At 48.3% G+C, this 70,269-nt stretch overlaps 1 protein-coding gene and 3 long non-coding RNA genes across 5 annotated transcripts; 2 read left to right on the top strand and 2 right to left on the bottom strand.

The window, feature by feature from the left end:
• Positions 1–23,288: 23,288 nt before the first annotated feature.
• LOC138844749 (uncharacterized) lies at positions 23,289–30,146 on the bottom strand. Its single transcript, XR_011381064.1, has 3 exons — positions 29,984–30,146; positions 29,709–29,818; positions 23,289–24,243 (listed from the first exon to the last, which is right to left on the bottom strand). It is a non-coding gene; the product is annotated as an uncharacterized lncRNA (long non-coding RNA).
• A 1,205-nt stretch (positions 30,147–31,351) lies between these two features.
• Positions 31,352–69,922, top strand: BTBD1 (BTB domain containing 1). 2 transcript variants are annotated; one of them, XM_051834251.2, is made up of 9 exons: positions 31,352–31,860; positions 42,555–42,711; positions 47,081–47,227; positions 48,925–49,030; positions 50,264–50,461; positions 56,098–56,290; positions 64,014–64,101; positions 67,763–67,909; positions 68,411–69,922. In XM_051834251.2, exons 1-9 carry the CDS (start codon positions 31,466–31,468, stop codon positions 68,567–68,569), a joined length of 1,590 nt encoding a protein of 529 aa, XP_051690211.1. In that variant the 5' UTR covers positions 31,352–31,465; the 3' UTR covers positions 68,570–69,922. The 2 variants fall into 2 exon arrangements, with proteins under 2 accessions (XP_051690211.1, XP_008249264.2); XM_008251042.4 differs by lacking the exon at positions 47,081–47,227 and having other exon boundaries at positions 31,353–31,860.
• On the top strand, positions 39,596–42,523 carry LOC138844748 (uncharacterized). The gene is made up of 2 exons (XR_011381063.1): positions 39,596–40,016; positions 40,373–42,523. It is a non-coding gene; the product is annotated as an uncharacterized lncRNA (long non-coding RNA).
• Positions 57,229–57,978, bottom strand: LOC127487730 (uncharacterized). Its single transcript, XR_011381065.1, has 2 exons — positions 57,755–57,978; positions 57,229–57,628 (listed from the first exon to the last, which is right to left on the bottom strand). It is a non-coding gene; the product is annotated as an uncharacterized lncRNA (long non-coding RNA).
• Positions 69,923–70,269: the final 347 nt, after the last annotated feature.

Here is a 70,269-nt window from a genome sequence, read left to right as displayed (position 1 = left end):
CGTCCACATAACCAGCCTGGTCTATATTTACTCCCCTGTAACCAGAGAGGCAGCAGGCCGTAGTGATGGGGACTCTGAAACCCAACCTGCCGCTCTGAACTGCATTTCTGGCCGGGACGTGCATTTTCGTGGAAGGTCATATTTATATCGCGGGAGCAAAATCGCAGCAGCTGTGTCTGCGTGGCTTAGTTAGAAGATCCCGAACAGGGAGCACAGATGGTTCCAGTGTCCTTGGAGCCCGGCAGTGTTGTTTTCCACACAACAGAGCCTGACGATATGCTGTAAACTGAACTAATTTTAGTTACCTATTTTACGTTTGATTGTACCAAAACGGTATGTGACACAGCTAATAATAAATACACAACTGGATGATTTTAAAAAGGATTTAAAAAAACATTATAGCCAACCAAAATGAGAATAGCAGCTACAGAGATGCAAATTTGAAAAATGAGATACTATATATTAAATAATCAAAACGAAGTGAAATTAGCAAATCCTTATAGGGTAGGCTTCAGGAAAATGATAATGCAAAAATGACCAGGATTTACTTGGGTTCGATTTTTCAAGCAGTCGCTAACATTTATGGAGCGTTTAGTCTAGGGCAGGCGGTGTTGTGATGTGCGTCCATCTAATTATTATCCCCATCCTCCAATGAGGAAACGGGGACATAAAGATTAAGGGAATCGCTCAAGGTCATGTAGCAAATAAGTAGCCCAGCCAGAGCCGACAGACTTCACAGCCCTTGCCCTTAACTTAATACCGTGTGCCAGCAACTCTCCAACTGGTCATTCTTAAAAGCAAGCACTTTGTCAAACTCGAGGGAAACTGATCTCAATGTGGTAAAAAGCACTTATGAAAAATCCACAGCTAACATCACACTCAAAGGAGAAAGACTAAAAACGTGTCCTCATAGATCAGGAACAAGACAAAAAAAACTAGTAAAACTAATCAATGAATTCAGCAAAGTTGGAGGATGCGAAATCAACACTCAGAAATCTGTGGTAATTCTACATACTAGCGATGAAACGCCTAGAAGTAATTTTTTTTAATTCCACTGATAATAATATCCAAAAGAATAAGATACTTGGAAACGCATTTAGCTAAGAAGGTAAGATATAAGCACTGAAGACTATAAAACATTGCTAAGGCTGCAGAAAGGGGAGCTGGTGTTGTGGCACAGTGGGGTAAGCCACCACTTAGGACACCCGCATCCCATACTGGAATGTGGGTTTGAAGTCTGGCTGCTCAACTTCCGATCCAGCTTCATGCTGTATGCCTGGGAAGGCAGAGGAAAATGGCCCAAGTTCCTGGGCCCTTGCCATGCCTGTGGGAGACCCAGATGGCTCCTGGCTTCAGCCTGGTCCAGCCCTGGCTGTGGGCGTCATTTGAAGAGTGAACCAGTGAGCAGAAGATCTCTCTCGCCTGTGCACACACGCTCTTTCTGGCTCTCCCACTCTCTGTGTCACTCTGCTTTCCAAATACATAAATCTTTTTAAAAGAGAAAAGAAAGATCTAAATAAATGGGAACAGCATCTTGGGTCTATTGACTAGAAGGCTGAATATTTTTTAAAAAAGGATTTATTTAGTTATCTGAAAGTCAGAGTTACATAGAGAGAAGGAGAGGCAGAGAGAGAGAGAGAGAGAGAGAGAGAGAGAAAAGAAAGGTCTTGGCCGGCGCCGCGGCTCACTAGGCTAATCCTCCACCTTGTGGCGCCAGCACACCGGGTTCTAGTCCCGGTCGGGGCGCTGGATTCTGTCCCGGTTGCGCCTCTTCCAGCCCAGCTCTCTGCTGTGCCCGGGAGTGCAGTGGAGGATGGCCCAGGTGCTTGGGCCCTGCACCCCATGGGAGACAAGAAGAAGCACCTGGCTCCTGCCTTCGGATCAGCACAGTGCATCGGCCGCAGCGCGCCACTGCAGCGGCCATTGGAGGGTGAACCAACGGCAAAAGGAAGACCTTTCTCTCTCTCTCTCACTGTCCACTCTGCCTGTCAAAAAAAATTAAAAAAAAAAGAAAGAAAGAAAAGAAAGGTCTTCCATCCAATGGCTCACTCCCCAGATGGCCACAATGGTTGGAGCTGTGCCTATCGGAAGCCAGAAGCCAGGAGCTTCTTCCAGGTCTCCCATGTGGGTGCAGGGTCCCAAGGACTTGGGCCATCTTGTACTGCTTTCCCAGGCCATAGCAGAGAGCTGGATTGGAAGTGGAGCAGCCAGGACTTGAACCGGCACCCATATGGATGTTGGCACTGCAGGCGGCAGCTTTATGCGTTACGCCACAGAGCCAGCCCCAAGGCTGAATGTGTTTAAGAAGGTAATACTACCCAATGTGATCTACAAATTCAATGAAATTCCTATGTAAACCCCAAAGGCCTCTTTTGCCAAAATTTAAATGTTGATCCTAAAATTGATACAGAATTGCAAAAGATCCTGTGTAGCCAAACAATCTTAAAAAACAAAAATGAAGTTGGAGGACTCACACATCAGTCTCACAACTACACAAGTATTGGAATCAAGCCAGCGGCCGGCGGTGCAGTGCACCTGCTAAAGCTGTCACGTGAGACACGCAACCCACATGAGTACCGGCTCCAGTCCCGGCTGCTCCGTTCTGGTCCAGCTCCCCACTAATGCACCTGGGAAAGAAACGGACCATAAACAAAGGACTTGGGGACTTGGGGACTTGCCACCCCTGTGGGAGATGCGGAAGAAGCCCATGGCTTCTGGCTTTGGCATTAACCAGCCCCCAGCCATTATGGCCATTTAGGCAGTGAACCAGAGTTTGGAAGATTCTCTCTCTCCCTCTCCCTCTCCCTCCCCCTCTCTCTCCCTCTCCCTCTCCCTCTCCCTCTCCCTCTCCCTCTCCCTCCCTCCCTCCCTCCCTCCCTCTCTTCCTCCCTCCTCTATCTTCTGGCTCTCCCTCTGTAATTCTGCCTTTCAAATAAACAAACAAGGGCTGGTGCTGTGGCATAGCAGGCTAAGCCTCCACCTGGGGCACCAGCATCCCATTTGGGCACCAGTTTATCTCCCAGCTGCTCCTCTTCCAGTGCAGCTCCCTGCTAATGGCCTGGGAAAGCAGTAGAAGATGGCCCAAGTGCTTGGGCCCCTGTACCCATGTGGGAGACCAAGAAGAAACTTCTGGCTCCTGGCTTCAGATCGGCCCAGCTCCAGCCATTGCAGCCACTGGGGAATGAACCAGTAGAAGGAAGACCCCTCTCTCTGTCTCTCCCTCTCTCTGTGTCTGTCTCTCTGCCTCTCAAATAAATAAATAAACCTTTTTAAAAAAAAAAACTTAAAAATAAAATAAAATCAAGCTAATGTTGTAGTTGCATAAGGGTGGACATATAGATCAACGGAATAGAATTGTGACCCTAGGAATAAACCCAAATACCTATGGTCAGTGAGTTTTCAACAAGGGTTCCAAGACCATTCAATGGATAAACAGTGGTTTTTTCCAACAAATGGTACTGGGGCAACTGGATAGCCACACGCCAGAGAAAGAAGATGATCCCCTACCCTGCACCATATACAAAAATGACCTCTGAATGGAGCGCAGACCCAAAGGCAGGCGCTAAAACCATCGAACTCTTAGAAGGAAGTCGGGGTAAATCTTCCTGACTTTGGATTTGGGAAGATATTCTTAGAAAGGATGCTCAGGGGCTGGCGCTGTGGTGCAGTGGATTAACGCCCTGGCCTGCAAGGCCAGCATCCCATGTGGGTGCTAGTTCAAGCCCTGGCTACTCCTCCTCCAATCCAGCTCTCTGCTATGACCTGGGAAAGCAGTGGAAGATGGCCCAAGTCCTTGGGCCCCTGCACCCATGTAGGAGATCCGGAAGAAGCTCCTGGCTCCTGGCTTCAGATCAGCTCAGCTCCGGCCGTTGCAGCCAATTGGGGAGTGAACCAGTGGATGGAAGACACCTCTCTCTCTCTGCCTTGTCTTCTCTCTGTGCATAACTCTCACTTTCAAATAAATAAATCTTAAAAAAAAAAAAAAGACAATCTATGAGATGGGAGAAAATATGTGTAAATCTTATATCTGAGGGGCCAGTGTTGTGGCGTAGTGGGTAAAGTCGCCTCCTGCAATGCCAGCATCCATACTGGGGCTGGTTCTTATCCCAGTTGCACCACTTCTGATCCAGCTTCCTGCGAATGGTCTGGGGAAAGCAGCAGAGATGGCCCAAATGTTGGGCCCCTGATACCCACATGGGAGACCTATATTGAATTCCTTCTTCCTGGGTTTGGCCCCAGTAAGGGGTCCTTGCTGGCACTTTGGGGATAAATTAGTGAATGTAGGGCCGGCGCCGCAGCTCAATAGGCTAATCCTCCACCTAGCGGCGCCGGCACACTGGGTTCTAGTCCTGGACGGGGCGCCGGATTCTGTCCCGGTTGCCCCTCTTCCAGGCCAGCTCTCTGCTGTGGCCCGGGAGTGCAGTGGAGGATGGCCCAAGTGCTTGGGCCCTGCACCCCATGGGAGACCAGGAGAAGCACCTGGCTCCTGCCATCAGATCAGCGCGGTGTGCCGGCAGCAGCGGCCATTGGATGGCGAACCAACGGCAAAGGAAGACCTTTCTCTCTGTCTCTCTTTCACTGTCCACTCTGCCTGTCAAAAAAAAAAAATTAGTGAATGTAAGCTCTTTCTCTCTCTCTCTCGCTTTTGCTCTTGCTCTCACTCTCTCTCTCTCTCTCTCAAATAAAGATTTGTAAAAACATGCTAGTGAAAGAAGCCAGAGATAAAACATCACTTATGGTATAATTCAATTTGTAGGTCACATCCAAAGTGGATAAACCTATTGAAACAGCAAACCAACTAGTGGTGCTCAGAGGCTGAGAGAGGGAGGAGTGGGGAGTGGCTGCATGATAGGTACGAGGTTTGGGACTGATGAAAATGTACTGGAACCAGATAAAAGGGCTGGTTCATGATATTGTGAATGTATGTGCCATTGAACTGTATACGAAAATCGTCAATTTTGTGTAATTTGAATCTCACCTAGATTTTCAAACTGTATTCATTAACAAAAGTATTAAGGACTCCAAAAAGCCTTAGTTGGCATGTACTGCATCTATCAGCATGTGTTGTATTAGAAAGTAAAGCTGGGCGCTGGGTTTGTGGCATGGCGGGTAGAGCCTCCGCCTGTGATGCTGGCATCCCATATGGGAGCTGGTTCATGGCCAGGCAGCTCTCCTGCAGATCCAGCTCTCTGCTGTGGCCTGGGAAAGCAGTAGAGGATGGCCCAGGTGCTTGGGCTCCTGCACCCATGTGGGAGACCTGGAAGAAGCTCCAGGCTCTTGGATTCTACCTGGCCCACCTTGGCTGTTGCAGCCATCCAGGAAGTGATCCAGTGGGTGGAAGATCTCCCTCTGTACCTCTGACTTTTAAATAAAATAAATATATATATTTTTTAAAAAAGCCTAGAAAATTTAAAAAATATTTATATTTATGAATTCATTCGAAATTAACAAAAATGCGTAGAAATAGATGCAATAACAAAAAAGAACATTTGATTTAAAAAATAACTATATTCTGCACCACAGCAGTGAGAAGGATGTTGTTGTTGGTTTTTTTTTAATGCTTCTAAAAACTCCGTGATCGACGGCCTCATGGAGGACAGCTGGATCCTCTGCTTCTGCACTCAGTCTGTGGCACGATCATGGTCAAGCAGTCTCGGCAAGGCCCCTGTGCACTGCCGAGGGGCAGCAGTGGAAATGGCAGGAAATGCCTAGTGCTACAGTCAAACTAGTTTTGACCTGAAGAATCTCCAGAAACCCCTGGGCTCCCACATCTATTTTATTTATTTAAAAAATTTTTTTAAATTCACTTATTTGAGAGAGAGAGGGAGGAGAGCGTGTGCACTTGTATCCACTGGTTCACTTTCCAAATACCAACAACAGCCAGAGCTGGCGCCTGGATTAGAGAACTCAACCCAGTCCCCCAAGAAGGTGGCAGGAAACCAATTACTGGAGCCATTAACTACTGCTTCCCCGAGTCTGCATTAGCAGCAAGTTGAATTCAGGAGCCGGAACCGAGAATCGAACCCAGGTACTCCCACTGTGATATGGGTTTTTCAACTCTCGTCTCAACTGCCAGGCTAAATACCCATCTCCCAATCATATTTTCTTTTTTGAGATTTATTTTATTTAATTGAAGGGAGGAGAGAGAGAGAAAGAGAGAGAGAGAGAGGTCTTCCATCCACTGGTTCACTCCCCAAATGGCCGCAACAGCCAGTGTTGTGCCAGGTCAAGGCCAGGCGCCTGGAGCTCCATCTGGGTCTCCCACGTGGGTGGCAGGGGCACAGGTACTTGGGGCATCTGCTGCTGCTTTTCCTAGTGCATTAGCAAGGATCTGGATCAGCAGTAAAGCAAATGGGATTCAAACTGGCACTCGGATACGTGATGCTGGCATTGCAAGGGGCAGCTAAACTGTTGTGCCACAACACCCCGCCCCCTGACTCCAACCATTTTTTAAAAGCTGCCACTCTACACTGTATAGCCAGGGACAGCTGTGTGGACATGTGACACCAGCCCTATCTATGCTCCATCTGGAAATTCTTGCTGGTTTTAGCTTTGAATGTGTGTTTTGTAAATGAAGTTCAATGGGACTGTGCATGAGCCAAGGCTCCAGGCCTCGGGCAAGCGCCCCACTCTGCTGCCTCCTAGAGATCAACTCAAGCCCTGTCCCCTACGTCCTTGTGCCTTAGCTCTCCCTGGCTCCTGCCTGGCAACCACGGTCACCCCCGTCCTTGCAGGGCCTTGGCATAGTCTTGCAAAGGATGGGAGTTAAGTGTGTGCTCCCCATGGCAACTCAGGGTAGGCATGGCAGCAACTGGCCTCACCCCAGATTGGCAACACCATAGCACATTCAGGACACAGTTCTTGGGGCGGTCTGGGTTCCTGGCACAAAGGTTGCAGTACCTTTGTTCACCTATTCCAGGTGGCATTGACCGCCATGCCATGGCCAAGAAGAGACCTCTGGCTAAACTTCCTTACCCCACCAGGGGGCGCTGGTCAGAGGACTGGCAGGAGAAGGGACCTGCAGGTGGTGAGCCCCTGGGGGCCTGTGAAGCCTGCACTTATCCTGTCAGTGTCCCTGTGCCCAAGGGAACACCAGGTTAACCAGCAAATAGCACAGCTATTGAGACCCCATCAAGATGTCTGTCCCACAGCAGAGCACCAAGTTTCAACTCCCGGCTCCTGGCTCCTGGCTCCTGGCCCCTGACTCCAGCATTCTGCCTGGGAGGCAGCAGCAGTGGCTCAAGTAGTTGAGTCCCTGCCACCGGCTTGGGAGACCTGGATGGAGTTCCCAGCTTCCAGTCCTTGTAGGCACTGGAGGATGAATCCGTTGGTGGGAGCTCACTTCTCCCTTTCTGGCTCTGCCTGCAGGGGAGGGAGTACTTGGATGGGACTTAGTCGCTGCTTATGAAGCAGGGCCCTGGGCCGGCGTTTTCAGTTTACACTGAGCCCTGCAAGTTATGGGGCTGGCCCTGTGCATAGCCTCTGAGGAGACAGAGCGCAAGACACCTCAGTGTCACGCCCTTTGCCTGGCAAATCTACACGAGTAAATTATCCAGGCCGGTGCTGTGGCGCAGTGGGCTAAGCCTGCACCACTGGCATCCCATATAGTTGCCGGTTAGAATCCTGGCTGCTCCACTTCTGACCCAGCTCTCTGCTGGTGGTCTGGGAGAGCAGTGGGGGATGGCCCAAGTCCTTGGGGCCCTGCACCCACGTGGGAGACCCAGAAGAAGCTCCTGGATCCTGGCTTTGGATTGATCCAGCTCCAGCCGTTGCAGCCATTTGGGGAGTGAACCAGTGGATGGAAGACCTCTCTCTCTGTCTCTCCCTTCCCCTGTCTGTAACTCTGCCTCTCAAATAAATAAATAAAAATCTTAAAAAAAAAGAGTAAATTATCCCAAGCAAACGAATTCAAAAGAAAAAAAACCACAAAGGTATTTATAACAGATTGACTTATTATTAAAATTTTAAAAATGCAACTTCAGGGGTGGGTGTTGTAGCATAGCAGATTAAGCTAGCACTTGGGGGCCTGGTGCTGTGGCATAGCACGTAAAACTACTGCCTGCAGTGCCAGCATCCCATGTGGCTGGTGGTTCGAGTCTTGGCTGCTCCACTTCCGATCCAGCTCTCTGCTATGGCCTGGGAAGGCAATAGAAGATGGCCTAAGTCCTTGGGCCCCTGCACCCGTGTGGGAGACCTGGAAGAAGCTCCTGTCTCCTGGCTTCAGATCGGCACAGCTCCGGCTGTTGCGGCCATCTGGGGAGTGAACCATCGGATGGAAGACCTCTCTCTCTCTCTCTCTCTCTCTGCCTCTCCTCTATCTGTGTAACTCTGACTCTCAAATAAATAAACAAATCTTAAAAAAAAAATCCAGCATTTCGGACACACACATCCCATATCAGAACACCTGGTCCGAGTCCCTGTTACTCTGGGCTTCAATCCAGCTTCCTGCAAAGGTACGTGGGAGGCAGCGGATGATGACCCAAGAAGCTGGGTTCCTGCCACCCTCATGGGAGACTCTGATAGAGTTCCTGGCTCCTGGCTTCACCTGGGCCAGTCATGGCTGTTGCAGGCATTCAGAGAGTGAACCCATGGGTGGAAGAGTTCTCTCTCTTCTCTCTCTCCCTCATCCTCACCCTCTGTCACTCTGTCTTTCAAGTAGATAAATATTTTTTAACAAAAATAACCTAAATCATTGTACTAGAAAAATGACTGTGAAAAATTAGTTTTTCCTTCACTCCCTCCCTTGCCGCCACCTGCCCCTTCCCTAATATCCTTCATTTCTGCTCTCTCCATAGGAAAGTCCTAGAAACAATAAGGAACAGAGCAGAAATGAGCTTCCCAGAGGCCAGACTGGTTTCCCCACTAACGGAAACTAAGGACCCTTCCTTAGAGAATTGGCTGATTCCAGGGCCAGGAAAGACAACCATCCAGGCAGGAGTGTGCGAAAGACTGCTGCCATTGTGTCCCCAGCCTCAGAAACCCAGTGCCTGCAGCAGTGCCTGGAAATTAAAGTTCTAGACCCGGAGAGAGGGAGCAGGACCACGGGAGTGTGCAGAGCCGTGGACCGGCTCAGTGTCCGTGACCCTGTCCTCCTCTGTCAGACTTGAAGACTGGGACGGACTGACCTGCTGTCTCGGTACCTGGCATACGGCTCCAGCAAAATGCCCATGGTTTGGGCAGGAGGGAGATAACTGGATGATAAACAGAGTGGAAAATCAGAAAAAGTATAACACTGCTTGACTAATAAGAAATAGGGGTGGCCTGGAGGGTGAGGCACTGGCAGCTCGTACTGAGTGTCTGGGGTTGATTCCTGGCTCCGGCTCCGGACTCCAGCTTCCTGCCAGCGCACACCCTGGGAAGCAGCGGTGACGGCTAAGTAGGTCCCTGCCACCCATGTATGACACCTGGATGGACTTCCTGGCTCCCAGTTTTGGCCTGGTCCAATCTCAGCCATTGCACGCATCTGAGGAGTGAACCAGCATATGGGAGCACTCTCGCTCTCTCTTTCTCTCTGTCTCTTAAGTTAAACATTAAAACTAATAAGAATAATGAATAATAAATAAACGATGGTTTTGGAGAGTAGCCATGCCAGGAGTTTTCCTCTCACTTTCTATTCACATTTCTAGAAAAATTCCCTTAAAAAATGACTTTTAGCAGCAACAGAAGTCTAGCCATTGGAAAAATCAAGGGAACATAAACAAGGGGGAAAGAGAGCTGCACATTTATCCACCATAAACCCAGAAGAGCCACAGGAGTGTGCGGCTCCTGTATGCAGCTCAGATCTCCTCTTCCCAGCACCCACCTGCTAGATGACCTGGAGAAGCAATGCACTTGGGTCTGCTCCAGTATGGTTAGTGCAAGACAGGACGTAACCAGCCCCTCAAGGGAGGCCATCTCGCGGGCAAAAGGCCTCCGTCTCTCAGGTTGCATGCTCTTCTTCCAGCTTATCTCTGGATCAGCACCTGGGTGTGCAGGGGCCTGGGTGGACCAAGCTCCCTCGGCCCCACGCTGGCCCTGGGGGTGTGTGCATTGGTGGTGGTTGGGGGGCCTCCGGCCCTGGCCCCGGTGTTCTGGTGTCCACAGCTAACTCCTGCAGCTGTCTCACCTGCAGCCCAGGTTTGTTTCTCTTGGTCAGAGCCCAGGGGTGCGCTCCAGCTGGCTGAACCTCACCTTGGATTTCGGGGATGTGTGAGCTCCAACCGAATCACGGCCATATTGTCCATCTGGCTTCTGCCCAGGAGGTCCACGCACGGGAACCCCTCTCCCTCCTGGCAGGTCTGGGGCAGGGCTGCTGGATCCTGAGTCTGGAAGAGGTTTGTCAGGAAGCACCAAGCCTTGCCCTGGCCAGCCTTGTTTAAAACGATCACCTGCCAAGGAGGCCGACTGTCACTCCTTCCTGCTCCGGGAATAAAGCCTTCCTATCTTTGAGAAGGAAGGCCACAAAGGAGCATCAGGAGGTAAATAAAACACAGTGGTTTCTTACGTGCAAAAATCTCACTACTACTGCTCAAATAGGCAAACAGTATCTAAGGACAGTGACCGCAAAGGCAGAAAGAGCTCAAGAAAAACCTACGAACTAAATCCTTCTGAAGAATTGCAAGAGGGGCCGGCATCTGGCACAGTGGTGAAGACCCCGCCTGGGCCCCCACAGGGTGCTTGGGTTCAAGTCCAAGTTCCACTTCTGAGCCCAGCTTTTGGCTGATGCGCACCCTGGGAGACAGCAGGTGATGGCCCTGCCACTCCCTCCGGGGGGAGACCTGGATGGAGTTCCTGGATTCTGGCTTCAGCCTGGCTCAGCCACAGCTTTTGCAAACATCGGGGTAGTGAAATAATAGATTAGATCACTCTGTCTTTGCTCTCTCCTCTCTTCTCTCTTTCTCTCTGCCTTTAAAATAAATTTTTAAAAGATTGTAATAGGGGCCAGTGCTATGGCTCCACAGGTTAAGCTGTCATCTCCAATGCCGGCATCACACATGGGCATTGGTTCAAGTACTGGCTGCTCCGTGTCTTACCCAGCTCTCTGCTAATGCACCTGGGAAAGCAGTGGAAGATGGCCCAAGTGTTTGGGCCCCTCACCCACGTAGGAGACCTGGAATAAACTCCTGGCTCTTGGCTTTGATCTGGGCCAGCCCCGGCCCGTGCAACCATTTGGGGAGTGAACCAACGGATGAAAGATCTCTCTCTCTCTCTCTCTCTCTCTCTCTCTCTCTCTCCTTTCTCTCTCTATGACTCTTTCAAATAAAAATAATCCTTTTAAAATAATTTGATAGAAGGCCGGTGCCACGGCTCATTAGGCTAATCCTCCGCCTTGCGGCAACGGCATACCGGGTTCTAGTCCCGGTCGGGGTGCTGGATTCTGTCCCGGTTGCCCCTCTTCCAGGCCAGCTCTCTGCTGTGGCCCGGGAGTGCAGTGGAGGATGGCCCAAGTGCTTGGGCCCTGCACCCCATGGGAGACCAGGAGAAGCACCTGGCTCCTGCCTTCGGATCAGCGCAGTGCGCTGGCCACGGTGGCCATTGGAGGGTGAACCAACGGCAAAGGAAGACCTTTCTTTCTGTCTCTCTCTCTCACTGTCCACTCTGCCTGTCAAAAAAAATAATAATAATTTGATAGAAAAAGAAATGCAGAAACTGGAGAACAAATTTTCAATTTTTTGGGAAACTGTTGAAGTCTAATATGCAGAGAAAGAGGCACTAATCCTAAATTCAGTGAATTTCCAGCATCGTGTGGCCTTTGAAAGCAAAGGGGTGTTCCACACCAGGAGTCACCTGTGCAGCAGTACCTAGACCCAGAAGCAGAACATTCATAGTGCCCAGAAGCCCGCCCCTTGTCATCTCCACACCCGGACTTCCAGCAGCACAGATCCACTCCTCTATGCGGGACTTTACGTGTATGCAATGACACAGCACATATCCTTTTGGGTCTGGCTCCGTTTTCTCAATATCATGTTTGTAAGATCCGTCTATGCTGCTGTAGGTATCAGTTCATTTTCCTTTCTGTCGCTCCCCCTCTTCGTGGAGGAACGACACTAAACCCTGCCTAGGCTTCATATCCGAGTCACGGCACCATTATGTCGCTCCCCGTCTTCGTGGAGGAATGACACAGGACCCTGCGCTGTTCTTTTGTCTGCTCGGCCCTCCCCAGGTTTGCTGCTGGTTCTTCCCGGGTTGGCTACCGACCCTTCCACATTCCCCACTTCCGCGGGGGAGCGGCACACCGCCGGCCAGCTCTCTCGGGGGCTGCACAGGTGTTCCCCTTAGATGTTCCTCTTAGATGTTCCTGGTGCATGCCGTCTCTCTCCTCTTTTATAGTCCTCCTCCGCCAATCCCAACTCGGCTGCCCACACGCCGAGTACGCTGCTCTCCTCCAATCAGGAGCAGGATCAGCTCCTGGAGGTCATCACTCAAGTTGGCAAGAGGCAGCTGCGTAGAAGCTGTTTTCTCCTCTCCCAGCGCCATATTGTGGGAGAGCAGATGCATAGAATAAGTCTTAATTCCAGTAACTTAGTCCAGTCCGGGTTGCTCCCCACAGATCCCCCTTTCTTTTTATTTTTTGGCGTTGATACGCACCTGTCTTCGGTGTCCCACGGCACACACTCTGCTCTGCTTGCTAGAGTTGCCCACAGGTGCTTACAAGTCCTATCAATCAGGCAAACCGAATCCGGGTCCTCTCTTCGCCATGTTGTGAGGAGGTTTTTAGGCGCTGATGCATGCCTGTGTTCGGTGCCCTGCAGCGCATGCTCTGCTCTGCTAGAACTGCATGCAGTTGCTTACAAGCCCTATTAGGCAAACCGAATCCAAGCCTTCTCATTGCCGTATTGTGGGGAGACTTATTGGTGTTGATTCGTGCCTATCTTCGGTGACCTGCAGCTCATACTCTGGTCGAGCTGCCTGCTGGTGCTTACCGCCTTACTAATCAGGCAGACCGAATCCAAGCCTTCTCATTGCGGTATTGTGGGGAGACTTATTGATGTTAATTCGTGCCTGTCTTCGGTGACCTGCAGTGCATAAACTGCTAGCCGCCCGCAGGTGCTCACCACCTCCCTAATCAGGCAGACCGAATCCAAGCTCTCTCATTGCCATGTTGAGGGGAGGCCTTATTTTTCTCTATATCTCCGGGCATTCCTATCTCTCCCATTTTACTTCTATCTGCCAGCAATCCTATTTCTCTCATTTTACTTCTAAATTTCTGTTTCTCTTATCCCTGCGGCTTCCCGGCGCCCGCCGCGAGGCTGCTTCTCGGCGGCTTCCCGGCTCTGAGCCGCTTCAACCCGCGCTTCTCCCATCTGCGCAGCTTCCCAGCTTTGCGCGGCTTGGCTTCGCGCGCTCCGCAGTCTCCACGCCCTTCGCGTCTGCACCACGGCCTCGCACCAGCCCCGCGTTCCCTATCTATTCACGCCCCGTGCTCTCTCTGCACACGGCGGCTTCCGCGAGTCACACAGCCCCAGCTCACGTTTCCGCCACTAGTATTCAATCTAAGTTCCCCGGGCTAACCTGGCGAATTCAACCTAGCTCACGCGTCTGCGCCTTTCGGTCTGGCTTCCCGTCCTTTGCTCCCCGGGCTAATCTGACGGATTCCAACCTGGCGGCCCACGTCTCTGCCTCTGGTTCCAGATTTTCGCCTTTTGCCCCCCGGGCTGACTTAAAGAATTCCAAGCTGGCTTTCGTCTCCGCCTTGGCCTGCCCCCTGCGGCTTCAATTTCCCTAACATTTTTCTCTACCTGGTATGTTTCCCTAAGTTTTCTTCCAACAATATTCCTCCCTCATTTCTCCTGGCTTCTCCCCACAGTCCGTATCCGAGTCTGTTTGTTCTAGCTTTCACTTTCGCTTTCGACCTTAGAGATTTCTCCCAGCTTCCCCCCGTAGTCCGTATCTGAGTCTATGCCTAGGCTTTCAATAGCTTCTTCCAGCACCTTTTTCGTCCGGCTTTTCCCTAGGCTGTTTGCTAGTCTCTCTCTCCGATATTTTCCCACTTCTTCCCGTTTCTTCCCTCCTAGGTTTCCTATCCAAGTCACGGCACCATTTGCTGCTCCTCCACACGCGGAGGAGCCGCACCGGACCAGACGCTTGTTGTTCCCTTTTTTTACAAGTCCTTTCTATAGTAAAGTAAGAATAAGTAAACAGCAAACTCCCAAAGCAAGAATGAGTAGAGAGAAGTGAGAAAGAACGAAGTAACGAACTTCCCCGCGAACTCTCCAACGCACTCTCCAACCAACCCACACCACCATGCCGTCTCTCTCCTCCTATATAGTCCTCTCCACCAATCCGTGCTCAGCTGCCCACACGCCGAGTATGCTGCTCTCCTCCAATCAGGAGCAGGATCAGCTCCTGGAGGTCATCACTCAAGTTGGCAAGAGGCAGCTGTGTAGAAGCTGTTTCCTCCTCTCCCAGCGCCATATTGTGGGAGAGCAGATGCATAGAATAAGTCTTAATTCCAGTAACAGTCTAGTCCGAGTTGCTCCCCACACCTTTCCGTTGTGCAACTATGCCACGATTTCTATTCCTAGTCTACTGGAGATGAACACCTCAGTAGTTTCTAATTTTTGGTTATTACCAACAGTGCTCCTATGAACCTACTTGGTCATGATTTTGGTGAACATTTCTCTGTTACTGGAATGACTGGGTCACAGATTATGTGTGTGTTCATTTTTTCCGTGAGAATGACAATTGTCTGAGATGGTTGCAGTAATTCACCCCACAGGGAGTGTGTGAGGTTCTGACTGCCTTACAGCTTTGTCCGCACTTCAGTTTTTAGCCATTGTGGTTCCAGCATCATGATCTCGCTGTGGTCCAGGTTTGCATTTCTTTCACCACTCATTGTGTTGAACATCTTTCCGTGTGCTTTTTGGCCACTTTTATAGCTTCTTTCATGAAGTGAAAGTCTCTTGTTCAGATTCCATTTGCTTGGCTTCCTTTCTTCGATGAGTTTTACCAAAAGTTCATGACAAAAAAAAATTTAAAAATAATTTTCCTTGGTGAAAAAGAATTTTAAAATTCATGTGTTTTGTCAGAATATGCATTTATTTTTATTTTATTTTTATTTAAATTTAGTTGATTTATTTGAAAGTCAGAGTTACAGAGAGAGAGAGAGATCTTCCATCTGCTGGTTTACTCCCCCAGATGGCCACAACAGCCAGTGGTGGGCTGGAGCTTCATCTGGGTCTCCCACGTGGGTACCAGGGGCCCAAACACTTGGTCATCTGCTGCTGCTTTTCCAAGGCCATTATCAGGGAGCTGGATCGGAAGTGGAGCAGCCAGGACACGAACCGGTGACCATAAGGGATTCTGATGTTGTAGGTGGCGGCTTTATACACTAGGCCACAACACTGGCCCCTATCTTATTTTCTTTAAGATTTCTTTTATTGATTTTAGAGGCAGAGTGACAGAAAGAGAAGGAGAGATTCAGATAGAAAGAGATTTTGCATCTACTGATTCACTTCCCAAATGGCTGCAATGGCCAGGGCTAATCCAGACTGATGAAGCCAGAAGCCCAGAACTCCACCTGGGCCTCCCACATGGGTGACAGGGACCCTGACACTTGGGCCATCTTCTGCCACTTTCCCAGACGCATTAGCAGGGAGCTGGATCGGAAGCCAGGACTAGCTGGTGCTCTGATATGGGAGGCCAGTGTTTCAGTGGCAGCTTAACCTGCTGTGCCACAATGCAGGCCCCCAAATACGCATGTTCCACGAACCTTGTATACATAGCAACTGTTTTTTCCTAATCTATGATTTGCCTTTTTCTCCTCTTAATTGGTGTCTTGATAAACAGAGGTACTTTGTTTTGATACAATCCAGTGTATTAATTTTTCTTTTATGGCTAAAGCTTTTTATTTCCTTTAATAGAAAATGTTTGCCTACTCCAGTGTGTTTTCCTACAAGATTCTTTTAAAGTCCTTCACATTTTGGGGGGAAGGAAGCATCTGGTGTAGCAGTGACATCACTACGTGAGACACCAGCACCTGGTGTGGGAGTGCTGGACTCGCGTCCCACCTCTGCTGATCCAGCTTCCCACCAGGGCACACCCTGGGAGGTGGCAGAGGGTGGCTCAAGTGCTTGGGTGCCTGCCACCCGCTTGGGAGACCCAGACGGAGTCCCGGGCTCCTGGCTCGGCCCTGGCTCAGCCACGGATGTTGCAGGCAGTTAGGGAGCATCACGGTAGATGGAAGATCTCTCTTTATCTGTTTCTCTTTCTTTCTCTCTCTGCTTTTCAAATAAAATGAACATAGACCCATTTTTAAAAAGCCTTTCCCATTTAGAATAGGAATGAAATTCCTGTGTCATCCAAGGTCTAGCATTCATAAAATAGATAAGATTTATACCAAAGAATAACAGGCCAAGATTTTAAAATTTTTATTATAAGTAACATATTAAAGTCATCATTGGAACAAATAAAGACCAGGGGGTGGGCGTTTAGCCTCTGTTGAAGGTGCCAGTGAGGACGCCCATGCTCCCCATCAGAGTACCTGAGTCTGATACTGGTTCTGGTTCCCGCTTATCTAAACCTTTCTGCTGATGCAGACCCTGGGAGGCAGCGCTGGTGGCTCAAGTGGTTCGGTTCCTGAAACCCACACGGGAGACCTGGATTGCATTCTTGGCTCCTGGCTCCAGCCCTGGTCCAGCCCTGGCCATTAAAGGCATTTGGGGAGTAAATCAAAGGAAATCTCTCTCTCTCTCCTACTCTCTCTCCCTCCCCGCTTCATCCCTCCCTCTCAAATTAAAAAGAAAAGAAAAGAAGTAGAAATCAAAACCGGCATGGTAGAAAATCAATCAAGAAAACGAATTTGACTAAGGAAACATTCACAATATGAATCTGTGTCTTTCTATCTCTCCATCTGTCTCTGCCTCTTTGCCTCTCAAACTAAATCAAGAACAAGAAAACACATGAATAAGAGAATCCAGACCAGGCTGCCTGGACATCCCCTGGGGACCAAGCCCAGCCCAGATGCAGCAGGGTGACCTCTACAGGCTTGAGGGTAAAGGAGGGGCGAGGTGAGGTTCATGGTCAAAGGCTGCCTTCTCAGCAGTGCCGCCATCTGCAGAACGCGGTCACACAAAGACACACCCAGGTCTGCAAAGTCCTTGGAAGTCAATGTGTTGGCTTCCTAATTTGCTTAGAGTCATATACACCTATTACTTGTTTTAAAATGCTTAGATAATAGCTCATCCTTTATTGCCGGGGTTTCGTAATGCTGTCTTATTTCACCTTCACAACTCTGTAACGTGGATGTCATAATCTCCATGTTACAGGTAAGGAAACTGAGGCAGAGAGAGGTTCCCCAAGCACATACCTCTCACGAGGGGTGACACTGCAATTTAAACCCAGCAGGGGCTGGAGCTGTGGCGCAGCAGGTTAACGCCCTGGCCTGAAGCGCCGGCATCCTATATGGGCACTGGTTCAAGACCTGGCTGCTCTGTTTCCAGTCCAGCTCTCTGCTATGGCCTGAGAAAGCAGTGGAAGATGGCCCAAGTCCTTGGGCCCCTGCACCCGCGTGGGAGACCCAGAAGAAACTCCTGGCTCCTGGCTTCGGATCGGCGCAGCTCCGGCTGTGTGTTTCACAGAGACAGAGACAGGAAACCAAGGACTTGAGCCGTCACTGCCGCCTTGCAGGAAGGTGGGTCAGAAGCTGAGTATGGGATATGGGACGCAGGAGCCCCAAAGCAGAAACCACTGGGCCACAACACCTGCCCACGCAGGTCTGCTTTTTAACTCCTTCCCCCACCCCGCCGAGAAAGGGCAGGAGTATTGGTTTTCAGGCCTTAGGTGAACCCCATCTTTCTGGTAGCTGGGAAAAGATCAGGTGTGGGGAGAAAATGACCCGCGTGGGCTCAGAGCTCTTACAGTGGGGCTACCATGCATTAGTGGTGTCACGCTGAAGTTGGAATGGTTGCAGCTGCTTTGAGACATATGAAGGGGCTGGCGCCGTGGCTCACTAGGCTAATCCTCCGCCTGCTGCGCCGGCACACCGGGTTCTAGTCCCGGTCGGGGCGCCGGATTCTGTCCCGGTTGCCCCTCTCCCAGGCCAGCTCTCTGCTGTGGCCAGGGAATGCAGTGGAGGATGGCCCAAGTGCTTGGGCCCTGCACCCCATGGGAGACCAGGAGAAGCACCTGGCTCCTGCCATCGGATCAGCACGGTGCACCGGTTGCAGAGTGCCGGCCGCGGCAGCCATTGGAGGGTGAACCAATGGCAAAGGAAGACCTTTCTCTCTGTCTCTCTCTCTCACTGTCCACTCTGCCTGTCAAAAAAAAAAAAAAAAAAAAAAAAAAAAAGACATATGAAGGGAGCCAGTGCTGTGGCATAGTAGGTTGGGCCTCCACCTGTGGAGCCAGCATCCCATATGGGTGCTGGTTGCTCCACTTCCCATCCAGGTTCCTTGCCGATGGCCTGGGAAGGCAGTGTAGGATGGGCCAAGTTATTGGGCCCCTGTACCCACGTCGGGGACCTGGAAGAAGCTCCAGGCTCCTGGCTTTGGATTGGCCCAGCTCTGGCTGTTGCGGCCATTTGGGGAATGAACCAGCAGATGGAAGACATCCCTCTCTGTCTCTCTTTCTCTGTCTATAACTCTACCTCTCAAATAAATAAATAAAATCTTTTAAAAATTATTTATTTGAGAGACAGAGGGAGATAAACAGAGAGAACTCCCACCTGTTGGTTCACTCTTCAAATGGCAGCAACAGCAGGGGCTTGGCTGGAGCCAGGACCTGAGACATTCAGTCTGGGTCTCCTGGGTGGGTGGCAGGGACCCCACTACTTGACATCACCTGCTACTTCCCAAGGTACAGACTAGCGGGAAGCTGGAGTCAGGATGGGAGGCAGGCATCAAATCCAGGTCCTGAGGTCTGGAATGCGGGTGTCTTAACTGGTGTTTTAACCATGAGAGTAAACACTTACCCAGTGCATTTGTTAATTCCTTTTTCCTACAAACTTCGTTTTTAAAGATTTATTTCAGGCCGTCGCCGCGGCTCACTAGGCTAATCCTCCGCCTTGCGGCGCCGGCACACCGGGTTCTAGTCCTGGTCGGGGTGCCGGATTCTGTCCCGGTTGCCCCTCTTCCAGGCCAGCTCTCTGCTGTGGCCCGGGAGTGCAGTGGAGGATGGCCCAAGTGCTTGGGCCCTGCACCCCATGGGAAACCAGGAGAAGCACCTGGCTCCTGGCTTCGGATCAGCGCGGTGCGCTGGCCGCAGCGCGCCGGCTAAGCCAGCCATTGGAGGGTGAACCAACGGCAAAGGAAGACCTTTCTCTCTGTCTCTCTCTCTCACTGTCCACTCTACCTGTCAAAAAATAAATAAAAAAATAAAAAGATTTATTTCAAAGGCAGAGTAGCACACACACACACACGGTGGGGGCGAGGGGTCCTCCATCTACTGAATCATTCCCCAAATGCCTGCAACAGACAAGCCTGGACCCAGCCACAGAGCCAGGAGCCAGGAACTCCATCCAGGTCTCCCTCATGGGTGGCAGGGGACCAAGTATTTAGGCCACCTTCTGCTGCCTTCCCAGGCATATTAATAGGGAGCTGAATTGGAAGTGGGGCAGCCAGGACAAGAACCAGTGCTCCAATGCTGGATGTCCAGGTCACTGGCCCGGTTCCGTGATCTTTTTGACGTGCTCTCATGTAGGAAGGACAATCTTGGGCCCTTCTCACTTTACCGCTGCCTTCCCTGGGGTTCAAACTGGGTGGCAGGTGTCCTTGAGGTCTGCCCAAGGTTAGGAGTCTCTGTCGGATCTGGGAGCCGTTTTCTGCGTTGGGCTCCTTGACCATGGCTTCTATTTATACTTACAATACTCATCCTTTCAAAGAGAGAGTAACCCAATAGGGCTGTATTTTTACACACTCCCTGAAATATCAAAATCCTAAGGGCATCGTAATAGCCTCTGACGCTTTTTACATGTCTTCTCTCTCTTGCTTATTGCATTATTTTCCCAACTGGAGCTCTTCCTCCTCCCCTCTTCTGGATTGCCTTTTCTGGGGTTTCACGAAACATCTTTCTTGCCGATGGGTCTTTCTCTGCGAAGTGCTCCCATTTGTTCTAATTATAAACCAGCGCACATGGTGACATATATTACTTTCCTGGGCTGTGTTCCAGAAAGCAGTGACGAGCGCAGAGAGGAGAGCTCCACGAGCAAGCTGGATGTAGGCGAGCGCATGGCACCTTGCCTGTGCTGCTGCTCCGGGAAGAAATCCAGTATCGGTACGGATAAGAGAGCGAACGGCGTTTTATTTCCAGCTGCACAAGGCTTCCTCCTCCTACTAAATCAGAAGCTTCCTCGGGCAATGCTGTGTCCTGCTCATCTTTGCGATCGCACTGCCGGTGCCCTGCAGAGTTAAGCTGAATTCCATTGCATGGAGTCAAATGGAACTTGTCTGGGAGCATTCCAGAGGCAGTCAGGGAGATCCGTTGAACTTATGGCATAGACACGCCTAGTGTCCTGGCCAATGCTCAGCAGGAAGTTAGTGCAAAATTCTTACCATCTTGCGGTACAGGGGGTTAAGCTGCGCTTGAGATGCCCACATTCTGTACCTGAGGGCAGATTCTCCACTTCTGATCCAGCTTCCCGCTGATGAACGCCCTGGGAGGCGGCAGATGACAGCCCAAGTTCTTGGGCCCTTGCCATCCACTTGGGAGACCTGCATGGAGTTCTAGACTCCTGGCTTTGGCTTGACCCAGCCCTGGCTGTTGTGGGCATTTAGGGAGTGAACCAGCAGACGGAAGATCGTTCTCTGTCTCTGTCTCTGCCACTCTGGCTTTCAAGTGGATAAAATATATTTTTAATGTACTCAGATTTCACAATATTTTTACTTTAAAAAAAAAAAAAGAACAACCTCTTTCTCGGGGCCAGCATCATGGCATGGTGGGAAAAGCCACTGCCCGCGACACCGGCATCCCATATGGGCTCCTGTTTGTGTCCCGGCTGCTCCATTTCCTATCCAGCTCCCTGCTAATGGCCTTGGAAAGGCATCACAAGATGGCCCAAATACATGGGCCCCTGCTTCACACGTGGGAGACTCGGATGAAGCTCCTGGCCCCTGGCTTCGGCCTGGCCTAGCCAAAACCATTGCAGCCATCTAGGGGGAGTAAACCAGCAGATGAAATATCACTCTCTGTTTTTTCTCTCTCTGTAACTCTGACTTTCAAACAAACAAATAAATCTTTATATATATATATATATATATATATATATATATATTAGTAACCTGCTCTTTTCACAAGTTGGTACAAGGGGAGAGAGGATTTCAAGTTACAATATGGAAGAACATACAAAAATTCCTATTTTGGAACTTCAGCACAAAATGACACTGGCGATGGATCGTTTCACTGTCTAAGCCCGAGGCACTCTCAGAAGATGGGGAGAGATGCCAGAGAGAAGAAAAAAAAGGAACTGCAGCTCCTAAGTCTCGAGTTTATCAGCCCATTCGTGTTTTTAGCTGGAACATCTCACTCCCTCTGTAACCCCCATTCCTCAGCCAGAGTTTATCTGGGTCTCAAAACAGGAAGTCCAGAACCTCCACACATGGATCTTTGCATGCTGGAATTTGGAAAATGGAGATAAAGCTACAGGCTAAATGGTGAACACATGCAGCCGTTTTTGTTTTTTTTTAAATAAAAGCATACCCCTGTAAAATATATGTAGTTCTCCGCGGTAGGAAACATATTTCAAGTAGCTAGTCACAGACCAACTACACCTCATTATGTAACAATGGAATTTTACCAAAAGACTGAGGCCTTTCTCTTTGGCCGGCAGCAGGCAACAGTAAAAGTGATTGCACCACTTTGTTGATCTGCTGAACTGCTCCCTGGGACATCTTCCCATGTCACGTGTTGTTGGCACGTGAAGATTCCTGCTTTTAAAGCAAGAACTGTGGACATGCCTTTCTGAATCACTCTTCAGATCGGTTATACTTCAATGCATTCTGCTTGTGTCCTTCATCCATCGGGGGGGGACATGGAGAGGGGAGAGGTCGGATGGTTCTGTCTTGTTGATTTGTAAAAGCTCTTTATCTAGCAAGGATATCACTTGTTATAAATCATGCAAACATTCTTCTCAGTCTGCTTATTTTGAATTTTACTATGCTTTATTTTTAGATGGACAGAACTTTAACCATTGTTTTTATTTTATGGATTTAGTTTGGTGTTGTGTTTAGAAAATTTTCCACTTCAAAACCAGGTGCTTTTCACTCATGTTTTATTCTGGTTCTATTCTAGTTTCTTGTTTTTGTTTTTGTTTTTTTTTTTTTCACCATCTTCTTCAATAGATAGCTTTATTCTTTCAGGCTTATATTTCGGTGTAAGGAATGAAATATAATCTACCTCCAATAAATTGAGATAACGTTACACCAGTGCCTCTGCTGAAGAACTCCATATCTTACTGATGAGTATGAGACATTGTCTTCACGACCTGTCTGTCTGTCTGTCATGGGATGTGTTCCCAGACTTCCTGGTCTTCTGTGGATACCGTCTGTCTGTCCCCATATCAGTGGTACGTGATAGGTAACATCTGTGAAGCACTTCCTGGTCCAAATGCTTTCTGCAAGCTACGCCAGTCAGTCCTCACTTCAGCAGACTGACCTGCTCTGGCCTCTCCTACGACCCTGGGAGGTCGCCAGCACTCTATGCACACCACTGTCACACCTTTCTGAGGTTCACAAAATAAGGTGTTTTTAACAGTCGTCGGTTAAGGTGGCTGCTTCTGGCAAATCACCCGTCCCAATTCCCTCGTGTCATCGGTGTGAGTTCTCTGGCAACAGGGAAGAGCTGAGTCAGGGACAGAGTGAGTGAGGTTTACAGGATATCACTATGTGGTTAGCAGGCACGTGTGCTGGATGACACTGTTGGAGGCGCTTCCAGAATATTCCTATCTCTTACTGTGCCGACAGCAGGCATCGAGACACAAAGGTTCGGGGCCAGAACTCTTACAACAGAACTGACAGATTCAGGGAACCAGCTCCAGACGTGCGTCAGCAGTGGGGAAAAACAAGGGTAAAAAGGGATATAGCACCGGAAGCTAGTCTGCGGAACATTCTTCCAGTCCATCAGGATTTAAATTTATAAATAGATGATCTGGTTCTTATTAACAGTCAGAAAAAGATGGCTTCTCTCCATTAGGAATATTCTTTTCTCAAAATCTGTTTTTAACTTGAGAGACAGGGAGAGCTCCCATTCGCTGGTTCATGTCCCAAAAGCCCAGGAGCCAGGTACTCCATCCAGGTCTCCCCAGTGGGGGCCAAGGACTCAGTTACTCCATTGGCAGGAAGCTGGAGCTAGTTACTCCAATATGGGATGTGGACATCTTTTTTTTTAAAGATTTATTTTATTTATTTGAAAGACAGAGTTACAGAGAGAGGTAGAGACAGAGAGAGAGGTCTTCCATCTGCTGGTTCACTCCCGAAATGGCCACAACAGCTGGAGATGGACCAAACCAAAGCCAGGAGCCAGGAGCTTCCTCTGGGTCTCTCACACAGGTGCAGGGGCCCAAGGACTTGGGCCATCTTTTACTGCTTTCCCAGGCCATAGCAGAGAGCTGGATTGGAAGAGGAGCAGCCAGGACTAGAACCAGCGCCTATATGGGATGCTAGCACTTCAGGCCAGGGTTTTAACCTGCTGCACCACAGTGCCAGCCCATGAAACATAAGCATTTTTTTTTTTTTGACAGGTTGAGTTAGACAGTAAGAGAGAGAGACAGAGAGAAAGGTCTCCCTTTGCCGTTGGTTTACACCCAAAATGGCCACTATGGCCGGCGCTGCACTGATCTGAAGCCAGGAGCCAGGTGCTTCTTCCTGGTCTCTCACGCGGGCACAGGGGCCCAAGCATTGGGCCATCCTCCACTGCCCTCCCGGGCCACAGCAGAGAGCTGGACTGGAAGAGCAGCAACCGGGACTAGAACCTGACACCTATGGAATGCCGGCACCACAGGCAGAGGATTAGCCAAGTGAGCCACGGTGCGGGCCCCGAGACATGGGCATCTTAACCGCTATGTCAAATGTCCACCCCAGGAATAGTCTCAATAATTCATTGATTACAATGCCAGATAATCATACCCTTTTGTGATACACAAAACTGAATTGTTCAAAATGCCTGCATTCACAGGGCACAAACTCTAGCAGGACTGTAAATGTTTGTTACAGCTCACACACAGAAGAAACATCAGGAGGGCTTCCCAGACTTCTGAGCAATTCTGAAAATGTGCAACAATGCTGAAGCTGAAGAAACTTCTATAAACAACCGACGACAAACTTTTTGGCTGTGCTGAAAGAAAAACATGAAATACTTTTCTGTTTTCTCTCTAGAAAACAATATTGCAAAATCATTTTCATATAAAAAAAAAAACAGGAAAGAATATGAAGCCAGGGGCCAACACTGTGGCACAGAGGGGGAAGTTTCTGTTTATGACGCTGGCATCCTATAGCAAGGCAGTAGTTCAAGTCTCAGCTACTCTGCTTTCAATCCAGCTCCAGGCTAACGCGCCTGGGAAGGCAGCAGAACGCCCAAGTGCTTTGTCTCCTGCCATCTATGCAGAATCCTGAGCTCCTGGTTTCAGCCTGGCCCAGCCCTGGCTTTTGCAAGCATTTGGGGAGTGAACCAGCAGATGGAAGATTCTCTCTGTCTCTCCCTGTCTCTCTCCATCTCTCTCTGTTACTCTGTCTTTCAAATCAATCAATCTTAGGAAGGAAGAGAAGGAAGGAGGGAAGGTGGGAGGGAGGGAGAAAAAAGTACGAAGCCCAAACTGCACAGGAAAAAGTATTAGAGGGGCCGGCATTGTGGCACAGTGGGTTAAGCTGCCACTTGCAACATCGGCATCCCATAGGGGACCAGTTCATGTCCCAGCTGCTCCACTTCTGAGCCAGCTCCCTGCTAATGGTCTGATGAAGCAGTGAAAGATGGCACAAGAGTTTGGGCCCCTGCCCCACCCCCCAGGAGACCCAGATGAAGCTCCTGGCTCCTGGCTTCCGCCTGGCACAGCATTAACTGTTTTTGGCCATCCAAGAAGTGAACCAGCAGATGGAAGCTCTCTCCGTCTCTTCCTCTCTCTCTGTAACTCCTACTTTCAAAATAAGTAAATAAATCTCTTTAAAAAAAAGAAGTGTTATACAAATGTTTGAGGCAGTTCCTTAATAAGAAAAGAAGTTTGTTTTCCTTTGAATTTAGGCTGTTTATGGTATTTGTCAGCTTTTAAGAATGTGCCATTTGTTATGTTTATTTTTTCTACCTTATAAGCACTCTTCTATTTTTTTCTAATCACTTCAAACATGCACAAAACTTGGAAAGACAAGTGCGATGAAGACCATATAACCAGGGTGGGCGTTTGGTGCAGGGGTTGAGACACCATTTGGGACAACTGCATCCCAATATCAGAGGACCTGGTTTGAGTCCTGGCTCCTCGGCTCCCAGTCCAGCAGAGACAGCTCGAGTACTTGGATCCCTCGCACTTGCAGGAGAGATCTAGACTGAGTTCCGGCTCCTGGCTTAGGCGTGGCCCAGTCCTAGATGTTGTAGGCATTTGGGGAGTGAACCAGTGGAGGAAGGATCTCTTTCCCTGGCTGTCTCTCTCTGCATTTCAAATAAAAGGAAATAAATAAATAATTTTTAAAAGATTTTATTTATTTATTTGAGAGGTAGAGTTACAGACAGTGAGAGGGAGAGACAGAGAGAAAGGTCTTCCCTCCGTTGGTTCACTCCCCAAATGGCCGCAATGGCCAAAGCCAGGAGCTTTTTCCTAGCCTCTCATGCGGGCGCAGGGGCCCAAGCACTTGGGCCATCCTCCACTACTTTCCCAGGCCACAGAGCAGAGAGCTGGATTGGAAGAGGAGCTGCCGGGACTAGAACTGGCGCCCATATGGGATGCCAGCACTCTAGGCGGAGGATCAACCCACTGCGCCACGGTGAAAGCCAAAATAAATAAATTTTTAAAAGGAGCATATACCCTAGTTTTCAAGAAACCTAGACTCACTTTTCACTCTATGATATTGCTCTTATTATTATTATTATTAAAAAACAATACATTTACAGACAAGAAAATTGAAATAAAGAGAAGTGGAGGCCAACAGTTGGTTAATACATTGTCACACAGTTACCAAGTGCTGACACAGATACTCTATAAATATAATGCTCAGTTGAGTTCTGTATTATCTCGGCTTTTTAAAAATCTTCCTTTTTCACTGGGCAATATACACAGAAGACCTTCCCATATCAATACATATAGTATGCCTTCATTCTTGTCATGCTGTATAATGCTCCATTATACGAATAGACCATACTTTAACCATTCCAGTATTTTATTATCACAAGTCAAGCTGCAACGATACCCATGTAGTCATTTCACAAATACGTGAATACAGTGTTTGAGACTAGATTCCCAAGTGATGAACTATTAGGACTTCATAATGAAAATCTTTCTGATAGCTGAATCAAGTTGCCTATATTTGAAGTGACAGTCGATAATACCATTCTTTATACTGAGGTACAATTAAGTTAATCAATTAAACTGATTTAATTATTTAAATAGATTTTTATAAAGAATTATTTATTTGAAAGGCAGAGTGATAGAGGGAGATGGGAAGAGAAAGACAGAGACAGAGAGATCTTCCATCTGCTGGTTCACTCCCCAAATGGCTGCAGCAGCTAACTTAGGCCAAGTCCAAACCACAAGCCTGAACCTCCATCCAGGTCTCCCATGTGGATGGTAGAGGCCCAAGTACTTGGTCACCCTCTGCTGCCTTCCCAGGCAGTCAGCAGGAAGCTCAGTTGGAAGCAGAGCAGCTGAGACTCCAACCCACACCCTGATGTCGATGTTGGCACCACCAGTGGCAGCTTAGCCCACTGTGACACAATGCTGATCCCTTAAATATATTTTACTTAGCTGTGGTTAACTATGCTTTTAGTTAGTGCTGAATTCAACTTGCTGTTACTTTGAGTTTTTCATATTACATTCATATACGAGATTAGCTGGTAGTTCGCTTTCTGTGAGCTATTTTTTTTAAATTACTGAGTTTTTTTTGTAAGATTTATTTATTTGAAAGTCAGAGTTACAACAAGAGAGAGACAGAGAGATCTTCCATCTGCTAGTTCATTCCCCAGATGGTTGCAACAGCTGGGGATGAGCCAGGCCAAAGCCAAGAGCCAGGAGCTTCTTCTGGGTCTCCCACAGGGGCAGCAGGGGCCCAAGTACTTGGGCCATCTTCTGCTGCTTTCCCAGGCCATAAACAGGGAACTGGATCAGAAGTGGAGCAGCCGGGACACAAACTGAAGCCCATATTGGAAATGCTGGGATTGTAGGTAGTGGCTTTACCCATTATGCCACAGTGGCAGCCCTTCTGGGAACAATTTTTTTTTAATTTATTTATTTTTTTGACAGGCAGAGTGGACAGGGAGAGAGAGAGACAGAGAGAAAGGTCTTCCTTTTGCCGTTGGTTCACCCTCCAATGGCCGCCCTGGCCGGCACACCACGTTGATCCGAAGGCAGGAGCCAGGTGCTTCTCCTGGTCTCCCATGGGGTGCAGGGCCCAAGCACTTGGGCCATCCTCCACTGCACTCCCGGGCCACAGCAGAGAGCTGGCCTGGAAGAGGGGCAACCGGGACAGAATCCGGTGCCCTGACCAGGACTAGAACCCGGTGTGCCAGCGCCCCAGGCGGAGGATTAGCCTATTGAGCCCCGGCTCCAGCCCTGTGAACAATTTTTAAAAATTTATTTATTTATATTTCTGAGAGGCAACAAGATAGAGACAGATAGATGAACAGAGATGTCCCATTTGCTGGTTCACTCTCTCTATGTCCACAATAGCTGGGGTTGGCCAGGAGCCTGAAATGCAATCTAGGTCTCCCACGTGGGTGGCAGGCACCCGGCTACTTGAGCCTGCTGCCTCCCAGGGTGCACATTAGCAGGAAGCTGGAACTGGAATAGCAGGTGGCATTCGATCACAGGCACTCCCGTAAGGGATGTGGGCATCCCAGCTATCACTTTAACTACAATGCCAAACACCCAGCCCTTTCTGTGCTGTCTTGGGAGTTGTATTATCAGAGTTAAGCTAATTTTAAAATATGAATTTGGAAGTTTACCATCTAAGCTCTGAACAGTTTATTTAGTATCCTTCTACTCCAAAATTGCTTCACAGGGAAGGATTTTCACAATGTATTAAGTGGAAAAAAGCATGTTGGGGGACAGTATATGACACCATTTCTATTAAAATTATATTTAGATGTGTATGTATCTATATATGCCTCATGAGTGTGTTTCAGACTTTCAGCTCTTACACTTAGGTTTATGGTCCATTTGGAGTTAACTTCCACGTGTGGGGAGGTAGGAGGCCACTTACACACTTTAGCGTGCAGCCACCCAGTTGTTCCAGTACCATCATGACCCTTCCCTCACTGGATGGTCTTGGCAATCTTGCACAAATTCAGTTGACCAGAGATGTTTGGGTTTATTTCAGGGCCCTCAGTTCTCTCCCATTGATCTATGTCTATCCTTACAGCCATAAATACTGTCTTGATTATTGTATTGTTGTAGCATACTTTGAAATCAGAAACTATAAGCTCTCCAACTTTGTTCTTCTTTCTAAGGACTGTTTTATCTACTTGAGGCCCTTTGTACGTCCGTATTAATTTTAGGATCATCTTTTTAATTTCTGCAAAAGGCCAGCTGGGATTCTGATGCTTGTGCTGAACCTGTAGATTAATTTGGAGGACACTTCCGTGTCAAGATATAAACTCTTCTGACCAATGAATGTGGCCTTCTCCTTTATTTACATTTTCTTTAATGTCTTTCAACAACATTTTTTGGGGGTGAGAGTTTGGTGCAACAGTTAAAGACATTATTTGGGATCCCCTCATTCCATATCAGAGTACCCGAGTTCGAGTCTCCACTCTGCTTCCTATCCATCTTCCTGCTAATTCGCACTCTGGGTGGTGATGCCTTACGTACTTGGGTCCTTGCCCACCCATGCAGGAGACTTGGGTTGTGTCCTGGCTCCAGGCTTCAGGCTGGCTCAGCCTCAGTAGTTGCAGGCATCTGGGGTGTGAACCAGCAAATACGAGATCTCTATCTATCTCTGTCTCTGTGCCTTTTAAATAAAATGAATATAAGCAGGCACCACGGCTCACTAGGCTAATCCTCCGCCTTGTGGCACCAGCACACCAGGTTCTAGTCCTGGTCGGGGTGCCGGATTCTGTCCCGGTTGCCCCTCTTCCAGGCCAGCTCTCTGCTGTGGCCCGGGAGGGCAGTGGAGGATGGCCCAAGTACTTGGGCCCTGCACCCCATGGGAGACCAGGAGAAGCACCTGGCTCCTGCCTTCGGATCAGCGCGGTGTGCCGGCTGCAGCGCACTGGCTGCGGCGGCCATTGGAGGGTGAACCAATGGCAAAGGAAGACCTTTCTCTCTCTCTCTCTCTCTGTCTCTCACTGTCCACTCGGCCTATCAAAAATAAAATAAAATAAAATAAAATAAATATAAGTATAAATAATAAAGCTCTGTCATTTTTAGTGTATAAGTCATATACTCGGTTAAATTTATTCCCTGAGAATTTACTTTTTGATGCTATTATATTGTACATAAAATCACTTTCTGAATTTCAGTTGGGATGGTTCATTGCTAGCATGTAGAAATACAATTGATTTTTGTATATTGATCCTGCATCTTGCAATCTTGCTGAACTCATTATAGCTCCAGACTTTACGTGCAGTACACAGAGCCTCTCTCTGCTGGTATTTCTACTTACCCGTATACATGTACCTTAGAAGTTATCCAATGGCATAAAGTGGATTTGTGTGCGGATTTTCGGATTCCGTTCTCTGCCTCTTTGGCAGCCTCGTGCTCTGTTTTCCTTAGCTGCTTGGGAAATAAGCAACAAGTCAGATAATACCCTCAAGGAAAAAGGTAGCGTGAACCTTGCATGTTTCGTTCAAAATGAAATTAAGAAAACAATTTTATTTACAATACAATAGCATGAAAAATTCAATACTTAGGAATGACTTTAATGAGCACAAGACTTACATACTGAAAATGACAAAACATGTATCTCAGAGCTGATTTTTTCCATTCTAGGCTCCAAGCGAGGTTCTCATATCGTTACTAGTTGTGTTCAGCTTGAGGAACGCAAGGTTAGGGGAAGAGAGAGCTCGCGGCACAATCTGGGTTTGCCTAATCGTTTCTGTGTGACTTGCGGTTAGATTCTAGGCTGCACATTTGTTGCGAGAAGACTATGCGGTGATGTATGAACTTGGCTTCACTTCGGAAGGCACATGATGTCCCAGGGTTGCTATGCTGAGCTCGGAAACTTGGTTAAGGCCGAGACTACCAATTCTCTCCACTGTAAAGGTGTTATGACTCCTGAGACTGACCAATCCTCTGAGATTGACCAATCTGTTCCCCTAGAAACCTTTCTGTGGTTTTATTATCCATTGATTGAAAAACCCAAACAAACCATTCTATCGAGGATAACAGAATGGAGGATTTTCTATCAGTCTTCCTCCTTCCTCTCTTCCTGTTCTGGGGGTCACTGTGGATGCACGGATTTCTTTCTAGGGGTACTTGACCTTTCAAAGGATTTCCCTACAACGAATAGATGTTCCCACCTGCATCTGCCGGGTCAAGAACCATGTCCGGGGTTTCCTACTTTCTGCCTTTAACAGCGGATTTGACTCAGGGCCTGCCTGACCGCATGGGGGCAGGAAAGGCCTCTGGCCCCAAAGCTGACCCTCTAAGACTTAAACACTGCCTGGGAGGGGCTGACACGGCGGCCCTGCCTCGCCCAGCCATTCTCTTCTTCAGGCTCAGAGCCCAAAGCAGGGGCTTCTTCAACTACAGAGACGAGGGGTCAGGCCCTCAGGCCAGACGCACAGGACCTGGGGGGCAGTGAGAAGTGGGAGGGACCAGCAGGCCTGGGGAGAGGACCCCCGGGGCTCCAGCCTCCCAGGATTTCCGCAGGAAGCGGGGGCCATCTGCAGCGCTGTCCCGGAGGCCACCGCTAGGGACGCGGCTGTGGGCAGTCAGGGCGCCCACTCCCCACCATGCTCCCGTCGCCATGCCTGCCAGCTGCCCCCACCCGCAGGCCAGAAACCCTCGAGGGAGAGGCCCGGAGGTCTGTCCCGGGTACCCGAGGCGGGGGAGACGGAGCCGGGAACACGGCGGCTCCTGGGGTCTCGGTGCCCGTGACCTTGGGCCTGGCCGTCTGCAGCCTGCGGAAGCCCCACACCCCCGGAGCGCGGGGGCTCGCCTAGACCCTCCCCGTAGGCCGGCAGCCGCGCCGAGTCCGCTCCGCAGCCGAGTCCGCTCGGGAGCTCCGCGGGGCGGGGCGGGGCCGGCGGCGGCGCGCGGGGCGGGGCGGGGCGGGGCGGGGCCGGCGGCGGCGCGCGGCCTCCGGAAGCGCCTTTCCCGGAAGGCAGGGAGGCGGCGCCGGCCTCGGGGGCGGCCTAGGCGATGGCGGCGGGACGGCCGCGGGTCTCGGCGTAGCCCGGGGAGACGCGCGCCTGGAGGATGGCCTCGCTCGGGCAGGCTGGCGCGGGGGATCAGGCCCCGGAGTCTGAGGCGGAGCCGGGGGCCGCGGGGCCGCCGCCATCGCCGACCCCTCTCGGGCCCCTGATCCCCCTGCAGCGGGAGCCGCTGTACAACTGGCAGGCGACCAAGGCGTCGCTGAAGGAGCGCTTCGCCTTCCTCTTCAACTCGGAGCTGCTGAGCGATGTGCGCTTCGTGCTGGGCAAGGGCCGCGGCGGCGCGGCCGCCGGGGGCCCGCAGCGCATCCCCGCCCACCGCTTCGTGCTGGCGGCCGGCAGCGCTGTCTTCGACGCCATGTTCAACGGCGGCATGGCCACTACGTCGGCCGAGATCGAGCTGCCGGACGTGGAGCCCGCCGCCTTCCTGGCGCTGCTGAGGTGAGCGACTGGGCACGCAGCGCCGGGGCTCCGGGCGGCTGACCTTGGGCCGGGCGCTCGGCCACGCGCGCCGGGCCTCAGTTTCCTCCGGGGCGCTCGCTGGCGTGGGTGTCACTGTCCCCCACCCGCCTGGCCGTTGAAGGGCGCTCTCCCCCGTCCCCAGTGCCTCGAGAGCTGGCCAGGACGGAGGACGGATCGGGCTGTCCCCGAGGGACCCGTCTGCCGGCTCTGATGTTTTTGTTTGGAGGCGGGCAGTCGTGGAAGAGTTTTTTGGTTTTGGTTTTTGCTTTAAGCCTCCTCCGGGCCCTCCCCACGAACAGATTACCGGTTCACGACCCATGAAAGCGAACAGCAAAAATTCACTGTGGGTTCCCCCGGCCGGTGTCTCTGCACAGGAGGTCGCATCGGTTTACTACGTGAAGGGAGTTTGCGCTTCTGTTGATTTGAGAGTAGCAGGTGCGGCTCCCTGCGCTTAAATGGGAGAGAGTGGTAGTAGTGGTTTGGCATTATTCGCTTTCTAATGACAGCACTCCTGGTAGGGCGGTGGAGGAACCGTCTTCCCCAGTTCCAGTGGGACCCGTGTGCGGGCGCCCGCCCCGCGCCAGGGTGGTGCGTGGCTCGGTCAGGTAACAGCCTTGGCCACGCTGGACCGAGGACAGGCGGGCGGCGAGGACAGCCGATTCCAAGATCCCATTAATAGATGGACCGAGGACAAGACGGATCGCTAGGGGAAAGGGAAGACGCTCGTTAAGAAGAAGTGTTTAACCTGGGCAGGCATCAAGGAGGTGCAAATTAGAACAATGAGGGGCTTTGCCCCAGCCCTTGAAGCCCGCCACAGTTTTTTGAGGATAACGCCTCCTGACAGAGGTGGTGGTAAAAACGGCCTTCGCCGCAGATCTTCCTTCCAGAGGTCAGAAAGCAGGCAGTGTCCTGTACAAAAACATTCCCAGGTGCCTGCCTGAGCGGTGAGCAAGTGGCCAGCTGGAGGGCGTGGCTGGAGAAGCAGGGTAGGTGCCTGCGAGTGGAATGGCTACAGCGACAAATGTTGGTAATGGATGCTATTGGAAACTGAAGGCACGCAGGGCACGCATGCCTGGAGACAGGGTGGAGGGGAACCCGGGACCACCCAGCAGAGGTGTGGGAGTGGGGAGATGCTAGAACCTCTGTTTTCCTTTGCCCTTTGTTTCTCTCACTTTGTTCAGTGCATTTATGAGAGGGGGGAACAGCTCCGAAAGACCTTTTTTGGTTTGATGTGGACAGGGAGGGCCTGGTGTGGCTGTTCAGGTTTTCTAGACTGGAGGTGGGTGACCTGTGGGCCACCTGCCCTGCTGAACCTCGCAGGTCCCTCCCTCCCTGCCCGCAGTATCGGCATGTGGACGTGAGATTTCAGAGCATTTTTAACACTTCCCTAAGTCATGCCTGCAGAGGCTAAACTTGAGAACCACTCATCCAGAAACGCTGCTGAGTGGCCTCTTTCCTTTGAAAACGTGTTGAGGCTGCTAGGGCAGGAATACAGAGGAAAAATTCTCATCCCGTGTTTTGTGGAAGCCGCTAATGGATCCCTTCCCGACAGTAGCAAATAAGTTTTAGTCCTTGAAATGCAGCACAGTGCAATTTGATTTCTCATTATTAACATTTGATGTGTCTTATTTGCATGGTAACTTATCCGTCTTCAGGTTCCACTCATTGTCCTATTCTGAAATTGATATTTGGGTTGGTATTTGTTTACTTATTTGAGATGTACTTATTTGAAAGGCAGAGTGATGGAGAGCTGCAGAGCTGCCATGGGCTGCTTCACTCCCCACATCCCCGCGACAGCCAGGGCCGGGCCAGGCCAAAGCCAGGAGCCTGCACTGATTTTTAAACTTTCCTACTGGCAGACTGTGAAAGACATACCTGCTGTATTTACCTAATATTGTGTGACAAGAAAGATGCCTGATAGTACTTGCCCAGTTGGGAAGACAGGTCCCCTTAGGCATGTTTGCGCTGTGTTTACAATTTCAGTTAACATTACTTAAAGCGAATGGATTTCAGTTTGAAGCCCTTTAAGAAACTGCTGACTTTCAGCTGCCTGGCCTTTGAATGTGTCTCAGTCCACCCTGTGACAGACACTTAACCCTGTGCTCCCTGGCCACCGCAACGTGAACAAGCAGAAGCCCCCGCCCTCATAAGGTCTGTCGTCCAGTAAGGGGAAGCAGGGATGCGCCTGGCTGCCAAGTGTTGCCCGGTGTTTGAATGAACGATCAAGCCCTGGGGGAGGGAACACTAAGCAGGGCAGGCGCGTTGTAGGCCCCACGTTTGTCCTGCCGCAGGAACTCTGAGAGTAAGCTGGTGTGATTTGAGCAGAGTAAGGGGGAAGTGGTAGAAAATGAAGGCAAGAAATGAGGCGGGGGTGGGGTGGGGGGGTGGGAAGGCCTTTGTGTCATCTGGTATGAAAGGGCTGGGGTCTGATTTACATTTTCAGAAAGAGATTCTGGGGGTGGGCCCTGAGCCTAGCCGGTGAGGTGCCTGTGTCCCATATGTTAGTCTCTGGGTTTGATGCCCGCCTCTGCTCCGGACTCCAGCTTCCTAGAGATGGCTTAAGTATTGGGCTCCTGCCACCTATGTGGGAGACCCGGGTTGAGTTTCCACCTCTGAGCTTCAGTGCTCACCCTTGTGAGCATTTGGGGAGTGAATCAGCGGATAGGAACTCTCTTGCTGTCAAACAAATAAAACAAAACCAAACCTCACCCTGGCAGTTGTTTGGAGGTTAGACTGTGGGGCAAGCGGGTGATGACTAAGAAGTTTTGTGGTAGTCCAGGCAAGAGCTGATGGTAGGCTGTACCAGGGAGAGAGCAGTAGATAGGAGAATAGGTTGCGTTCTGGATGCATTTGGAAGGCAGGACAAAAGGACTACCACGATGTGCAGGTGGGAACGGTAGGGCAGACAGTAGAGGTAGGAACCTGGAGTTCTGGAAAGAGCTTGTTGGACATACATTTGAGTGCTGTTTAAACCTGGAGGTCAAGTAAGGTCACCTGGGAGGAGTGGCGCTGGTGAAGAGGGGTGCGCTCTCCCAACACGTCAAGAGTGAAATGGAGGGTAGCCTTTGACGGGCTGGAAGGGAAAGCCCGAGGGAAAACTGCTAGCTGTGGAGGGTGGTGAGCAGGGCTACCTGCTGCTGCGAGTTGGGTAAGACGCCATTGCATTGATGAGGACTCCCACGGGACGTGCCGCTGATAACCCACCAGCCGTGATTTCAGCTGGCTAGCAGTGGGAGTGAGGTCTCCTGGAGGTGAGGAACTGGTGGAGGCAGGAGTTTTGTTGCAGAGAGGGGACAGAAATAGAGTGGTGGCTGGGGGGCCGCGGAGTGCTCATTCCTCAGGACTCTGCTCTCAGCTGTCTTTCCTTTTCCCATTAACTCCTGGTGGTGTGCGTCCCCCTGTTTGGAGCGCCAGGCCCTCTTGTCCAGCTGGAGCGTCACAGAGGGAGTGTGTGGGAGCCATGCAGTTGGACGTGTCATGAATAAAATACAGCCGACATTCAGCGAGTGCCTATTGTGTGCCATGTACTGCTTCTAAGCACCTTATGTGAACTCACTCGGTTTTCGGAACAGCCTTTGAGGCAGGCACACTTACTATTATCAGTGAGCTTTTGCCATTATAGTGCTATAAATAAAGCAATCCAAAACTCTGGGGCTTAAGAAGCCAGTACTTTATTTTTGCTCATGAATTTTGGGCATCAGCTAGGAAAGACGTGTGGGCTTGGCTCCAAGTTGTAGTTTGGTTCTGTTCTTTCCTATTTTTTTTTTCATCCTTTTTGGACCATTCCCTGCATTTTCCCTGCATTTCTTTAGCCAGGCTACTGCCTTTAAACTTCAGTCCTCCGTTCATGCTGTTAATAGCGCCTCCTCTAATATCCACAGAGTGCCCTACGAGTCCCTGGCTTTCAGCAACTGCTTTTTGCCTGCAGGAAGGAGTTTAAGCGCTTCAGCAGGCAGAGAACCTTTGTGAGCAGACCTCTCTTTCTTCCTCCTCTTCCACTCACCGGTCCCACCCTGGCTACTGCTGGCCTTCTTCTTGTTTCAGTCCCTGGCCCCTAAGCCTTTGTGCTTCTCCGTCCTTTTCCTAGGTCTCCACACTGAATTACTACAGCAGCAGGTGATCTTCAGGCTTTGCCTCTCCTATGAAACATCGCTTAGTTCTACCCACGGGCAGAATTGAGCGCCGGCTCATCTAATCTGACAGCATGTTTTGCTTCCCTCTTGCTGTGGAACCAGCCACTCCAACACCCGCTGGCTTAAACAACTGGCTTGTTGTCTTTCACAGTTGTGTGGGTTGCCCGGGATCTCCTGGGGAGTTTATGTAGCCTCTCTTTGCAGTCTCCCGTGTAGCCGTGCCCCATGGCAGCTGGGGCTGGAGTCGTCTGGAGGTTTGACTCCGGTTCTGGGGTGGCTGAGTCTTTCTCCCTCTCCGTGTGAAGTCAGGTCGCTCCTCTTGGATTCCCCAACAGGGTAGCTTGAGATCTTGGCTCGCGGCTACCAGGCATCTTTAAGGTGTGCTCCCCAAACTGGCACCGTGCCGCCAAGCTGCATTGTGTTGTGGAAGGGAGCCTCACAGGGCCAGCCCAGCTGCGTTATGGGACAAGTCTACACAAGGACGTGAATGCTGGAAGGCAGGATTTCTTAGGAGGCTTAGATCTTAGATCAGTTGCTGGGAGTCAGTGCCCAATGTTCTGTTTTGTCTTGGTTTTTTTTTTTTTTTTAAAGATTTATTTATTTATTTGGAAGACAGTTACATAGAGAAGGAGAGGCAGAGAGGAAGAGAGAGAGAGAGAGAAGGAGAGAGGTCTTCCATCTGCTGGTTCACTCCCCAAATGGCCACAACAGCTGGAGCTGTGCCGATCTGAAGCCAGGAGCCAGGAGCTTCTTCCGGGTCTCCCACGTGGGTGCAGGGACCCAAGGACTTGGGCCATCTTCTACTGCTTTCCCAGGCCATAGCAGAGAGCTGGATTGGAAGAGGAGCAGCCAGGACTCAAACTGGTGCCCACATGGGATGCCGGCACTGCAGGCAGCGGCTTTACCTGCTGTGCCACAGCTCTGGCCCTGCCGATGTTCTGTTAACAGTACTACATTACATTTTAGTCATTTCATTGCCAGACTATAAGCTTTTTATGGGCAAAGCTATCTTACCCATATTTATGTCTCTAGGACATATCATAGTGCTTGATAAATATAGTCCCTAGGTTTTTTATTTAGTAAATGGAGTTTTTAAATAAATATTTTAAGTATATTGAAAGAATCAGTAGTGATACAAAGTTTTCTTTATATGTGATCTTCTGATTTTTCTATAAAATCAAGTTTTCACCTTAGCCTTTTAAAGATTTTAATTAGATTAAATCTGCATTAAGTTTCATCTTTGGGAAAAAAAAGGAGTGGTTGGATTACATAATTGTTTCTCTGTGCTCTTGTCCTTAAAGATTAAATTTGAGCTTAGTCTCTTTAAAATACAAAGTGTTGTTGTAATGTCATTTAATTTTAAATTATATTTTATACATTCTGGCTTGCTTGGGTTTTCTGTAGTATGAATTCCATTAATTAAATCAAGTGTGGGGAAGATATATAAGTAAAATATGAGCAAAGGTGATTTTTGGATATTTAACTTTTCTTCTTAAAATGAAAATAATTTCCCCATCATTGTTAAATAGAAATGTATACCGCATTGTCTAGTCAGTTAGCATGTACTTATTAATACTTACACATGTGCCCACACTGCCTGGTGCTGTGGGAAAAAATATAAAAAGCACAGTACTTTTTCTTACTGTTTATATAGTTCAGTATTTGTTTTTAATTTGCATTGCTCCAAAAAAGAATTTAAAACATCCTAGAAGAACACAAGGATGAGAGAGAAAAAAGAGCTCAAAGTGAAGGTGATAGAAATAGGTGATAGAAATAGGTATGCCAAAGCTAAGCTACAGACTTAATTTTAATCATCTTAGCAGCAGTGCAAAAAGAGAAATCTGGAGTGGGTGTTGGTGCAGCCAGTTAAACTGCCACGTGGGACACCCACATTCCAAATTGGAGTGCCTGGTTTGAGGCCTGGCTACTTCACTTCCCATCCAGCTTCCTGGTAATGCCTCCTAGGAGACAACAGATGATGATGGCCAAGTACTTGGGCCCCTGCCACCCATGTGGGAGACCCAGATGGAGTTCCTGGCTCCTCACTTCTACCTGACCCAGTCCTGGCTGTTGCAGGCATTTGGGGAGTGAAACAGAGGGTGAAAGTGCACTATTGCTACAGGATCGCTTGTGTGTGTGTGTGTCTCTCTCTCTTACACACTGTCACTCTTTTGAGTAAATGAAAAATAAATACATGCACACTTTCTAAAAAAGAAAGTATTACCATAATCAACACTGTCTTTCATCTCTATCTTTAGATAGACAAGTTTCTTTAAAATGTTCTTGGGGCTGGTGCTGTGGCGCAGGGCATTAAAGCCCTGGCCTGAAGCGCTGGCATCCCATATGGGCGCCGGTTCTAGTCCTGGCTGCTCCTCTTCTGATCCAGCTCTCTGCTATAGCCTGGGATAGCAGTGGAAGATGGCCCAAGTCCTTGGGCCCTTGCACCCACGTGGAAGACCCAGAAGAAGCACCTGGCTTCTGATCGGCACAGCTCCAGCCATTGTGGCCAGTTGGGGAGTGAACCATCGGCTGGAAGACTTCTCACTCTGTCTGCCTCTCCTCTCTCTGTGTAACTCTGACTTTCAAATAAATAAATAAATCTTAAAAAAATAAAAAAAATGTTCTTGATAAAGGGTCTTAAGCTGTCACTTGCAGCACTGGCATCCCGTGTCAGTCCTGGCTGCTCTGCTTCTGATCCAGCTCCCTGCTTATGCGCCTGCAAAGGCAGCAGATGGCCCAAGCTCTTGGGCCCCTGCTGTCCATGTGGGAGACCCCGATGGAGTTCCGGGCTCCTGGCTTCTGCCTGGCACAGCCCTGGCAGTTGTTGGGGTCATTTGGGAAGTGAACCAGCAGATGGAAGATCTCTTTCTCATGGTTCCTCTCTCACTCTGCCTTTTACATAAATACACTTAAGACATATTACCAAGTTACTTAATAAAAGCGTTTTGAACAGGATGGCCTCACACAGAGTAGCCTAAAGATGCACTTCTTGTTCCTGGAGTGTTCTTCCCACTCTTTCCATCTTTTAGGATTTGTCAAGGTAGAAATGCCTCTCAAGTTTTTCCAACAATTAAGGCAGGTGTAAAGCCTTCTACCTGGTCCTTGAAACAAAGCTGCAAGGTTTCCGGTTCAGGAAGAGGACTGAGGCACTGCTAGCCTTCTGTCTCCCTCCATTACAGTGACCACTAAGAAACTAGGTCCATCACAGCGAAGAGAAAGAGGGTTTGGGGTTGCAGAGGCCGACAGTGCAGGAAAGAGCCCCAGCACTTGGGAGCTGGCGATGGGTGACAGGGAGTTGATGAGGCTGGGGCGCTGAGCCCAGAGCCCAGGCAAGGAGGTAGGAGCGAGGCTCCCTCTAGGAACCAGTGCTGGGAGGGGGACTTGAGAAGATGGTGCTCACGGGTGGGAATTCATCTAAAGACGGCTTATAGACCACCGCTCACCAGCTGCCAGGCTCCTGTGTAAATGGATCAAGTGTCACACTGCCCGGGGCAAACTACAACGGCTGGCATGGTGTCGGGACCCGCGGGTGAAGCTCTCAAAATGGCGCCGAGGGGTCCCTGACCTCAAGGGTGGCAGGGTGCGAGCCAGCAAGCCCCCCACATGCTCAGAGCTCCAGAGTTGTTTCCCAGATGGTTTTATCTGGAAGACAGAGCAACCGTTAGAATACTGACCCTGGGGGCGTCCTCTGTCCTCCATGCAAGGACAAAGAGCAAGAGAAACAGGACAGCTGGTCTCCCAGGAAGCAGGTAATTAGGAGAACAGAGAGAAACTTTGAAACTTTGGCTAATGTGATCTTGAAGACTGGAGAAAGATTTTGCACCCATAAAAAGATTTTTGCATCTAGAAAATCAAGACACGATTGCTGTGCAGAAAAAAAAGATCAAGAAAGAGAAAAATTCTCAGAAATTTAAACATGGTGCTTGGGGAAAAAAGGAGAGCTAGAAGGTAACAAAGAGATCTTCCAAAATGCAGAGGAAGGTAGCAGTTAAAAAATATGAGGCAATGAGCCGGCGCCGTGGCTCAATAGGCTAATCCTCCACCTTGCGGCGCCGGCACACCGGGTTCTAGTCCCGGTCGGGGCGCCGGATTCTGTCCCGGTTGCCCCTCTTCCAGGCCAGCTCTCTGCTATGGCCAGGGAGTGCAGTGGAGGATGGCCCAGGTGCTTGGGCCCTGCACCCCATGGGAGACCAGGAAAAAGCACCTGGATCCTGGCTCCTGCCATCGGATCAGCGCGCTGCGCCGGCTGCAGCGGCGGCCATTGGAGGGTGAACCAACGGCAAGGGAAGACCTTTCTCTCTCTCTCTCTCTCACTGTCCACTCTGCCTATCAAAAAAAAAAAAAAAAAAAAATATGAGGCAATATACAAATGAATAAGGTTTGCCAAAGCTCATTTTTTTGGTCAGGCACTGTTCAGAATACTTTATGTGTTTTAACTTAAGGCTAGTCCTCACCTCAGAATTATGAAGTAGGTGCAGTTGTTGGCAAATGTTTTGAGAGAGCTACGTATGTATCTGTGAATTAGGGTGGGCTCAAACCGGGCAGCTCTTGCCTCTCCTGGTTGGCATCGTAGGATGGCGCTGGGGATGGTATCTTGTGATAAACAGCTGATGTATTTCCTAAGCCTTGGTTTCCTCATCATTGGAATGTAGGTAACAATGTTTACTTTCTCTGCGGGAGGGTGAAATCAATTGGTGTTATACAGTAAACACTCAACAAATGTTCATTTTAATGTTCTGTCCTTTTTATCCAGTCCCCTCCCCGGCCCTGAGTGACTGTGCCTTAGTTGTTGTTTGTTGTGTTTTTTCATTTTATTAGAAAGGCAGACGAGAAACGGATGGAGAGCTGTCTTCCATCTGCCGAGCACTCCCCAGACGCCCACGCAGCAGGTCAAAACCAGGACCCCCTCCCAGTCAGGGTCTCATAGGTGGGTGCCAGGAACCCAGGTGTTAGAGCCATCACTGCTGCCCCCCAAGGTCTGCAGTAGCAGGAAGCTGGAGTGGAAGCAGAGTAGCTGGGCCGGGAACAGGCGCTGCGGTACGGGGCGCGGGTGTCCAGGTAGCGTCCCTGTGTGGAGTAGCTGGGCCGGGAACAGGCGCTGCGGTACGGGCCGCGGGTGTCCAGGTAGCGTCCCTGTGCGGAGTAGCTGGGCCGGGAACAGGCGCTGCGGTACGGGGCGCGGGTGTCCAGGTAGCGTCCCTGTGTGGAGTAGCTGGGCCGGGAACAGGCGCTGCGGTACGGGGCGCGGGTGTCCAGGTAGCGTCCCTGTGCGGAGTAGCGGGGCCGGGAACAGGCGCTGCAGTACGGGGCGCGGGTGTCCAGGCGGCGTCCCTGTGTGGAGTAGCTGGGCTGGGAACAGGCGCTGCGGTACGGGGCGCGGGTGTCCAGGCGGCGTCCCTGTGCGGAGTAGCTGGGCCGGGAACAGGCGCTGCGGTACGGGGCGCGGGTGTCACTGTGCACCTATGCCGGCCCTGCGCTTATCACACAATGTGGCAGGAAGTGTTAGGTGGGCATTAGGAGGGGGGAAGATTGGCTCTCTTGAGTCTCTAAAGTAAGTTTTTGGGAAAAAATCAGGTAATAACGAGGGTGATCCTGAAAAGACAGCTACCCTCCCCTTTAACCTGAGCCGCACGGAGTGTCCCCGCACCTGAGGGCATCGTAAGTTTGATGAACGTGGTGGGGCTGGGGAGGGTAGCAGGCCGGCGTTCCCTGGGCCACAGGAACGAGAGGAGGAAGCTGCAGGGGCGAGAGAAGAGAAGAAGGGAAATGAAGGGGAGCCGGGCCCCTCCCTCCTCGTGAATCGTAATTCTCAAACCCTTATTCTGCAGCGTCTGTAAGTGTTGCCAAAATGAAATTCCTGTTCTTAAAGCTGCACTTAGTAGCCTTGGTTGTCACGGGTGTCTCAGAGAACCGGCAGTCAGCAGGGGTGGCTTCAGGTTGACAGGCGAAGCTCAAGTGTAGATTCAGAGGCGTGGCCCAGGCCCTCACGGAGAATCTTAGCTTTACCCGCTGTTCCGTGAAGCTGCTCTGCCTGGGGACCCAGCAGTTAGAAGCAGTGCAATGGCAGGGAGGCGCTGTTGCATGGATCAGCCATATTTTGAGAGAAAATTGGACTCAAATATTCCAGCCCGTGGCAACATAGAGTCATTTAATGTATTAATAAGTGCTTTATTCCTGCCAAGCCCCAGTCCTCTATTCCAAGATAACAATGAAAGGTTAAAAGATGTCCAGAATAGGAAGTAAGTGATGTGCCCGTGGATCTGCTTACACAGTGCCCTTAGATGAGGGAGAGATGCGTGAACCACTGTAGTCCACAGCTCCGAGAGAGCCCTGGCGCGGGTTAGAGGTGCGGGCTGGTCTCCTGGCGGTCACTTCACCTGAGTCTCCTCCAGGGGGACTAACTGCTCCTCAGGCTTGAGTATGATGCAGACAACAGAATGTTTTTATTTTGCTCGTTACCTTGTAAAGCATTGCCCGGAGGTTTAACTCTCGCATGCTCCCTCCTAAAACATGACTGCAAATTTCCCAATCGCTCTCCAGATTTCTCTATTCAGATGAAGTTCAGATTGGCCCAGAAACAGTGATGACCACTCTGTATACTGCTAAGAAATACGCAGTGCCGGCCTTGGAAGCGCATTGTGTGGAATTTCTCACCAAACATCTGCGGGCAGACAATGCCTTTATGTTACTTACTCAGGTGAGTACATGTAGCTAAGGTATGTATCATTGTAGTTTAAAGATGCAGTGTAAGCATGCAAGTATATGAATAATACTTCCTGGGGAAGTCTGGTTTGGTATTTTAAGGTATACAATAGAGCTTCAAAAAGTTCGTGGAAAATTCATATTATGAATAAAGTATGTGTGAATATCAAAACATTCTTGCAAAAAATAAACTGATCCTTTTTTAGCTACAGAATTTTTTTCTTAATGTACAGAATTTAAAAAAAAAAAGTGTTTTTTTTTTTTTTTCCTTTCTATCGAAAGGCAAAGAGACAGAGAGATTTTCCATCTACTGGTTCATGCCCCAAATGCCCACAACGCCCAGGGCTGGGCCAGGTCTAAGCCAGGAGGCAGGATCTGAGTACCAGTCTCCCATGTGGGTAGCAGAGACCCACGTACTTGAGGTATCGTCTGCCTTCCCAGGGTGCCCTTTAGTAGGAAGCTGAATTGGAAGCAGAACAAGGATTCAAAGCAGGCAGTCCTCTATGGAATGTGGGCCACCCAAGCAGTGTCTTAACCACTATGCCAAATACTCACTCCTCAACTTATCTTTTAATTTCATTTTTCCCATGAACTTTTTGAAGTACTCCCACATACGATTACTTTTATAATGCCATGCATGAACTCTATCCTAGTCATAAGATTTTAGAATAGCAAAGCACATTAGAGTTAATACAGTGCTGGATGGTGGAGCTAAAGAAGCTGAGGCCTTATGTAAGTAGAGTGTTAACAACCAAGGGTAGATAGCACTTATGATTAAATCCAGTGTTGTTCCTGCTACTTGAGAGTTTGATAGCATGACATTTTCTGGACATCTTCTTTCTCAATTTTTTTTTGATCTGGAAGAATGATTAACTATTTCAAGTTCAAAAAAGTTCAAAGATTAACTATCTTTGTGCCTGTGTCTGCAAACTTGCTGACCCATTCCTGGAGGAGTTACAACTTTAGGTTTATATAAAATATTGTTTCTCTGACATTTTAAAGAGTTTTTACTGAGTACATTATCCATATAAAATGTACATATTGTAACTGTGCAGTATAATGAATTGTTACAAATTGAACACAACCTGTGGAACCATTAACCTGTTATTTAACACTTATTAATTGCCCATAATGTGAGCCCAGTACTCTGCATAGAAGTCGTTTTTTCTTTTTAGACAGTGTTGTAATAGTCTTATATAAAGTTGTCTTCAAGATTCTAAGTTGATAAAATATAATACGATTCAACATTGTCACTGGAAATAATCACTGATGACCCTGAACTCAACCCTCTCATTCTTCTAGTGGGAAATCAGGAAAAATCTGGCCTGATTAACTGCCTGTGCAAAGTCACACAGCAGGCAGGCAGGGCTGGGGCCCAGAGTTCCTGTTTCCCAGTTCATCATTCATCCATCTTAAAGAAAATAATTAGTGCTTTTTCCCCCTTTTAAAAAATCTCCTGTCCTTTATAGTTAGGGAAAACCATGCTGATGTCACTCGCATCTCCTTGAACATAGCTATAGAACTCCACGTATCCAGCTTGTCCCTTTACATTTATTACCACCTTTTCTCCTCATTGCAACTGAGATGTAGGTTACTATTATTCCCAATTTGAAGATGAGAGATGGAAATTTCTAGAAGTAAATGTGCTATGTAACACTGGATGGCAACTGGTGAAAGTTGAAGTTATCAGCCTTCACCTAACAGTTCTCAAGGTGTGGTGATACTGATGCATATAACAGTGGCAAAATGTGCTGTGTGGTTGTGGGCCAGGCACCTTTCTGACTTTTTGTGTACTTGAACTCATCTGATCCTTACAATGACTTTGTGAGGTGGAGGTCTTCAAAGGAAAGATTTTTCTTACTGTCACCATTTTATAGACAAGGAAATTGAGGCACAGAGAAGTGAAATAACTTGATCAAAGCTATACAACTAGTCCTTATAAGCAGTATATCCCTGCATTTTTTCCTCTTTTGAATTTGTGACAAAAATCTAATAAATAAGTTGATATTCATAAGATTTTTTTTTATTGTCCCAGGGGTTTTAATGTGTGTAGAGAAGCACTTAACTCCTTTTATTTTTAAGATTTTATTTATTTATTATTTGAGAGGTAGAGTTACAAACACAGAGAGGGAGAGAGACAGAGAGAAAGGTCTTCCATCCATTGGTTCACTCCCCAAATGGCTACAACAGTCAGAGCTGAGCTGATCTGAAGCCAGGAGCCAGGAGCTTCATCCCGGTCTCCCACATGGATGCAGGGATCCCAGCACTTGGGCCATCTTCCACTGCTTTCCAGGTGCATTAGCAGAGAGCTGGATCAGAAGAAGAGCAGCCGGGACTCAAACCAGTGCCCATATGGAATGCCAGTGCCCCAAACGGAGGCTAAGCCCACTACACCACAGCTTCAGTCCCCATCACTTAACTACTTTTATTAAGTTCATAAACCAAAACCACAGTTCACCAAAACCAAAATGCAGCCACTGAAACCCAGGTTCTGGTTCAGTAGATGCAGGGTGGGAGCCAAGTACCCATGTGTTTAACAGATTTGCAGACAGCACCAGTGTTTCTGGGCCACACTCTGGGTAGCAAAGGCTGACAGGTGTCCTGTGCGGAGGAAGGACCTTGTCAGTGTCTTGTTGGCCTGAAAACCCAGTGCTACATCAAGTTTTTCAGTGATGGGATCGTGTGACCCAGCCCCCAGATTGGCCCTGCACTGCTCATTCTGCCTACAGTCACTGTAACTGAGTGTGTTCGTTGGCTCCAGAGGGCCTGTGGCAACTGTACTGTTAAACAAGTACTTGGTGATGTCAGAGTAAGTTTGGAGAAAATGTATTTTCATCTGACCACACTGGATTCCAGAGGAAACTTGATAATGCCTGTGTAGTCAAGGGTGGCTGACAGTTGCTACTCTGAATAAAATCATTTTTATAAAAAGTTACTTTTCCAAGAGTGTGAGATCAAGTTTTGCATGAGCACCAACTGCAGATGTAGTAAAGTTGGCCAGACCCAATACCTGCTAATAATGCATTTCAGTTTCTAACAGTGTGGGTTTCATATCTTAAAAATGGACGAACCTTGATCCTAGATCGTAAGCTGGACCAGGAAAAGCATCATTGATACAAGCAGCAAAGCTGAAATATAGCTAGTAGATATGATAAAAATAAATTGTATTGGTTCTAAATTGGCCAAAGTTAATTACTGTGGTTATATACGGAAATATCCTTATTCATAGGCATTTTAAAGTATCGTGATGTATGCAACTTATTCTCAAATGCCTCAGCCCCCCATAGAGCCATACATACGTATGTACACATACATGTATATGTCTGGAGATAGAGCATGATAAAGCAAGGGAGGAAAAATGTTAAAAACACATACTATAAATCTGGATGAAGTATATATCAGTGTTGTATATTCTATCCTTGCAACTTTTTCGTAAATTTGATGTTCCAAATAAAAATGTTACATTAAAAAGTTACATTGATAGAATAAATAGTAATTGTGTTTTATGTGATTTTCCCTTAATTAAAAAAAATGTATTTGTGTGAAAGGCAAATAGAAAGATCTTCCATCCCTTTGCTGGTTCACTCCCCAAGTGCTTGCAATAGCCAAGGTTGGGCCAGGCTGGGTCTCCCGTATGGGTGTCAGGGACTCTGTTACTTGAAGCCATCACCCTCTGCCTCCCAGGATGTACCTAAGCAGGAAGCTGTATTGGAAGTGGAGCTGGGACTCAAACCCAGGCACTACAAAATGGGATGCGGGTCTCCCAGGCAGCGTTTTAACGGCTGTGCCACTCTTTCTCCTGGAGCTTATTAAAGTTTAACAAAGTATATATAAACAGGCTCAGTGTCTAATCTAAGAAAAAACAGTTTCATGTTTGAGTTTTCTGTCATTTTTAAAAAAGCTCTATGTATTTAAAATATTTATCTTATATGTAAAACCATTTAATTTTTTAAAATTTTTAAAAAATTTATTTGAAAGCCAGAGAGACAGACAAACAGAGTGGGCTTCCATCCCCTGGTTCATTCCCCAAATGCACACAACAGCCCCGGCTGGTTCAGGCCAAAGCCAGGAGTCCAGAACTCACTCTGAGTCTCCCGTGTGGGTTGTAGGAACCCAAGCCATCGCTCCCAGGTGTGCATTGTAGGAAGCTGGCATCAGGAATGGAGCTGGGACTTATAGCTAACATTGTAATGCTGGGTGTGGGCATCTCAAGCAGTGTCTTAACCTCTGTAGCATGTGCCCTCCCCCTTATATGTATAGCCTTTTACATTTCACCTTTTTAAAAAGTATGTGCTTGATATATATGCTCCGATATTTTAAATATAAAATTTATTTATTTATGTATTTATTTATTTGAGAGGCAGATACAGGGAGAGAGAGGGAGCACACGATTCCATCCTCTGGTTCACTCCCCAAATGACCGCAACAGCCGGGGAGCCGAAATGAATTCCAGGTCTCCCAAGTTGGTGGCAGGAATCCAGTTTTCGGAGCCATCACCGCTGCCTCCCAAGGTCTGCATTTTAGCAGGAGTCAGGAGCCTGAGCGGGAATTGAGTGAGCCCAGGCTCGCCAGTATTGGATGTGGGGATCTTAACAGGCATCTTAACCACTAGGCTAATACCTACCCCTGAAAATTTTAAATATATACTTAAAATAGATATTATATATGTGTGTGTGTATATATATAAATTAAAGCCAGTGTGTGTAATGCTTTTTGCTCTGTCATAAAATATAAGTGTGTGAGATGTCTCAGTTGTTTAGTAGCATCTGAGTTACAGAGTCCTTTAAAATGAATTCACTTTCATGGTAAGAGTTCCAAGTCATGCCAAATAATGGGTGTCATTTATGGTGTGGCTGGTTGGTTGGCAGAATTCTCAGGAGGTTCCTGCAGTTCCTGGCAGGAACACCTGTGTACGTTTGGTGTTTTTCCCATTTTACAAAACGTAGATGGAGCTATCAGTAGGTCAGAATAAGAACTTGGTTGTTGGTGTGCCCGTCTTCAGTATTTTGGCTTTTTAAATAAACCTTATGTGGGTTCTCCCTGCTTTACAAGCTTTGATTTGGGGGACTAAAATTGCATATTGATAAACCATATATTTAAATTTTTTTCTTTGTTATTTATTTGAAAGGCAGAGAGACAGAGACAGAGATCTTCTGTCCTCTAGTTCACCCCCAAATGCCCATCACAGCCGGGGCTGTTCAGGCTGACGCCAGGAATCTGGAACTCAGTCCTGCTCTCCCTGGTGGGTGGCAAGGACCCAAGCACTTGGCCTTCACCTGCTACCTCCCAAGGTGTGCGTGAGCAGGAAGCTGGAGGGGGAAGTGGAGCTGAGACTGGAACCCAAGCACTCTGATATGGGATGCAGGCATCCAGGTGGCACCTTAACCTCGGTACCAACCATTTGCCCATAAAAAAGCACAGAGGGTCATCATCCTCGACTTCTGACTTACAGCCCAAATCAGCTTTGCTAGCATCATGCATTAGACACTCCTGCTCACTGTGTTCTGGGGCTTCTTTTGCTCATCATGGTGTTTGTGGGATTCAGTATATTCCTGTGTGTAACTCTAGGTCATTTATTGTCGTTGTATGATACTCCATCATATCAATATTTTATTTGTACTTCTGTCGTTAGATCTAGTTTTTGCTTAAGTCAATAGAGCTCTTGCTCTAAAGTCTTGTACTCCATTTTCTCTCCCCAGTCAAAACAGAAAATGGGAATTACTCTGATCTGTTAGCACTGATGTGCTCAATAAGCGATGTTATGACTTAATGAAGGTCATAACCTGAGATTGAAGTTCTAGCTTGGCAGCCTACCTAGCTAGATGATCAGTACTTCTCACTCTGAACCCATCTCCCCATTTGGAAAATTGGATAATAACATCTGCCCTATCTAACCCTGGAGGGCTTATTAAGCATCGGAATAGATAACATGGAAGAAAACAGGCTGTGAAACATATGAAAATAAAATAACAGGATCATTATTGGTAATGAGTATTGCTTATCTCAGCAGGGCACTGGTGTTTTAAGCTTTGGTTTCTAATTAGGGAATGAAGAAGAGTTTTAAGAATATACAGACATTATAATTATATTTTCAGTAGGTGTTTTTACGTAATTAGTGATTATAACTATTTACCATGTGAACTTTGAATATGCACAGCCTGAAGTTAAAGTAACTGTTAAAGTAAAATAACTGTCTCTGTGTGTTTAGGCTCGATTATTTGATGAACCTCAGCTTGCTAGTCTCTGTCTAGACACAATAGACAAAAGCACAATGGATGCAATAAGTGCAGAAGGGTTTACTGACATTGATATTGGTAAGTTCACTGTGGACCTCTGTGGTGGTGGTCGAAGTGCAGTAAGGCCTCACTTGTCAGCCCCGTTGGAGAATGAACTGTATTTAATTAGTGATTTTGTCCAAATGGTTGACGTCTGCCTTTAAAGGTTTTGCCTTCTTTCATTTTGCTGAAAATATTCCTAAAAGTTTTAACTGCCTCATTGCCTTATGAAAGATTTCCAACAAACAAGAATGCTTGTCTTATGTATGACATTATATTACAGTCCTATAAGTAATAGCAAGGGTAAGAAACAACTTGTTAGGGAAACGTTGATTTGGAGAATCAATGAACAAATTTGTGAAAATTGAGGGTTTCTTTGTTTAGCTTTTAAGATTTGTTTACTTGGGGCCAGCACTGCGGCATAGCTGGTAAAGCTCTACCAGTAGCGCCGGCATCCCACGTGGGCGCCACTTTGAGTCCCGGCTGCTCCACTTCTGATCCCACTCGCTGCTAATTTGCCTGGGAAACTAGCTGATGATGACCTAAGTGCTTCAGCCCCTGTACCCACATGGGACTCCCCAGATGGCATAACAGTTGGGTCTGGGCCAGGCCTAAGCCAGTAGCCAGGAGTTTCTTCCACATAGTGCAGGGGCCCAAACACTTGGGCCATCTTCCACTGCTTTCTCCAGGCCATTAGCAGGAAGCTGAATCGGAAGTGAAGCAGCCAGGACTTGAACCGGCACCCATATGGGATGCTGGCATTGCAGGTGGTGGCTGTACCCACTGTGTCACAATGCTGGCCCCAAAAATTGAGATGTAAGACACCATAATGGAAGAGATGACATAGCAAAATGTGATTTTGCCTTTTCTAAGTTAAATATGTAGAAAATAATTCCTGTACTTGAATATTTTAAGTGTTTATTTGAGAGGCCAGAGGAGAGAGTCAGGGTAATAGAGAACTTCCAACTACTGAGTCACTCCTCAAATGCCTGTAGTTGCCAGGCTGGGCCGGGCGGAAGCCAGGAATTGGGAACTCGGCCAAGGCCTCCTACATGGATGGCAGGGACCCAGCTATTTTAGCCCTCACCCGCTGCCTTCTGGGGAGCACAGCAGCAAAAGCTGGAAGTTGTAATGTCTTTAAAAGTATAGAGTATGTAGTTTTAAGCAGTTCATCTTCCACTGAGGTTTGAAAACAATATAAGCATGTTTGTCAGTATTGCTTTGTTAAGGAACAAAATCCTAATGTGATGTATCTTTGCATTTCTCCTGTAGACACGCTGTGTGCAGTTCTAGAGAGAGACACACTTAGTATTCGAGAAAGTCGACTTTTTGGAGCTGTTGTGCGCTGGGCAGAAGCAGAATGTCAGAGACAACAATTGCCTGTGACTTTCGGAAACAAGCAGAAAGTTCTAGGAAAAGCCCTTTCTTTAATCCGGTTCCCACTGATGACAATTGAGGAGTTTGCAGCAGGTGAGGCCACACCGCTACCAAAATCCGCCTGAAACTGAATAGTCAGTCTCCCTGTGCCGGAGAAGATAAGCAGCTCTTGTCCATTGGGCACACGAGTGTGTGTGTGTGTGTGTGTGTGTGTATTTAGTTTCATTGAATTCTCATAGAAGCTCTTCAGGGTAAATTGTCCGGGTTTCCCAGGTTACAGAAGTGAACCTGCCAGAGGTGACGTGCCTTGCCCTAGGTTACGCACAGCCTTTTTCACTCTGGAAGTTCCGACTCCTGGGGCCGGGTTGCCAGTCCTGCAGGCAGTTCCTTCCTGCCCCTCCACGTCACTAACCCCTCTCAAAGGTTACCGCTTTGTGGCTTCTGTGAATTAGTTATGTCCATATTTAAACTTCACGTAAAGGAAGCCACAATATTGTGTGTTCTTTTGCGTGTGTCTTCTGTATTGTAACGTGTCCGTCAGATTCATCCACGTGGAAGCGTGTGGCAGTAGCTCATTCTTTTTCAGTGTTGTGCAGTGCTCTGTTTTGTGAATTCACAGTGATCTGTTGGGGGCTGTTGTGAGCACGCCTGTACACACCATTTGTGTATGCGTGTAATCCAGTCTGTTGAACGTACGAGTGTAGGAGTGGATCTTCAAGGTCATCAAGTGTGTGTAAGTTCAGCTGTGGCAGGTTCTGCCAAAATGGTGGTAACAGTGCACACGCAGCAGTGAATTGAAGAGGAAGCTTCATTCCGCTTGTGTACATCCTTTCCAGGACGTGGTATTGCACGTATTGGGTAGATGTGAAGATAGAATTTGTTGTGATTGTAGTTTCGGGTTTCTAATGATTAATAATGTTGAACATGCTGGTATTTTTTTAATCCGACCTGACAAACTCTTTTATTTGGACTGTTTGGTTTACTTAGATTTAATGTAATTGCTAATATATTTGGACTTACATTTATCATTTTGTAATTTGTTGTCCATCATCATATGTGCTTTTTATGTGTCTTTCAGAGAAATCAACTTATTTTTATTTTTTTTGAGATTATACAGTTTTCCCCTTTATTCTGTTAATATACTGAACTGCATTAATTGACTTTCCAATTTATACCTGTTTTGGATTCCTTATATTAACTAGACTTGATTGTCATGCATTATCCCTGTTTGTATATTACTGGCTTCAATTTGCTGAAGTTTTTTAGTACTTTTATGACTGCTTCATAAAAATAAATTATACTGTAATTTTCCATCCTTATAGTAAAATTATCAGAATCAGTCTAATACAAAAGTTTAGGCTGTTTCATCTTTTCAGCTAACCGGAGTTTGTAGTAACCTTGCCAGGAACCAGCTTCTGGCTTATTTTCTTTATCATAGCATGTTTTCCATTTCAGAAATTTTTATCTTTATTTCCTTTCTTTAATTCTAATTTGGTTGGGGTCATGTAGTTAGTTCTTATGACTTTGTGAGATAAATACTTGGACCAGGGTTTTCAGCCTGTGCTCAGGAACATTTAAGTCATTTGTCCTGTAAGGCTGAAAGTTGTTGAGACTTGTTTATGGCCTGGCATATGTGTTTTCATAACTATCCATGCATATTCAGAATGTGCTCTGAGATGTTGGAGGCAGAAAAATTGAACTATTTCTGTATCTGTTCAACAAATTAATGTTCAACATTAATTTGATAAATAAATGTTCAACATTAATCCTGTAGCTGTGAAAGAAATATGCTAATGATGTTCACATTTTCTATCTGTGTGTGGGTTATTTTGGTCTGTTATATCACTTACTGAAAGAAGTTGGTTAAAATTTTTGGTTATGATCAGGAACATGTCTCCTTTTGATTCTGCTATTTTTTTGTTTTGTTTTTAAATTTGTTTAAATTTTATGTGAAAGGTAGAGACAGATCTTCCACCCACTGGTTTATTCCCCCAATATATGCAACAGCCAGAGCTCAGCCAGGCCAAGCTGGGAGCCAGGAGCTGATAAATCCGTCCCCACCTGTGTAGCAAGGACCCGGCTGCTTGAGCCATCACTTGCTGCCTCCAGGGTGTGCATTCGCAGGAAGCGGGGACGAGGAGAGGAGCTGAGACTGAACCCAGGCCCTCAGAGAGGGATGCAGGTGGCCTAGCCGCATCTTAACTGCTGGGCCAGACACTCGCCCTGCCTCATCTGTTTTTGGATGCTTTTTTTTTTTCTTTCTTTCTTTGGAGGAATCAAATTATTTTTATTTTATTTTTTCCATCCACTTTTTAAACATTCTTTTATGATTGCTTCAGTGGGTTACACTTGATGTTATAAGAATATGTTCTTAGTAGATTTTTAAGTTAAATCTTAAAGTTTTAAGTTTTCCGACACATGGCAAGGACCTCATTAACTACATTGAATCCTCTCTAGCCTTTGGTGCTACTGTTTGATGTATTTTATGTCTTCATAAATTTTAAGTCATGTCATTATTGCTGTTTTAAAGATTTGTTTATTTGAAAGCAGAGTTACAGAGAGAGAGAGATCTTCCATCCGCAGGTTCACTCCCCAGATGGCCACAAGGGCCAGAGCTGGGCAGATCCAAAGCCAGGGGCCTAAGTACTTGGGCCATCTTCCACTGCTTTCCAAGGCGCATTAGCAGGGAGCCAGATCAGAAGTGGAGCAGCCGAGACTTGAACTGGTGCCCATATGGAATGCTGGCACCCAGCAGTGGTCCCAAAACGTCTTTATCTTGCCTTCAGTTTTTTTTTTATTTTCTTTTAAAATTTTTAATTTCTTTTAAAATTTATTTTATTTGAGAGGCAGAGAGAGGAACAGAAATATATAGAGAACTCCCTGGTTCACTCTGCTGGTTCACTCCCCTGCAGTAGCCAGGGAGCTGGAAATTCAATCCAGGTCTCCCACATGAGTGGCAGGAACCCAACCACTTGCCATCACCACTGCCTTCCCAGGGTCTGCATTAGCAGGATGCTAGAGTCAGGAGCCAGAGCCATGACTAGAACCCAGGCACTCCCATGTGGGATGCAGGTGTCCTAACCATTAGGCCAAAGGCCCTCCCTCTACCTTCAGTCTTGAAGCATATTTTCTAGATAGGGGACTCTAGGTTGGCAGTTATTGTCATTCATCTTTTGAATATTATGCTGTTTCCTTTTGTGGTCCATTATTTCTTAATTATTCTGTCTAACTAATGTATCCTTTTTTTCTGGAGCTTTTAAGATTTCACACGTCTTTGTGTTTTCAGCTGTTTGAAGGTGTTGTGTGTGGTGTGTCTTTTTATCTGACATACACTTCCTTGCATTCTTTATTTTGATTGAGCCCTCAGTTAACAGGAGTGCATCTTGTTTTGTTTTATTTGGTAGGTACATGGGTAACACCTGAGAAGCTTTGCATTGTCTGAGGACTTGTGTTTCTCCGCTAAGGAAATTTTCTTATTAGCACCTTGAATTGCTGCACCATCTTATTCCTTATCACCATTTCTTCAGTACTGCTAGTTATCTGTAGGTTGAGCGCAGCTTTTTACCACTTATTTTTATTTATTTATATATTTTTCTATGATTGATTGATTGATACATGTGAAAGCAGAGTAAGGAAAGAGAGAGAGAAATTTTCCAGCCTGTGGTTTACTTCCCATATGGCCACAATAGCCAGAGCTGGGCCAAGTTGAAGCTAGGAGCCAGGAAATGCTCACAACGGCAGCCAGAGCTATTGTTAACAGCAGGAACTCCATCTGGGTCTCCCCCATGGGTGGCAGGGACCCAAGTAATAATTGAACCATCACCCCCTGCTTTTCCAGGCAAATTAACAGGAAGCTGAATCGGAAACAGAAAAGCCAGGATTCGAACCGTCACCCAAATAGGGGATGCTGACATCAGAAGTGACAACTTAACCCACAGCATCATAGCGCCAGCCCATTTATCAAGCATGTTAATCATTGTAAACATTCTGTTCCCTTTTTGGAGGGCAGGTATTGTGGTGTAGTAGTTAACGCCGCCACCTGTGATGCTGATCCCATATGGGCTCTGGGTGGTGTCCTGCCTGCTCCACTTCTTTTTTTTTTTTTTTTTTTTTGACAGGCAGAGTGGACAGTGAGAGAAAGAGACAGAGAGAAAGGTCTTCCTTTGCCGTTGGTTCACCCTCCAATGGCCGCCGCGGCCGGCGCGCTGCGGCCGGCGCACCGCGCTGATCCGATGGCAGGAGCCAGGAGCCAGGTGCTTTTCCTGGTCTCCCATGGGGTGCAGGGCCCAAGCACCTGGGCCATCCTCCACTGCACTCCCTGGCCACAGCAGAGGGCTGGCCTGGAAGAGGGGCAACCGGGACAGAATCCGGCGCCCCGACCGGGACTAGAACCCGGTGTGCCGGCGCCGCTAGGCGGAGGATTAGCCTAGTAAGCCGCGGCGCCGGCCATGCCTGCTCCACTTCTAATCCAATTCCCTGCTAGTGGCCTGGGAAAGCAGCGGAAGATGACCCAAGTGTTTAGGCCCTTACCGTCTGTGTGGGAGACCCAGATGAAGCTCCTGGCTTCAGCCTGGCCCAGCTCTGGCCATTGTGGCTATCTGGGGAGTGAACGAGTGCATGGAAAATTCTCCCCTCCTCCCCCTGCCTCGTAACTCTTTCAAAATAAATACATCTTTTTCTTAAAATCCCTTGTATATTGGTCCTCATCATTCTGATAAAGTCAGATGAGTTTTCATTTCCATCTTTCTGTTGATATGTGATGCTACTTCTGTTTTTTTGCTAAAATGTAGATTTTAAGTTTAAATTAAATTTTCTATTTTCCTTCTTTACGGTCTTTAGAAATTACAAACAGTGATCCTTGGGACCAGGTCTGGCAGGGTGGCATGATATTTTCTCTGTTCACCTAACTGAAAGGCACTCCCATGTCAGTGGCAGGGACGTAAGAACTTGGCCTCCCGTTGTGCACAGGAGCAGGAAGCGGGAGTCAGAAGCAGAGCTAAGACTTGAATGCAGTCATTCTGGTGTGGGGTGTCGGCGTTCCAAGCATCATTGTGACTGCTTCTCTGAACGTCCACTCCTATGTGTCAGATTTTTAAAATACTAACCTCATGTGGTAAGATCAAGATTTTACATGAAAGTGTGAATTATGGCTTCTTAAACCAACTCTCCAGTGTTTTGCAGCCTCTTATTTAGATTGCTTTCATTGGTCTTTGGAGGGATCTCCTGATATCTTTTATAAGGAACCAAATTCATTCCTGGTTAACTTTAAGGCATTTGGAATGTTTCTCTTCTCTGAGAGAGTGTGTGGGAAAACTGTAGCATATGTCATATGCTGCCTCCATAGGTCTTCCAGTCTTAGCTCCTGCCCTCTGCCAACTCCTCAGCCCCAGAAATGAGGCACTGTTCCTTGTCTGTTCCCATCTCTAGACAGGTTGCATTGCAGACAGGTGAGGGGAGAGGGCAGGACAATGGCCTGGCTGCTGTGGTGAGCATTTCCCCACCTCCACTGCACAGGGAATGACCCTGCTCCTCTGCTGAACAGAAGTCTGTGGAGAGCGGATAGAAGGACCCAGAGATCTTTCGCTTGCCTTAGGGTTTCATCTAAGCTGTGACTTATTGAGGATTTTAACACTGATATTCTGTTAGGTTATCCTCAGGTGGATTTATCGACATTTCTGTAAGCTAAGGCTTCTCTTCCTGCTCTGAGACTCTACGTCTTTACTTCACAGGCCCTGCTCAGTCTGGCATTTTGTCGGATCGTGAAGTGGTGAACCTGTTTCTTCACTTCACGGTCAATCCCAAACCCCGCGTGGAGTACACTGACCGGCCCCGCTGCTGCCTCCGGGGCAAGGAGTGCTGCATCAACAGATTCCAGCAGGTCGAGAGCCGCTGGGGCTACAGCGGAACCAGCGATCGCATCAGGTATCCTCGGGCGCTGGGCGTGGCACTCGTGGGAGATGATGACCAGCATTTTATTTCATACTCATTTAATACATCTTCAAGTTAATATATGAGTCAAGAAGTCACCAGGCATACGGTTTTCCTCACCGAATTGTGAGTGAGGGTAACCTCCTAGGAAAACGTCTCCTGTTACGTGAATTGTTTGGCTCGCCACTGCTGGCGAGCTGAGTGCCAGACCTTAATGATCAACTGCTATCTTTACAGGCTTGAGGCTAAAACTAATAAATTTAACCTTACTACATTTAGTGTGAGTATTTAAACATTGCATGAAAAATTTTAGTATCCATTTATAGAAGCTTTGAATTTGAAAAAAAAAATCGAGTCTTGAAAAATGCCAGCATAGAATCCTTTTGAGGAATTTATCTTAGGACTGTGTTTAATTTAATTTATCTTAGGACTGTGTTAAATGCCAAAATAGAAACAGATTGGTATTCCTAAAACATACCTTCTGGATTTTCAGTTATTTAGTAGCAAGTTAATATAAAAGTGGAAATAGCGCGTTTGTTTAAAAATAGAACTCTAGGGGGCGACTATTCCAAGTCTTGGGAATAAAGCATGATTTGTACACTGTTTTGGGATCATTCACAATGAGAATGCTATATGTAAAAGTTAGGTTACGAGATCAAAGCGGCACACAAAGAAAACATAATAGTTCATTAATTTTAGTAAATAAGTTAGAGTAGAAATAAGTAATACAAACGTTCAACTCAGAAGCTTGAAAATGAATAGCAAAGAACCCCAGGAAAAGGATGCCAAAAATGTAGAAATTAATTAAAAAATAGAATTTAAAACATATAAATATAATATAATATAAATAAAACATAAAATATAATTAAAAATTATAAATTTACAGATATTGTAAATATCTGTAAAGATAGTAAAGAAAATAGAAGTCAAAATGGGAATATAATCATACGCAATTTTTATTTGAACTCTGGATTTACTCTGTGCTAACAAATTGAACATATTGATGGAATGGATCATTTTATAGGCAAATATAAATTATCAAAATTGACTGAAGAAGAAAACGTGACTAGACCAGTTACCATGGAAGGAATTAAAAGTTATCAAAGAACTGTCCCTTCACAAGGTGGTTTTTACAGGTGAGTTTTACCAAACCCTCCAGGCACAGATAAGCCTCAGAAGAAGAAAGCACACTGTAGTTGACGATTGAAGGAAGCAGAATCCTTCTGTAGGAATCTGAGAGACAAATGTATACTGACGCAGCCGCATTCAACACACAGAAGCTACTGTGTGTCAGGGGTGGCATACTGACTCCAGCAGCTCCTTAGACGAGGCCTGCAGGAGCAAACAGTGAAGGAATGGCTTGGTGGTCCGGAACGTATTGCATCGCTCGTCACAGAGCAGGTCAGAGGAGTAGTTTGGGTTGAGCAGATGTTGGAAAGGCGCCTGGGGAAATCTCACCTGTATTCCAGACATAACTCTTCGTAGATTGAGTCTAGGAGATGGTAGACAACTGAAGCCTCAGGATTGGGGTCTCTGCTGTCTGCTGTGTTTCAGCAGTTACTGGAATCCTGATCGATGTGGTGTTAAAGGGTAACGCAGTTAGATGCTTGACTCTTGGAAGGAAGAGGCCTTTTTGATTATTTGATGACATGTGCACCAGTAGTTCCTAGTTCCATCAAATCCTTAAAAAAATAAATTTAAATATGTTTGAAAGGCAGAGTTAGAGAGAGAGGGAGACAGATCTTCCCTCCACTGTTTGCCCAAATGGTGGCAATGGCTAAGGCTGGGTCACGCCAAAGCCAGGAGACTGGGTCTCCCACGTTGGTGGCAGGGGCCCAAACACTGGGACTGTCTTCTGCTGCTTTCCCAGCATTGGCAGGGAGCTGGATAGGAAGTGGAGCAGCGGGGACTCCACCAGCACCTATATGGGATCACAGGTGTCGGCTTAACCTGCTGTACCAGCACCAGCCTCCCAGTTCCTCCTTTTTTATAATAAACATTTAGTAATTCCCTCTTTACTAACCTGAGATGAAATTCTAAGGAATATTCTTCACACATATGTTTTAAACTGATAAATGGCTACATTGTGTAAAGGAGAAGTAAATGCCAGTGAGAGCAACATAAAACAGGTGGCGACCTCTTTGTGCAGGCCAACACTAGAGGATGGCTGGTCGGCGTCAGGTGCAGTACAGGTGCGCACTTACCGGTGATGAGACAGCTGCGGCTGAGGGTGCATTAGACTCCTGTCTCCACTATCGTGGGCAGCACTGCTGCCTTTGCTGTCATTGTGTTTAGGGGTTCAGATAAAACCTCTTTACTCACAGCTTCTGTGTTATGACCTCGCCTTCTTGCTGGAATTCATTGGTGACCATGCAGTCAATGCTCAGGGCCTTTTCATAGTCTTTTCAGTAAAAAAGTCAGGTGGCCAGACCAGCATGTTCCCAGCTGCAGTTGACTGAGGTCAGGCCTCCCCCCAGCGCTCCCTGCGGAGGGAGTAGTTGGGCTGGTGCAGGAAACCCTGGCTCTCTGGCTGGATGCACAGGATGAGAATCCCAGCCCTGGCAGCTGTCAGTGTGCAGCCTCCGGTGAGTCAGCTGACACTCCTGAACCCCATTTTCTCTGTCATAAAATACAGTAGAAGCTCCTGGGATGAGTTGTTTTTAGGACTGAAGATGCTGGTACACGTGAGATGTGTGTGTGTCCTTGCTGTGTATGTGTGTACAAATGTACATATATCCCCCAGGAGCTGTGGTTCAGTGTTTGTGACTTCATACAACCTAAGGATCACAAATCATAAGAACTGACTACTATTTATATGGTAGTTGCCTCTTGTAAAAGTCAGTAAATGTTAATACACTAACAAATCTTTGACTTATAAATGAAATAGGCTCAAGGATTAGTCACAGATAAATTTACCTACATGAACTCTGGCCAGACACTTCAGACAACTGGGATTTATTATTATTATTATTATGGGAGATTTGTGTGAAGTATTGGACGTCTGGTCTCGCTGGCTCCTTGCCAGTTGAGGCCCTAAACCTTTGTGCAAGCACAGGCTGCCTCCTTGGGGGCAGGACCCCCTTTGAGAGCAACAGATCAACCTAAATAAATCTATTAGAACCAATACAGGAGATTGCTGGCTGCTCAGAAAATGTGTGTGTGGAAACCATTGACATTCTCATTCATCAAGGCTCACATAGGGATGAATAATGGCAGTAGCTGCTTGATGCCACAGAACTGCACACTTGAAAATGTACATCTTACATACATTTCATCTCGGTAAAAATTCACGTGTATGTAGCAAATGTTATGCGCTGTAAATATAATAGTATTACAGTTTAAAATTGTATTACTGTTATAGACATTACTTTGCTGTAGTAATAGGTATTATAGTGTATGCTGAGTAGTGCTGTAACACTATGAGTAACGCCATTCATAGCACTAACAACATAAAGTGGGATGAAACTCAGTGAGAAATGTTCAGTGTGGTGCATTTATGAAGAAATGGAGAACTTGAATCAGGCCTTTAATAAGGATGATGTCATCCAAGTTAACCTGTAGATACTCGGCAGTACCTCTGAGAAACTACATGTTTCTAGTAGGAGGGCATGACTTGACAAAATTATTTTAAAGTTATTTGGAAGGGTAAATGTTTATCTTTTTATTTATTTATTTTTTTGTTTTTTAATTTTTTAATTTTTTTTGACAGGCAGAGTGGACAGTGAGAGAGACAGACAGAGAGAAAGGTCTTCCTTTGCCGTTGATTCACCCTCCAATGGCCGCCGCGGCCGGTGCACCGTGCTGATCCGATGCAGGAGCCAGGAGCCAGGTGCTTTACCTGGTCTCCCTTGGGGTGCAGGGCCCAAGCACCTGGGCCATCCTCCACTGCACTCCCTGGCCACAGCAGAGAGCTGGCCTGGAAGAGGGGCAACCGGGACAGAATCTGGCGCCCCGACCGGGACTAGAACCCGGTGTGCCGGCGCCGCTAGGCGGAGGATTAGCCTAGTGAGCCACGGCGCCGGCCATATCTTTTTATTTTTAAGAATTTATTTATTTATTTATTTGAGAGGCAAAGTTACAGACAGGGAGGGGGAAGACAGAGAGAAAGGTCTTCCATCCTCTGGTCCACTCCCGAAATGGCCACAACAGCCGGAGATGGACCAAAGCAAAGCCAGGAGCCAGGAGTTTCCTCCTGGTCTGCCATGTGGGTACAGGGGCCAAGGACTTGGGCCATCTTCTACAGCTTTCGCAAGCCATAAACAGAGAGCTGGATTGGAAAAGAAGCAGCGAGAACACGAACCAGCGCCCATATGGAACTCCCGTGCCACAGGCGGAGGCCTAGCCTACTACGCCACAGCACCAGCCCCAGATGTTTCTCTTTTAAAAAAAGAGGACAGATCACATAGGAGAAAGTGTGGTACAGCTGTAAGAAGTTAGTGTTGTATGAAACAGCAGAACTCAGAGCTCACTGTCTCCTAATGGGCATTTAGAAGACGGTAGAAGGGGCCGGCGCCGCGGCTCACTAGGCTAATCCTCCGCCTGCGGCGCCGGCACATCAGGTTCTAGTCCCAGTCGGGGCACCGGATTCTGTCCCGGTTGCCCCTCTTCCAGGCCAGCTCTCTGCTGTGGCCCGGGAGTGCAGTGGAGGATGGCCCAGGTGCTTGGGCCCTGCACCCCATGGGAGACCAGGAGAAGCACCTGGCTCCTGGCTTCAGATCAGCGCAGTGCGCCAGCCGCAGCGGCCATTGTGGGGTGAACCAACGGCAAAGGAAGACCTTTCTCTCTGTCTCTCTCTCTCACTGTCCACTCTGCCTGTCAATAAATAAAAAAGAAGACAGTAGAAGGAAGGGAAGACGTAACTACGGGAGCAGTACGTTTAGTGCCTTGTCGGTCTCATGCAGCAGTACCCATGCAGGTTAAATTCTAACACTAGATAAGAACTGAACGGTGACTGTGCCAGAACAGCTGAGACGGCCCTCTCGGAACTTGGCACAGCTCATAATTTGACTATAAGTTTGGAAAGTATTTGTCTAAAACCACCATAAAATTAGGAGATAAATGACAAATGGGAGACATGTTGTAATTTATACTTACACAAAAGCATAAACAGCCATAACCTCTGCATCATGTGCTCTTTCAAACCTACAATAAGAAAATGTGTCAAGTGGAGAAAAATGAGGAAAAAAGCATGAGTGGGTGTTTCATTAAAGAGCCAGTGCAAGGGCCAGCGCTGTGGCACAGCAGGTTAAAACCCCGGCCTGCAGCACTGGCATCCCATATGGGCACTGGTTCTAGTCCTAGCTGCTCCACTTCCAATCTACCTCTCTGCTAATGCACCTGGGAAAGCAGTGGAGGATGGCCCAAGGCCTTGGGCCCCTGCACCTGTGTGGGATACCTGGAAGAAGCTCCTGGCTCCTGGCTTTAGATTGGCGCAGCACCAGCTGTTGCAGCCACCTGGGGAGTGAACCATCAGATGGAAGACCTCTCTCTCTGCCTCTCCTCTCTGTGTAACTCTGACTTTCAAATAAATAAATGAATCTGGTTTGTTTTTTTTTGTTTTGTTTTGTTTTTTTGGACAGGCAGAGTTAGATAGTGAGAGAGACAGAGAGAAAGGTCTTCCTTCCATTGGTTCACCCCCCAAATGGCCACTACGGCCTGCTTGCTGAGCCCATCCAAAGCCAGGAGCCAGGTGCGTCCTCCTGGTCGCCCGTGCGGGTGCAGGGCCCAAGCACTTGGGCCATCCTCCACTGCCTTCCCGGGCCACAGCAGAGAGCTGGCCTGGAAGAGGAGCAACCGGGACAGAATCCGGTGCCAGCACCGCAGGCAGAGGATTAGCCTAGTAGCCACAGCAATGGCCGAAGGAAGGAAGGAAGGAAGGAAAGAAGGAAGGAAACGAAAGAACGAACGAACGAATGAAGGAAGGAAGGAAGGAAAGAGAAAGAGAGAGAAAGAAAGAGAGAGAGAGAAAGAGAAAGAGAGGAAGGAAGGAAGGAAGGAAGGAAGGAAGAAAGAAAGAAAGAAAAATGGAGAGGAAGGGAGGAAGAAAGAACCCTTATTCCTTATGGGAGCCAAGTGGTGCCTTCCAGAAAGCAGTGTGACGCTGTTTGCCTCAAGTGTCGTGGATGTGCCTTTGGGGGCAGGTGCTGCCTGGGATGCCAGTGCCCACTTTGAAGTCCCTGAGTTTGAATCCCAGCTCTAGCTTCCTGCTGAGGGACACTCCGGAAAGGCAGTGGGTCCCTGACACCCCCGTGGGAACCCAACCTGAGTTCTCAGCTCCTGGAATCAGCCTAGTGCAGTCCCAGCTGTTGGTGAGCATTTGAGGAGTGAACCAAAAAATGAGAGAATTCTTTCTCTCTCTCTGTCTCTGTGCTTGTCTTTCAAATAAAGAAAAGGAAAAAAAAAAAAAAAACAGAAATGCACTTTTCATTTTCACCAACAATTATAATAGGAATTTATTCTAGGGAAAAATAATTAAGGCTTTGTTTATTGATTCAGCTCTCAGATTGTTCACCATGGCATTATTTACAGTAATAAAAACTGCAGGTATCCTGGGTTATCCAACCAAGGAGTAGATGTAGTATATTAGTATTAATAATTTACTATTTTGGTTGGTGCCGTGGTTCACTAGGCTAATCCTCTGCCTGCAGTGCAGGCACCCCAGGTTCTAGTCCTGGTCTGGGCGCCAGATTCTGTCCCGGTTGCCCCTCTTCCAGGCCAACTCTCTGCTGCGGCCAGGGAGGGCAGTGGAGGATGGCCCAAGTGCTTGGGCCCTGCACCCCATGGGAAACCAGGGTAAGTACCTGGCTCCTGGCTTCGGATCAGCGCGGTGCGCCAGCTGCAGCGACCATTGTGGGGTGAACCAACGGCAAAAGAAAGACCTTTGTCTCTCTCTCACTGTCTACTGTGCCTGTCAAAAAAAAAATTTTACTATTTTACATGAAAAAGATTTCAAAAACATGAGGACTCTGCAGAAAGTCGGGAGGGGTGCTCCCTCCGTGGCTGTGGCGTGCCGGGTGTTCGCCTTCACAGCTGAGTTGTGGCTGACCATGGGCAGATGTGGGGCACGCCGCAGAGCGTCTCTGATGTTGCAGTCTGTGTGTTCCTGTCAGTGTTCACACCGGGATAAAATGGGGTGAGACGGGTCCGTATTTCCTAACTCTGACCCCCAAACTGCACTGACTCATGCTTCTGGCACTGGAGTAAGTTGGGCCCTGCCCCGAGCCCTCCAGCGGCTGGCTTCCCTCCCACTGCCACCCGCTCCTGTGGCCTTTGCTCCTAGCTCTGCTTGTGTCCCTCGTGAGGCTGTCCGTCCAGTGGGTAGACATGGTGTGCGGGCACCACCCCCCAAGTGCTGAGCCAGGTCCTCCGTGCGGTAGCCGTTCAGTGAGGGGAGGAGGGGTCGTGGTCCGGGCGCTGACCCTCGTGTCCCCGATGCCAGTGCACACACGCTGGTGCCGGCGTGGCCCTGGGACGGCCGTGACCACACGGCGGAAGTTTGGGTTCTGTTCTCTGCGAGGACAGAGAGCAAAGTGGACTTAAGCTCCGGTTAAATTCGCCTTTACTCTAGGAAGTGAGGGCGTTCTCAGGGATCACTAATTTTTCACCGTTTTCCTTTTTATAAGCAAGGTTGGATGTTCCAGATGACACTTAGAAAATCATGGTTTGGAGCTCCTGTGGGGTTGTTGACGTGAGTTTCTGTCTGGCTTCTCTCCCGCAGGTTCACGGTGAACAGAAGAATCTCCATCGTTGGGTTTGGCTTGTACGGATCCATCCATGGCCCCACGGATTATCAAGTGAACATCCAGGTACGCTCGCCCGCCGTAGCGTCTGCAGGCGGGGAAAGCACGCACTTCTACAGTAAGGTTTGGGTTTTGCCAGAAATCCAAATTTCCAAGATCAAAGGCATCAGAAAGCCCGTTAGAATCATTTTGAGCCAAGAATGTTTAACAAAATCTAAAAAATCTGGGTTCAGAGACCCAGGCTCCTTCCCAGCGGCCACAGGGCCCAGGGTGCTCTCCCAGGTCAAGGGCGCCCTGTGTTAGTACTTCCTGCTGCGACTGGCAGCCCTGAAACCACTACCCGCAGGTTCCACTGTGCTTTGAACCCTGGGAGCTTCCTCCAACTCCCAGGTGTCTGCCCAAACCCTGCCGTGCTGAGCGAGGGCGCTGGCACCCGTCTGGAGGAAAGTGCCAGCCCTCTCTCCCCAACCCTGCTTCATCAGACAGTGTCTCTGCACTGTGGACTGCTCACACCAACTAGCAGAATTATTTCTGAAAACACAACTATATCGTAGTTTATCTACAAATTATATGCAGTGCTAGACATATTTTATGTGAAAATTAAAAAATAGGAGAAAAGGAAGCAATATTTCAAACTTTGGTTTATCAACATAAAAATCTTCTAAAATGTTGCTGCTGTACTTTTCATAGTGAGAACTTGGGTGGACTGAGCCTTGTGATCAAAATAGATCATTAGTTTCCCGAATAGCGGCCTCGGCCTGGGTGGTGCAGGGCAGCCACGTGCAGACGGCCGCACCGTCCCATTAGCGGGGATCTGGATTGGAAGTGGAAGTGGTGGCTAACATCCTGTGCAGGAGAGCCCAAGCGCTTGCTTGAGCAGGCTAGACAGCAGGCTAGCGAGCAGGCCTGGGGGTGGGGGGCAGTCTTCAGAGCACCTCCTGAGACTCCAGAGGGCGGGGTGTCAGGGCTGTGGGGACAGGACGAGGCTGAGCCCCCCCCCCCCCCGCTGTGGCTGGAGCCTGTTTAAAGGGGCAGCAGTGCTGAGCACCTGCCGGAGGTCGCAGTGGGGTCGTAAGGCCAAGGGTGCAGAGCAGCTGCTGTGTCTTCAGGAGCCGGAGTACTGCCTGCTCTGTGGAGTCTCCCCTTGTCGCATTTGTAAATGCTGACCAATGATGGCAAATCTTCAGAAACCCCAACAGCACCAAGGCTATCCAAAGCCGCTCTGAGGCTAAGATCCAGAGTTAGCCCTCCTGCAGTTGTTTTAACTGTAGTCCCGGCCCTTCCAATGGGAGGCGTCTCAGTACCAGGTACCTACTAAGTAGCACATGTCCCTGACTCCCCCTCCACTCCTCTCAGTCAGTACAATTAAACAGAGTGTTTGGGGCTGGCACAGTGGGTTAAGCTGCTGCCTGCAGTGTCTGCGTCCCACATGGGCACCAGTTCGAGTCCTGGTTGCTCCAATTCCAATCCAGCTCCTTGCTAATGGCCTAAGAAAAGCAGCAGGAGATGGCCTAAGTGCTTGGGCCCCTGCACCCACATGGGAGACCTCAAAGAAGCTTCTGGTTCCTGCCTGGCCCGCCCCAGCTGTTGTAGCCATTTGGGGGTGTGAACCAGTGGATGGAAGACCTGTCTCTCTCTGTCCCTCCTGCTTTCTCTCTGTAACTCTGCCTTTAAAAAAAAAAAAATTACTTATTTATTTGAAAGGTAAAGTTAAAGAGAGGCAGAGGCAGAGAAACAGAGAGAGGTCTTACATCTGCTGGTTCACTCCCCAGATGGCCTCCATGGCCAGAGCTGGGCTAATCCAAAGCCGGGAGCCAGGAGCTTCCCCCAGATCTCCCACGCAGGTGTGGTGGCCCCAGCACTTGAGCCATCTTCCACTGCTTTCCCAGGCCATAGAGAGCTGGATCAGAAGTGGAACAGCCAGGACTCGAACCAGCACCCATATGGGATGCCGGCACTGCAGGCAGTGGCTTTACCCGCTAGGCCACAGCGCCGGCCCCATAACTCAAATAAATAAATATTTAAATAATATTCAAATAAATAAATATTTAAACAGGACTGTTTATTGGAAGTACCTGGAAGGCTTGTTCACAGTACCCGCCCAGGGTCCCTACCTCAGAGATGGACGGGAAGTCTGTACCGTTGAAGTAGCAGGGCTGGGCACAACAGAGGCAGCATTTTGTTGTACAAATTCATCATCTTCATCCGCCTGTTCGTAGGGAACCACTTCACCTTACACCCAAGGGACAGACATGCACTTCTTCAAGAACAACTTTGGACAGATGGAAAGTGCCAAAGGCCTGTATTATAGTAGCAATGACACGTGGGTTTCAAAGGCAGAGAGAGAGGGGCTGCCTTCTGTCCACGCTTGGAAGAGCAGTAGTCAACCCCGTGCACTGTCACTGGCTCCATACCCCATTAAGGAAAGACGGTAGACTGAGGGCTGAGTGCATCTCCATTTCTCTAACATCCCCACGGACAGCAGTATTGAGAGCAGCGAGTCAGAAAGGCGAGTGATGGGCAATGGCAGAAGGCAGGCGAGGCTGATAGGTCCCACGTTTCAGAGTTCCTGCCCTGGGTCTTGCCAGGTGAAGGGCGATGGAGAGCCCTGCTGAAGCCAGGGAGCCCTGCGAGGTATAGCGGTGGGCGCATCAGCGACCTGCGTGAGCCTCCCTCTCCTCCCTGCCGTCAGTCAGGCGGAACCCACGCCACGGCGAGGCTGCGTGGAACGTGCTAGCACTCGGCCAGTCACTGTCGTGTGTCGTTACTTTGATTCTCACAATAATCTTGGGAAGAAGGTAAAGCAAGATTCGTTCCCAAATGAAAAGATCCGAGTGAAACTCAGGAGAAGCCCGTGGTTTTTTCCTGGATTGCACAGTCACAGCCAAATCCCATGCCCACTGCTGTTCTCCAGGGCACCATCATGGTGTGTCCTTTCAGTATTTTTTTTTAATTGAACTTTGATAGACACACAGGAAAAGTGTGCATATTCTATAAGTGGTACTGAGGGCTCAGTTTCCATAAACTGCACACCGCTGGGAACCCAGTACCCAGTCCCTGCCCGCACTGGGGCTCCTGTCCTGACCTAGTCAGCACACATGGCTTCAGCTTGTTTCACTGTTACTGTTTCCATCTCCTTTTTAATTTTCTTAAAAATTTTTTATTTGAGAGGTAGAGTTACACACCGGGAGAGACCGAGAGAGAGGTCTTCCATCTGCTGGTTCACTCCCCAGATGGCTCCAGGTCTCTCATGCAGGTACAGAGGCCCAAGGACTTGGGCCATCTTCCATTGCTTTCCCAGGCCACAGCAGAGAGCTGGATGGGATGAGGAGCAGCAGGACACAAACAGGCAGGCGTTCATGGGATGCCGACGCTGCAGGTGGAGGCTTAGCCCACTACGCCACAGCGCTGGCCCCTGAAGGTCATTTTAATTGCAGTAAATTACATTAAGACATGGGCAATGGTGAGGGGGTTTTCTAGCAACAAGACGTCAGCTGGCAAGCATTAAAGGCTCATGTCCCTTAGGTGAAGTGCACACATTCTAAAGCCCTTTTGGGGACGCTTCTCTGTCCCCCAGCCAAGGCCAACTTGGAGCTCCTGCCCAGCAGGAAGTAGCGCCTCTCTGCTCCTGGGGCTCTCAGCAGGAGAGAGAGAGAGTCAGAGCACAGACTCAGTGGTCCATTCGACTGCTTTGACTTAAATATAATTAACCTTTCAAAACTTACAGATCATTGAATATGAAAAAAAACAAACCCTGGGACAAAATGATACCGGCTTTAGTTGTGATGGGACCGCGAACACGTTCAGGGTCATGTTCAAGGAGCCCATAGAAATCCTGCCCAACGTGTGCTACACAGCGTGCGCCACCCTCAAGGTAAGAGCGGCTTAGAGCGTGCGCGCGCGTGCATACACACACACACACACACACACACACACCCCGGCGCTGGTGGGGCCCCAGCTCGGTCCTGGATGCCTCAGGAGCTGGGAAGCACCTGCAGAGCGGGGTGGAAGGCAGGCTGGGAGCTGACCTATCTCGTGGTCTGGGGAAAGAAGTGCTCCTCGGTACAGCTCTTTAGGAGGAAATGGGTCTAAGAAGTAGCCGCTGGTCTGAGTAGGAAATTAGAATGTCTGAATGAATGGAAAATAATTACTTTCTTGAGAGCTCTTACTCCCTAATAGCCGAGCTCTGCACTCAGTCTGCACTCTGTGCTCATTAATTAGCTTTTGGGCAAAACCTTCGTTTTTCATTAAATGACTTAGCATAAAATTTTGTAGGAGCTATAATGGAATGTAAACCACTAATCTAATTAAAATAGCACATTAGATTGAGGGTTATTAAGTGAAAATTGCTCATGAACCTTTTGTTCTCACTCAGGGTCCGGATTCCCACTACGGCACAAAAGGACTGAAGAAGGTGGTCCATGAGACCCCGGCCGCGAGCAAGACTGTTTTCTTATTTTTCAGTTCTCCTGGCAATAACAATGGCACTTCCATAGAAGATGGACAAATCCCAGAAATCATATTTTATACATAGTTTAGCATCACAGTACATCTTAGCTCAGTAGTACCATACCGTCTAGTCTCAAAACCACAAATAACTGGCCCCAAAAATAGCTGGAGTGTTTGAGTATTTATAATTGTAAAATAAAAAAACATTTTAGTTTCTCAAAGGAGATAGGAAAATGTTCATTGAAATCTCTGCATGACTGACTTAAAGGCAGGTTTTCCATTTTCTTACGATCTTAGAGGAAGAGAACTGGGTGTAATTGTATAGAAACAAAAGCGAAGCTATTTCAGCTCCGCCTTGTATAATTTCCTAGGTCAGCTGGGTCACGGTCTTGGAATAGTTCTGGAATCATCTTGTTTTATGTAGCTGGTTTTGTTTTCTGTTTTTGTTTTAGCCGTTTGGAAGGGTTAGATGAGTTGGGTCAGTATTCCTACAGTCCCAATGAGCTCTCATAACTAATTTCAAAGAATTAATAAAACTGACTTTATATTCGGGGTTTGAAATATCTGGTGGCTAGCATTTGGAGAGATGCTAAAAATAGACCTAATAAATGCCCAAGAAAATGGTCAATGCATTTAAAGGAACAGATATTTTGTAATAGTATAGAAACGTGTTACATAATACAGTGTAAAACTATTAATGGAGTTTGTATAAATTCGCAATAATGCGATATAAGCAAAGGGCCTAACGGTGTGGGCTAGGACTGATTCCTGTTCAGTAGACAGACTGCGAGGCTCGGCCGCGCCTGTCCGGGGGCTGCGGGGACTGAGCGGAGGCCACTTCAGCACCGCGGTCAGCGCACCCGCGCTGCGTTAGGAGCGGAGAGTCAGCAGAGCTTCATCAACTTTCCTTATGACGCGGATTTTCCTATCACACCTTTTCCCTTGGAAGGGATAATCCTATGAAAAACGGAAGCGTCTGTAAGTTTGCAGACATCCAATCGCTGTGGAGGATGATTGATATTTTCTAAATAGTAACGGGGATGCACACGTTTTTCCTCTGGAGTCTTGCTCCGTGTGTATTGTCAGGAAGGTGGGCAGTGGGGGCCGAGGCCTCCTGCAGCTGCCGAGGGAGGGGGCTTTCTCCTCTCTCTGCTTCTGCAGCCCCAGTCGACTGGATTGCCCGCGGAACGTGTCGTTCTGGTTAACTGAAGACTAGCCAGCGAACACTGTCGTGCCCCTTACAGAAAGAACTTCTGCCTTAGAAAGCGCAGACCCAGACTAGCTGTGGGTTTGATGTTGAAGGCGCTTCCCGTGCCTCGTTGCATTGTGCTAAACCATGCTTGTGACGGTATGCGGCCACAGGTGCAGGAACCCCAGCTGTTTACTGACATCGGGACGTCCCCTGGAATTTTTAAAAAATAAATGCACATTATCCTTTTCTCTTTTTTGTCATTTGTCGTCTAAAGTGGGATGCATGACAGCCTTTGGTTTAGCTGCAATGTATGGAGATAATACAACACAGCCTCGGGCTGCCTAACACAGCTCGGAGGAGCTGCCACCCTGCTGCCCTCGGCGTCGGGTCTTTCCTCCCTGTTCTAATCTCAAGAGGGAAAATGATGGTGTTGCTTACTCTGGCTCAGGCTCACCTCTCCTGTCCTGGCCCCTCGGGGTGAGGGCCCTGGGTTGTCCACACCTGTGTGCCCGCCCTGTGCACGGAAGCTGGCCCGCAGGCCACCGGCTGCGCCCTCGCCAGCTCCGGAGGACCGACCGGCTCTGGCGCCCACG

The sequence above is a fragment of the Oryctolagus cuniculus genome, chromosome 12 (assembly GCF_964237555.1).
Source record: "Oryctolagus cuniculus chromosome 12, mOryCun1.1, whole genome shotgun sequence".
Classification (NCBI taxonomy): Eukaryota; Metazoa; Chordata; class Mammalia; order Lagomorpha; family Leporidae; genus Oryctolagus; species Oryctolagus cuniculus.
Note: the sequence above shows the minus strand (reverse complement) of the source record. Positions and strands in the feature narration are given on the sequence as shown.

What these genes read in the sequence shown, in the direction of transcription:
- BTBD1 (XM_051834251.2), top strand. Translation starts at nt 31,466, where the DNA reads ATGGCCTCGCTCGGGCAGGCTGGCGCGGGGGATCAGGCCCCGGAGTCT. An exon ending in CCTTTATGTTACTTACTCAG is followed by an intron (nt 42,712 to 47,080) that starts GTGAGTACATGT and finishes TTTGAGAGGCAG; the next exon opens with ATACAGGGAGAGAGAGGGAG. An exon ending in AATTGAGGAGTTTGCAGCAG is followed by an intron (nt 50,462 to 56,097) that starts GTGAGGCCACAC and finishes TTTACTTCACAG; the next exon opens with GCCCTGCTCAGTCTGGCATT.